Raw genomic sequence first — 72,089 nt, 5'->3', positions numbered from 1 at the left:
TGTAGACTTTATGTCAGCCATTGGGTCTGCCAAGAATGTTCAATGTCAGCACTGTATTCATGTGTGTTTGTGTGTACTGTTATTTACAAACCATAAATTGATCCTTGCCTGTGAATATGGATAAACATTACCATAATAAACCAGACAATGAGGAGTTTTCTCTATAATTTTGTTTCAGGCAGCAGCTTGTTTGGAATGGGCAATGCTACAATTTTTTGCAAGCTGAATGGATTTATTTGTTAACCCCTAGAAAGGTTCAAACTATCCCTGATAGATTCAGAGTAAATGTCATTTATTTTAACTACTTAATTACCCAGTGAAGCAGAAGAGATTGCCTCTATTTGTGTAATATCCAATCCTTTTGAAAATTTCCCTATAGCCTATTTATTGATGATTTCCTTTGGAGGTTCTAATAAATATGCACATTGGTTTAAGCTTAAAATGAAGGCTTAGGTGGGAATGGTTGCATTTGTGTTCTGGGCCTGTGCCCTACCAGAAGGATTATACAAGAGGGTTAGGTGATTTACTCATTTTCTTGCTGGGGGAATGTGGGGGGCATGGAGAGTAGAACTGTTCAAGATACACAAATGCGGTTTTGGCATTTCTCTGAAGGTCTGCTAAGAAGTGAGACAAGGATACAAAACAAGGAAGGAGGTATGTGATTAAAGAAACTGACCAGCAGAAGATGCTATGGTACAAGTTCAAATTTCAGCTACAGGGAATGCAAAGGAAAGAGGTATGAAAATTCCAAAGACTTCTCTCCTTCACTCCCCGTGGGTCTTCAGTTTCTCTCAAGAGAATGGCAGTTCAGTGATTGAATCAGTCAGTCAACGGTATGTATTGAGCACTTGCTATATGCAGGGCATTGTATTAAGGGCTTGGGAGAGAACAAGATAGATAATCGAGCATTGGCAAGTTAGATCTTCAAAGCAGTCCTTGAGGATGGTAACCCAAGGAAACTCAGATGTCTCTAAATCTTCATGTCCAAAGAAATTCATCTTTTTTTAGAATCAAAAATATTTCCATGGATACATGACAGAGGTGTGAATTGCCTAAAGTACATTTTGATTGGATTACTTGCATGCCTAGGCATATGAGCATCCTTTAGTTGAGGGGGCTGATTTACAATTTACGAATGAGCCACATCCTCGATTCTTTCCTATAGATGGAATCTGATTCATTTGGAACTTAATACTAATTCTGGAACTTGTTAAGTGCTTATTATGTGCTTAGATTGTTCTAAGCACTGGGGTAGATACAAGTTAATCAGGTTGAACACAGTCCCTGCCCCTCATGGGGCTCACACTCTTAATCCCCATTTTACAGAAGAGATAACTTAGACCTAAAAAAGTTAAATGACTTGTCCAAGGTCTCATAATAATCACGTGAAGCAACAGGGATTGACTCCCAGGCCTGTGATCTATCCGCTAAATTATGCAGCCTTCCTTCTAGCTGGGCCATTTCCCCACAAGCCTCACACACCCCTGAGAACCTCACAATCCTACACTTCAGCTCCTCATGGTCGGGGTGATGTAGGCCACCATAACCCTGGCCCCTGTGGCCCTTGTCATTCCATGGGATAGAGAGGAGGCTGTGAATGGAGAGAACATCAAGTCACTATGGGAAGGATAGAAGTCAGGCTCACCATAATGTCCCACCTCCCCCTTCCCCAGCTCCATTTTCTTGTCACTAGGCCAGAAACTCTGAAGTTGAAGGTATCTAGATAATGGGTAAGGTACTGAGGTAAGGTAGCTATTAATCGGGTCATCTTGGAAAACTTTGACTGACAAAAGGGTCATAGCTCAAAACTGTGTTAATCCTTGATGGAACCATTCCCACTTTTGCAGCTGGTAAAATGTGTAAAAAGAAGCTGAAATGTTTGCCCACCTACCTCCACATCAAACAGAATCTCCTTACCATTGACTTTAAAGCACTTAATCACTTTGCCCCCTCCTACCTTACCTCCCTGCTTTCCTACTACAACCCAGCCCTAACACCCATCCTCTAATAATAATAATGTTGGTATTTGTGCCAAGCACTGTTCTAAGCGCTGGGGTAGACACAGGGGAATCAGGTTGTCCCACGTGGGGCTCACAGTCTTAATCCCCATTTTGCGGATGAGGTAACTGAGGCACAGAGAAGTTAAGTGACTCACCCACAGTCATACAGCTGACAAGTGGCAGAGCCGGGAGTCGAACTCATGACCTCTGACTCCGAAGCCCAGGCTCTTTCCACTGAGCCACGCTGCTTCCCCTCTAATGCCAACCTAATCACTGTATATTGATCTCATCTATCTCGCCGCCGACTTCTCACCCACATACTGCTTCTGGCCTGGAACGCCCTTCTTCTTCATACCCAACAGATGATCAGTCTCCCCACCTTCAAAGCCTTCTTAAAGGCACATCTCCTCCAAGAGGCCTTCTTGACTAGGCCCTCATTTCCTCTCTTCCCACTCCCTTCTGTGTCACCCTTGCACTTGGATTGCACTCTTTTTACACCCCTCCCTCAGACCCACAGCACTTATGTACATATGCATAATTTACTCTAGCTTTAAGCTCCTTGTGGGTAGGGAACATGTCTATTAACTTTGTTAATCTCTCCCAAGCACTTAGTACAGTGCACATAGTAACTACTTAATAAATGTGATTGATTGATTAATTAATCTGGATTTACCATTACCCCAATATTCTTTCTTGACTCATTCTTTAGTGATACTTTATTATGTGCTTACCATGGGCAAAGCACTGTATTAAGTACTTGGGAGAGTACAGTACGACAGAGTAGGCACATTACCTGCCCACAACAAGATTGCAGTCTAGAGGGGAAGACAGACATTAATATAAATATATATATGTATATATATATATTTTACATATATATATAAGTCCATATGTTGAGGGTTGAGAGTTGAGAGTGGGGTGAATACCAAATCCCCAAAAGATCTAAGTGAATAAATGATGAAGGAAGAAGGAGCCAGGGAAGAGGACTTAATCAGGAAAGGCATCTTGGAGGAGATTTGACCCTAATAAGGGTTTGAAACTGGGGAAAGTGGTGGTCTGGCATATTTGGTAGAGGAGTGATTTCCAGGCCAGGAGGACCTCAGTCTCATCGATCTCACCCACATCCTGCCTCTGGACTGGAACTCTCAACACCTTCACATCCAACAAACCACCACTTTGCCCGCCTTCAAAGCCTTATTAAAATCTCATCTCCAAAAGGACTCCCATGACTAAGCCCTCATTGTCCCTACTCTTTTTCCCTTTTATATTGCCCCTTCACTTGGATTTGTATGTTTTATTCACCCCACCGTGAGCCCCATAGCACTAATGTACATATCCATAATGTCTTTTAATGTCACCCCCTTTAGGCAGTAAGCTCATTTTGGTCTACCAACTCTGTTCTATTGTACTCTCACGAGTGCTTAATATAGTGCTCTGCACAGAGTAAAGCCCTCCATAAATACAACTGATTTTGACTGATGGATGGATTTTTCTGTAACAGGCTTTTGGGATAGTACTTTTCATTTTTAGTGTGGTTAGTTTTTACAGCATTCTGCCACTTCAAGATGAATTTGCAAAGTTGTCCTTGATTTAGACACCTTCCGTCTATTCTTCCTCAATCTTTGAAGCAGTCTGATTTTAATCAAATGATTAAAGCGCAATTCAATTTACATTAGCGAAGGTTTTATCTCTTTAGCATAGATCATTATAGATCTCTTATTTGCCTAATTTAAATCGAATGTGAAAGACAATACTCTGTAAAGTAAGCATTTACATATGCACAACATTAAAAAGTCAAAATGTGTTACTGGTACATCTTTGCCTTGCTATTATCATATGTACGATTTGTCATTTTTAATACAGTCATGTCATTTGGTTCAATTTTTTTTGGATTTTGTTAGATTAACCTTCTCAGTCTCCTTCTTGGGCTCCTCCAATGCCGCCCTCCTCCTAAATGTGGGGTTCTCTCAAATTTAAGTTCTGGGTCCCCTTCTATTCTCCATCCTGGCTCAGTTGCTCGTCAGCTGTGTGACTTTGGGCAAGTCACTTAACTTCTCTGTGCCTCAGTTACCTCATCTGTAAAATGGGGATTTAAGACTGTGAGCCCTATGTGGGACAACCTGATCACCTTGTATCTTCCCCAGCACTGAGAACAGTGCTTTGAACTTAGTAAGTGCTTAATAAATGGCATCATTATTATTATTATCCACACCCACTCCCTTGGAGAATTAATTCACTACCATGGCTTCACCTACCACATCTATGTGGATGATACCCAAATCTACATCCCCAACCCTGATCTCCCTCCCTCTCTGCAGTCTCTCATTTCTTCCTGCCTTCAAGAAATTTCTACTTTGATGTCCTCCTGTCACCTCAAGCTTAATATGTCCAAAACAGAACTCCTTATCTTCCCACCCAAACCATGTCCTCCCGCTTACTTTCCCATCACTGTAGACAGCACCACCATCCTTCCTGTCTCACAAGCCCATAACCTTAGTGTTATCCTTGACTCCTTCCTCTCATTTAGCCCACATATTCAATTCATCACTAAAACCTGTCAGTCCCACCTTTACAAATAGCTAAAATCTGCCCCTTCCTCTCCATCCAAACTGCTACCACATTAATACAATCACTCATCCTAACCCACTTACATTACTACATCATCTTCCTTGCTGACCTCCCAACCTCCCACCTCTCCCCACTCCAGTGTCTACTTGACTCTGCTTCCTAGATCATTTTTCTACAGAAAGATTCAGTCCATGTTTCCCCACTCTTCAAGAACCTCCAGTGGTTGTCCATCTATCTCCACATCAAACAGAAACTCTTCACTATTGGCTTTAAAGCACTTAATCACCTTGCCCCCTCCTACCACACTCACTACTCTCCTACTATAATCCAGTCCACACACTTAATTAATGTTGGTTTTTGTTAAGCGCTTACTATGTGCCGAGCCCTGTTCTAAGCACTGGGGTAGACACAGGGGAATCAGGTTGTCCCACGTGGGGCTTACAGTCTTCATCCCCATTTTACAGATGAGGTAACTGAGGCACCGAGAAGTTAAGTGACTTGCCCTCCCACTTCACTCCTCTAATGCTAACCTTCTCTCTCTTCCTCAATCTTGTCTCTCTTGCCGCCAACCCCTCACCCACATCCTCTCTCTGGCCTCAAACACCCTCCCTCTTCAAATCCTAGAGAAGCAGCATGGCGCAGTGGAGAGCATGGGCTTTGGAGTCAGGGCTCATGAGTTCGAATCCCAGCTCTGCCACTTGTCAGCTGTGTGACTGTGGGCAAGTCACTTAACTTCTCTGTGCCTCAGTTCCCTCATCTGTAAAATGGGGATGAAGACTGTGAGCCCTACGTGGGACAACCTGATTCCCCTGTGTTTACCCCAGCGCTTAGAACAGTGCTCGGCACATAGTAAGCGCTTAACAAATACCAACATTATTATTATTATTAAATCCAACATACAATTACTCTTCCCTCATCAAAGCTTTATTGAAAACACACCTTTTCCCTGAGTTCTTCCCTGACTGAGCCCTCCTTTCCTCTTCTCCCACTCCCTTCTGCTTCACCCTGACTTGCTTCCCATGTTCATCCCCATCTCACCCCCCCCCCCAGCACTCATGTACATATCTATAATTTATTTATTTATGTTAATGTCTGTGTTCTCCATTCTATGTTGTAAGCTTGTTGTGGGCAGGGAATGTGTCTGATTATTGTGTTGTATTCTCCCAACCACTTAGTACAGTGGTCTGCACACAGTAAGTGATCAGTAAACATGATTGAAAGAATGAATGAATGAGTGCACTTTAAATTATTTGCTGTAGGAAACCACACTTCTTTGAGAGCTCCTTCACTTAACACTCTTATGAAACTAATTAAGAATGCTATCTTGGACACAATATAGCTTTCCAGCTTTTGATAAGAAACATAAATGGGCTCTGACTGACAGATGTCCTTCACCCAAGAAGATGTTTCACCACATTTGCCCAAAAGTCATTAGCTGCTTTCCAGTTTACCCTTCCTAATTCATAACTCCTTCCAAAATCAGGGTAGAACTCAACAGTATAGCCTTATCGAGTTCATCAGTCTCCGTATTCATGGCCATAAAATGGCATTACTCTAGCTGTGAGATGAGCTCACATGAGCTTTCTTCCCTGCCAAGCATTAGGGGGTTGGAAGAGAAAAAAGAGGAGGAAGAGGAAAAGGAGTAGAATCAGAAGGGTGAGGAAGAGGAAAAAGAAGAGGAGAAGGAGGAAGCATGGCCTAGTAGTGAAAAAAAAGTGTAGATCTGGGAGTCAGAGGACCCAAATTATTGCTGTGGATCCTAAATTTATCAGCTGTGTGATCTTGGGCAAGGCATTACTTATCTGTGCCTCACTTTCTTCATCCGTAATATGGGAATTAAATACATGTTCTCTCTCCTGTTTAAACTGCAAGTCCCATGTGGGTTAGAGACCATGTGTCTGACCTTATTACCTTCTATCTATCCCAGTGCTTAACACTGTGTTTGGCACATAATAAACACTTATCAAATGCCACAATTGTTATTATTAGGAGGAAGAGGAGGAGGAAAAAGAGGAGGAATGCATGGGAAGGGAAAGCTTTGTTTGAATTAGCATGCCACCTCTTGGCTAAATCTGAAGGCTGCAGCTGAAGTTCCTCCGGGGGGGGGGAGGGGGATGTGTGTGTGTGTGAATGTGTGTGTGTGTACGCACACATGCATGTGTGTGTGTATGCATGTTTGTGTGTTTTCATTTGGGCATCTTGTATCATAGGTCAAATGTTGGGAGCCAGAAACTTGACCCCTAGTTGAAGGTCTTGTTTCTGTCCTATGAAGATGCTTGAATTAGACAGTGTTGCCTAGTGAATAGAACATGGAACTAAGATTCAGACGACCTAAATTCAAATCCCAATTCTGCCACATGTCTGTTGTGTCTCAAGTCTCTTAATATCTCTGGCCATAGTTCTGTCATGGGTAAAATGGTGATTAAACATTTCCTCCTCCTTTTAAGATTGGGATTCCTCATATGAGATAAGGACTGTGTCTGACCTGATTATCCTGTGGTCCACCCCATCGCTTCCCCTCTCGGGATCACACCTGGAAAGTTTCCAGTACTCTAGCAGTCTCGGCCATGGGAGGGAGAGTCAAGCAGAGGCATATCCATTCCATTCCTAGCTTGAGCAGTGGCTAGTGAGTGGAAGACAATCTGCTACAAGTCAAAATTCACCTGTGCTGGGCACCAGCAGCCTGGGTGAGAGTCAAGGCCAAAGACTCATTTACTGTGCAGAAGGAGCCAGTGGTAAACCACTTCCATATTTTTACCAGGGAAACTCTGTGGATACACTAAGAGAATGATTGCAGATGGAAGTGTGGTGCTCTGGTAGAGATGTGTCTATGGGTCGGACATGACTCAGTGGCAAAAGACAAGACCCCCTCACTTAGTACAGTGCTCGCCTTAACTAGCTGTATAATTAAATGTAAAGATTGCAAACAATTAGTGTGAGTGTTTTGAGCAAGCTGGCATGGAGGTTGTACCTCACTGACAAATTCTAACATCCCCAGGGACCAGGGAGCATAAATGCTACCAGCAATTGGAATGCTAGGGAAATTCAAGAGCAATCCAACTTTAAAGATCAGAGGAAGCCCAGAGAAGCATGGAAGGAATCAAGCAGATTCTCTTCATCCCAAGACAAGTTGAGATGTAGAATAATCAAATATGGCACTACAAACGACCCTTTAAAACAGCTTCCAAAGGGGCCAGGGTGAGTATCTGACAGTCACAATCCCTATAGACTACAATGCTTAATGAAAAGTTGGAGGAAGCTCATGCAAGTTTGGCCTCCTTCCCCGTTAACATGCCCCCATTCAAGCCTCTGCACTGGTTTCCTGAATGATGTTGGAGACACAGGTATGGTTTGCTAATGTCATGTCAGAGCAAGAGGGAAAGGGGTTTGAGAACTGTGGAGAGTTTCTTCAGTTGTAGGGCCTCCACTGTCAACAATGCAGCTGTTACCACTTAGCTTGAAAACATCTGGCCTGGACATTATAGTAAAAGTGACATTCAGCGACTGGAGAGGGGAAAAGAAGCTGAAGTTTACATTTAACAGTGAAGAAATAAGTAATGACACTTAATGTTTTCATAAGTCCACTAACCACATGGCTCCCAGCTCATCTGGATGTGCAGGTATTTGCTCATTTGCATCTCACTGTCAAAAAGTCAAGTGGAGTGCGGGCATTGTCTCTCACTCTAGGCTTCTTGTCAGGACCTTCACGGCCTAAGTCTTGCTTTCTCTGGGCCACCTGTGGAGCTGAAACTAAGCATCATCACTAGGGCTTGTAAATGTGATCTGAGGCCAGATTCCTGATCTCCCCATTGGCCACCCTAGAAGAGTGGAGATAACTGAAATTTTGATTCTCAGGGCATCTAAGAACAATTGTTTCTCCTGCCTCATATCATCTGCTGGTGATAAACTGCTTGGATTCCATGTATTGGCATTCTTATTAGTGGAAGATATTTTAGAGCTACATTTGTGAAAAATATGTATGATGGGAGAATGGGAGAGCACAGTGCTATAATGCAATGGTCTGCCAGAATGCTTGTTTTTAAAGCTTGTTTCAAGACGATTCAAAGGATTCCTCAGCAACAATCTTGACAGTACCCATTAGCATATCAATCAACCAATCAGTGGTATTTACCAAGCACTCAATATATGCAGAGTACTGTACTAAGAGCTTAGCAGAGTTCATATAACAGAATTAGCAGACATGACCCCTGCCCATAATGAGCTTGCAGTTTGAAGGGGAGGCAGGCATTGATATAAATAAAAAACTGATCTTATATAATTTAAAGATCTATATGTGTGTTAGCATGAGTAACCAATTCCCAGCTGATTAACAGCTCTATCTTCCTTATTCTTCCACTACATCCTATCCAAGACATGTTCTAAAATGTTATCATCTAAAAGATGATGAAAGTTTGGTTATTTGTTTAACACTGTCCCTGTGCTTTGGAAGGTGGAGAATGTTACGAAGACTGAACACAACATGTTTGGATCTGTTCTAGAGGGAACAATAATATTCCATAAATGACTTTTTCTTAAAATGATCCATTTCCTAGATATAAGCTAGAAGTACACTCAGTTCTGCCTTGGCATGTATTTTCACTAGGTGTTCTGGCTAGAACATCATTAGCAAATTAGGGAATGTTCATTCAACAATTCAAACCTGTTTGATTTCGACAGACCATGGTATCAAAAGAATGCCTTGTATGCATGACATCAGGAAGGGTGAATAGTACAATGTGACTTTGTCATCACAGCAGTTTGTGTTCTAGGGAAACTGGTTGGATCATAAGATGTTCTATGAATTGAGTCAGGAAACTCGTGGATAACTAGATAAGTTGTCAAGATAAACCTGAATTTAAAAAAAAAAAACAGTGGATTTGATGATTGTGGTAGTAAATGAGTTTAAAATAGGTTTCAAAATCAAGACTTAGAATCTCTGTAAAGAGCTATCATTTAAATGTGAATACAAAGGCCTATATTGTCTAGAAGAATTACTCATTGAAGCAATAAATGAAATTGGAGGAATTGTGATGCAGACCCACAACTAAAGGGAATACAAACATATCTATTAATTGATTCAGGTGAAATTTGAAAATAAGGAGTCAATGAGGTCGTCAGTGGAAAGTTAGATTTCATAAACTTTGGGAGCTGAGGGGGAGAAAGCCTTTCAAACCTGATAAGGTCAGACTCTAAGGAAGCTCCAAGGACTCTAAGGACTCCAACAATTAGAAGAGTCCAGAGCTTTTAACAGTGCCTAGCAAATAGTAAGCGCTTAACAAATACTATAATAATAAGAAAGGAGAAGGATCAATTGATCATTCAATCAATCAATGATATCTATGTGTACTGTACCCTGAATACAATTCAAGCACTGTCAGAGTACAATAGAAGTTATAGACACAATTCCTGCCCTCAAGGAGTTTACAATCTAATGGGGGAAGTAGGCAAAAAATAATTTAAAGACAGAAGGAAAAGGAGGACAAATAGATGGCTAGGTGAATAAATAAGTTTTTAAATAATAAAGTAATACTAATAAGTATGGTGTTTGTTAAGCACTCACTATGTGCCAGGCATTGTACTAAGTGCTGGGGTGGATACAAGCAAATCATGTTGAACACAGTCCCTGTTCCATGTGAGGCTCACAGTCTTAATCCCCATTTTACAGGTGAGGGAACTGAGGCCCACAGAAGTGAAATGACTTGCCCAAGGTCACACAGCAGACAAGCAGTGGATTTGGGATTAGAACCTATGAGACCATCCGACTCCCAGGCCCGTGATCTAGCCACTACGCCATGCTGCCCCTCATGTACCTGAATCCATAGGTACAAAAAGGCTAAAGATATTTGTGAGATTAGAAGTACTGAGGTGGTAGATAAGAGGATAATACCTGGAGAGAAAGCAGTTTATAGAATAGGATGATAGAGATCAGTGAACAGTTGTCACATCTTCAGAATATCTGAGATGCAGCAGGCCTAGTGAAAATAGCAGGGGCCTGGGAGTCAGAAGACTTGGGTTCTATTATTCCCCACTCTGCCATTTGCCTGTGTGTGACCTTGGGCAAGTCACTTAACTTCTCAGTGCCTCAATTTCCTTACCTGTAAAATGGCCACTGAATACTGAATTCACCCTCCCAACCCTCTCCCCTACTTTCCCATCGTTCCCTGCAGTATCCTCAGAGGAGATCTCCTCCCTCCTCGCAAGTGCCAGCCCCTCCACTTGTGCTTCGGACCCCATTCCCTCTCACCTTATAAAAATCATCACCCCTTTCCTCCTCCCCTCCTTAACTTGTATCCTTAACCTCTCACTCTCCAATGGCTTCTTCCCCTCTGCCTTCAAACATGCCCATGTCTCCCCATCCTAAAAAAACCCTCTCTCGACCCCACTTCCCCTTCCAGTTATCGCCCTATCTCCCTACTACCCTTCCTTTCCATGCTCCTAGAACAAGTCGTCGACACTCGCTGCCTAGAATTCCTTAAATCCAATTCTCTCCTGGACTCCCTCCAATCTGGTTTCATCCCCTCCACTCTACCTAGACTGCTCTCTCAAAGGTCACCCATGACCTCCTTCTTGCCAAATCCAATGGCTCCTACTCTATCCTAATCTTCCTTGACCTCTCAGCTGCCTTTGACACTGTCGACCATCCCCTTCTCCTCCACACCTTATCTCACCTTGGCTTCACGGACTCCGTCCTCTCCTGGTTCTCCTCTTATCTTTCTGGCCATTCATTCTCGGTCTCCTTCGCAGGCTCCTCCTCCCCCTCCCATCCTCTAACTGTAGGAGTTCCTCAAGGGTCAGTTCTTGGCCCTCCTCTGTTCTCCATCTACACTCACTCCCTTGGTGAACTCATTCGCTCCCACGGCTTTGACTACCATCTCTACGCAGATGACACACAGATTTACATCTCTTCCCCTGTCCTCTCCCCCTCCCTTCAGGCTCATATCTCCTTCTGCCTCCAGGAAGTCTCTACCTGGATGTCTGCCCGCCACCTAAAATTCACCAAGTCCAAAACTGAGCTCCTTATCTTCCCTCCCAAGCCCTGTCCTCTTCCTGACTTCCCTGTCACTGTGGATGGTACAACCATCCTTCCCGTCTCTCAAGCCCGCAACCTTGGTGTCATCCTTGACTTAGCTCTCTCATTCGCCCCACACATCCAATCCATCACCAATGCCTGCCGGTCTCACCTTTATAATATCGCCAAGATCTGCCCTTTCCTCTCCACCTAAATGGTTATCTTACTGCTACAGGCTCTCATAAGATCCAGGCTGGATTATTGTGCCAGCCTTCTCTCTGATCTCCCTTCCTCCTGTCTCTCCCCGCTCCAGTCTATTCTTCACTCCGCTGCCCAGCTAATCTTCCTGCAGAAACGCTCTGGGCATGTCACTCCCCTTTTTAAAAACCTCCAGTGGTTGCCTATCAATCTCCACATGAAACAAAAACTTCTCACTCTAGGCTTCAAGGCTCTCCATCACCTTGCCCCCTCCTACCTCTCCTCCCTTCTCTCTTTCTACTGCCCACCCCGCACACTCCTCTCCTCTGCCGCCCACCTCCTCACCATCCCCCGTTCTCGCCTATCCCGCCATTGACCCCTGGTCCACGTCCTACTGCTGTCCTGGAATGCTCTCCCTCCTCACCTCTGCCAAACTAATTCTCTTCCCCTCTTCAAAAGCCTACTTAGAGCTCACCTCCTCCAAGAGGCCTTCTCAGACTGAGCTTCCCCTTTTCCCTCTGCTCCCTCTGCTCCCCCTTTATCCCCCCTTCACTCTATGGTATTGTGTTCTCCCAAGTGCTCATTAAACTGCTCCGCACACAATAAACACTCAATAAATATCACTGACTGATTAGTTGAGACTTTCCCTAACTTATACCCATCCTACTAGCTATATTAGCTGTAAGAGTATTCAAATAAGAGCCTTTATGTCATTTATATCATTTATTTAATTACATCATTTTTTCATTATTTCAATCTATGTTCTTACTCTTTCACTTATTATATGTTTGGCACTATGTATATGCATTTTATATTCCCCATTTGACCAAATCTATGATTTCTTTTCATCCAGTATATGTTCCCAGCACTTAGTACAGTGCCTGGCACAGAGTATGTGCTTAATAAATACCATTATTATTATTGTTATAATTATCATTCCCAAGTCATACATACAGCCCAGGCTGGACCTGGGGGAGGTAGGAATCCTGATTGAGCTGGAGCTGATTGTCTGACCCAGTAGGCATTCAATATAGCATTCTGCACCTAGTAGATGCCCAGTATAGTTCTCTGCACCCAGTAGGTCTCAATAACTGCATTGCTGTTGATGCTATTAAAGATCAAAAGAGCTGTTGCCTGGGGCAATTGTTTCTAGTCGATCAGTCAATTGTAATAAGTAGTACTCGATCAATGAGTTGTACTGTGTGCAGAGCACTGTACTAAGCAGTTGAGAGAGTACAATACAACAGAGTTGGTAGACATGATCCCCGTCCAAAATGAGCTTACAGTATAGAGAGAGAGATCTTCGGGAGCAAGGTTTCCTGAGTTAACCATGTGGAAAAGGTCAAGGGTTGTAAGTTGATAAGACAGTATCATTGTTGTGAGGATTCCTGGAATGGAGTGGAGTGGAATAGAGTGGAGTGGCCACTGAGGAAAAACTGATGGTACCCGCTTCCAAACCCAGGGTAGTCCCTGCCAACATGAGCTTGCTGCTTAGAGTTCAGAGTGTCCCATGCAGATTTGAGCCAAAAATGAATTTTCCACAAGAAAATTAATTCTCAACATGAGCCAGGCCCCATGGAGACATGGTAAAAGAGTTATCTAGTTAGTCTCATTAGACTGTAAATTCTTTAAGGGGTAGGGCAGTGCACACTGTTTTATTTATAAAGAGAACATTGCACATTGTGATTAGTATATATCAAACCAGTTTTGCTGGAAAATCACTTGGAGGTTTTATGAATTAAAGTTGCCCGGAAAGCTAAGACATCAAAACAGCTTTTGATCAATCAGTCCATCAATCTGTGGTATTTATTGAGTGCTTTCTGTGTGCAAAACACTGTAATAACTGCTTTAGCTTCTACTTCTAATCCTTTAACCCTGATGCCAATTCCTGAATCCTCTCAAAATCACTGTTTTGTTTTCAAAAAGTCTCACTTCTGCTCTTGTTTTCTTCCTCCAATTCTTTCTCCACTCCCAAAACAAGTCTCTGTAGATCATTCTGTTCTGGAGCGTATAGGGATGTGCAGAAACTTATGCTGGAGAGGCCAGTCTGGTCTAGAAGGAAGGCTGAAACTTTTTCGTTGTTTTTTTCTGCATTGACAATTGGTTACTCTTGGTAACAACCAGAAATCCTTGGAAATTAAGTTGCATAAGATCTGGGGGTGGAGAGGAAGGTGCCAGATCTGTGGTTTTATTTCACACAGAGTTGCTCTGCATAGGTTCAATAAACCAAAATATTTGCTGAAGTTCGCACAAAGGTTACAGGAGAGGGAAAAAAATGTCAAATGACAAAGCGTTGAAAGAGCAGTTTTCAATCAGGTCTTGCAGCCATTTAATTTCACCCAGAAGATCTGGGACAGCATGACATCCTGGACAGACTAAAAACCAAGTTTACCTCCTAGGACTCTGCAAGGTGACCTGTCCCTATTAGTGTCTTTGAACACTGGGTCTACAATTGCTCTTTTTCCACTCCCACCTACTCTCCTTGAGAACTTTTTCCTTTTGTCCCACACTGAGCACCATGTGGAGAAATTGCTACCCCTTTTTCCTCTGCCTTATGGCAAGGAGAGACGGCTGGTAGCAGCCATGTAAACTTGGGCCCGGAGGTTGCAGGAGCCAAAATCAACACCAGCCTCAAAGTAGTCCTGTCAATCAAGCAAAAACTCCTATTGGCTTCAAAGCTTTCCATCACCTTGCCCCCTGCCATCTCACCTCCCTTCTTGCCTTCTACAGCCCAGCCCGTACACTCCACTCCTCTACCGCTAACCTCCTCACTGTGCCTCGTTCTTGCCTGTCCGGCTGTCGACGCCTAGCCCACATCCTACCTCTGGCCCAGAATGCCCTCCCTCCTCATATCTGCCAAACTAGCACAGTTCCCCACTTCAAAGCCCTACTCATAGGTCACCTCCTCCAGGAGGGCTTCCAGACTGATCCCCCCTTTTCCTCTTCTCCTCCTCCCCTCTGCATCACCCCAACTCCCTTTCTTTGCTCTACCCCCCTCCCTGCCCAACAACACTTGTGTGTATATGTACATATTCATTATTCTATTAATTTGATTAATTATGTGTATATATATCTATAATTATATTTATTTATATTGATGCTACTGATGCCTGTCTACTTATTTTGTTTTGTTTTGTTCTCTGTCTCCCCTGTTCTAGGCTGTGAGCCCGTTGTTGGGTAGGGATTGTCTTTATCTGTTGCTGAATTGTGCTTTCCAAGCGTTTAATACACTTAGTACTGCACACATTAAGTGCTCAATACGAATGAATGAATGAATGAATGAATGAATGAGCTTCAGGCAATCTACTCCAGCTCATTCAGGATGCTGCTTCCCGGCCCCAGAGCAGAACATCCTACCAGCAGGCAACAACTCGAGACAGACTGGGGGGCCCTGCAGATGGGACAGCAAATAATTATAATATTTATTAAGCTCTTACTATGTTCCAGGCACTATACTAAACGCTGGGGTGGATACAAGCAAATTGGGTGGGACACAGTCCCTGTTCCCTGTTGGGGTCACAGTTTCAGTCCCCATTTTACAGGTGAGGTCACTGAGGTGCAGAGAAGTGAAGTGACTGGCCCAAAGTCACACAGCAAACAAGTGGTAGAGCTAGGATTAGAACCCATGACCTTCTGACTCCCAGGTCCAGGCTCTTTCCACTATGCCAAACTCTTCTCTAAATGGAGCTGATGTCAGCAGCATTCTGGGGTAAGGAAGCATGTCATTGCAGTGGCAAATTGGTAGCAGGTGGAGCTCTCTCAGTGACTTTTCCAAGTGACAATGGGCACCCTGAGTCAATCAGTCATTCATATTTATTAGGTGCTTACTGTGTACAGAGCACTGTACTAAGCTCTTGGGAGAGTATAATATAACAATGTAACAGACAGTCCCTCTGCCCTCAAAAGCTTACAGTCTAGAGTCTCCAGTCTAGGGTCCCAGCTCCACTGATGTGGTGACATCAATGCAACCCTGTTCAATCCCCTCATCCTACCCTGGACAAGAAATTAACACTTGTCTGGGTATCTGTGTCAAGTTTTTAACCTTCTGTGACATGCCACTTTCAATTATTCCCTGCAACTTAGACTGCGAGCCCCTTGTGGGACAGGTTCTGTGTACAGTCTGGTAAACATGTATCAAAATCAGGGCTTAGAACAGTGCTTGATACATAATAAGCATTTAACAAATACCATAAAAAATCAGTCAATAGTCTATATTGATTATCTCCTTCAGGAAGATCTCAACAGAAGCAAAATAAAGAATTTAATCTAAACTCTGATGGGGGTGAAATGAGATAACAGCTAGTCTCTCCTGTTCATCCCCAGGATTTAGAGACACCAAATCTCTAAAACTCTTCTATTAGATGGCTTTTCCTTAGATCCTAAGAGCCAAGGGGAGGTTTGTGCATTTATTCAATGCTGGCAGAGTCAAGCCAATAGGATCATACAGACGGAAACTGTTTGCTTCAGAGATTTTCGATCTTTGGTTAGGTAATTCTTCACCACTCTCTTGGAAGGCCTTTTATTCCTATCTCACAGGCACACAGAGGATGAACAGAAACTCCAGTGTTACTCTGTCAGCCAGTAGTGCTTCTGCACTAGAATTTGGGATTTCTAAATCTAGTCCTTAACCTAAACCCAAAGTGCTTCACTACATCTCCCAGGCACTTTATCAAATATCTTTTCCCTGATCCAAATGCAGCAGAGTGATCCCTGAAAGGGTGTTACTGACATGGGCCGCTATTTTGGATGGCCTACAGCTAATTATTGGAGCAACTTAAACCACACCCCTGTCTAATAGCCATTCTGTTCTCGGGAATTTGTAAAATCAAGAATGGCATCCAAGAGGGTCATTAGCTAGTTTGGTGTGACAGATTTTTAATGAGTTCTGTGCTGTAATATCAAACTAATTAGGACAGTTTGCTGCGTCTAATTTCCAGAAAGGAAAAAGGAGCTGGGTCTCTGTTATCTAGGCAATCCGACACCTGTGATTCACTGAAGATAACTCTGCAAGGATTTACTCTGATGGTTTGCTGTTCTTCAACCTATGGTCTGTTCTTTCAAAGACACATCTGTTGTATTAGGGTATAGCAAACTTTGGCATCAAGGGGATCAGGGTGCAAATGAACAAAGGACTTGGGATTACTGATGCCTCCAACCCCAAGGTTACCAGCATGGCCAAATGGAAAGAGGAAGGGCCTGGAAGTCATTTTAATCTCAGTTCTGCCACTTGCCTGCTGTGTCACCTTGGGTGAGTCATTTAACTTCTTTGTGTCTCATTTGCCACGTCTGTAAAATGAGGATTAATATCTGTTCTCCTTAAAATGTGAGCCCCATATGGGACAGGGAGTGTGTCTGATCTGATTATTTATCTACCCCTGCATTTATTACTGTGTTTGGCACACAGTAAACGCTTAACAAATATCACCACTATGAACATTAATTACCTCTACTTCCACCACATTCACTGAATGATGACACATCCCACTGCCAACAACTGCCCCACTCCTCCCCTCAGGAGTACTGCAGGAGAGGCTATGCTGATGGACAATTGAGCTAGGGAAAGTGAGGGGTGGTTTGAGTAGTGACTGGGAAGCAGTAATGCCTTAAGTGTAGACATACCCTGCCTTCTTGAATTGCTCCCTTTTAATAAAGGGAGTTTGCTGCATGAACTGGATTCAAGTCCAAGGATACTAATCTCTGAAATCTCATTCTGATTGCATTGCTAATATGTGACCCTGGCCAAGGCACTCAACCTTTCTATTTGGGGATATTAATAAGAATCTTTCTTCATAAAGCTATAAATCAGTAGTAAGAACACTGCCTGTTCACCTCACTGTATAAAAGAGTAAGTGGTATCTCAGAGTGGAGATAATGTCATTGCAGCAGTAGATGAAGGAGCAGAATGAAATGGAGGAAGGTGGAGAGGGAGAGGACTGGGAATTGAAGAAGGGGGTGAGGCTAAGGCTGGAAAGAGCAGAAAAAATGGAGGAGAAAGGAGCTGAAGGGATAGAAAGGAAGGCCAGGAAAGGCTAGATAATGTTGGGGAGTGAGGACATAAGCAAGAAAATGGGAAAGAATAAAGAGGCGATATGGAACAAGCAAAAAGAGATGGAGAAACACAATAAAAATGCCCACATTTAGCTAGGAATTATTTTTTTAAAGGGCTTTAACTTCTATTATGCCATCCTAAATTATTTGGTCATGGCTCTGGACACAGTAGATACTCAGTATGGTGCTCTGCATACTGACAGTGCTCTACAAATATTGTGTATAATTGTGATCCATGATCTAAGAAGACACCACTGATGGTAAAATTCATCTTTGGGTGACTGAGAGAAATACATTCCAGTCCTGGTTAGAACTATTAAGGATACCAATTGAACATTCGGCAGATTCTTGGACTCTATTTCACTTTTATTTTCTGTCTTTCCAACTCTTTCAAGGAGAAAAGAAGGTATAAAATACAATTAAGTTTTCCAAACCACGTCCTTTCTAGTAATAATAATAATAAAAAATAGAGGTTTACACTTACTTGCTAATCAGGCATTCTTCATGAGAACCTACTTTTCTAGCTTCATTCCTTGTCACTTTCAAATCCTTTAGCTGACATTGTTTCTTGTTTTCTTTTTTAGTTCCCCCATCTTCAGTTTGTTGCTCAATTAGTATGATCATAGGTTCTATCTGGTACTTTCAATATCTGTTTTTATTTTCTCCATCATTTTTGTTCAGTTTCCATCTTTTTTACCAGATCTCTGCTCAGACACATGTTTTCTTATACCCACAAGGATATTTAAACTTGCAGTGGCCATGTTACCCTTGGACAACTTTACAACATTCTCCCTTGCAAGCTTTCTCAGCCTTCTTTGACACACTTTCATGAAAGCCCCCAATCCCACTTTACTTGCCTAACCAGGTTTGTCATTCTAACAGAGTTTACTTAATGAAAAAAAAAGAAGTCCCAGTGGAGTTACTCATTTCTGCAACCTTGCTTTGCACCACAAATTTGATTAGCTTGTGGTCACTGAACCACAAATTTCCTCCCACTTTCTGATCTATTGCCATTTCCTCTTTATTGGTGAATATTGGCATTGAATCCTCATTGTTTCTGAGCCCTCTGGATTAAGGAACATTTGTTCTGTGGCAAATGCAACTTTGCATCCATTTTACAATATATATTTATATTATATACAAAAACATGTATATACATTTATCGACATCCTCATTTTCAAAGATGACTTCACTGACAGTAAAGTTAATCTTTGTCTGCATCTCTGGTTGATAAAACCAATATAGAACTGACAGTTCCACCCATCCTGTGAACACACAATAGATGGTCCTTTGTTGTGTTGTCACATTTATTGTTTGCAGTTCCTGGAGTTAGTGTAGCTATTATAGCGTTACACTAACACAGTGTTACAATTGATAACTCTTTCATAGAAATTTCCCTCCACCCTTGTGACTCTACAGAGAGAACTGGCTAAAAGCCTAGTCATCCATCGCTATACACCCCTGCCCTAATTTTCCTGAGCTCAGCAGTGGCTGTGACTCATTTCTAGCTGACGACCGAGGTGAAATCCAGTATAGATTTTCCCTCTGTCCCAGCAGCTGGATAGCTTTAGTACAGGCGGCTGTTGGCTTTCCAAGGAGTCTCCTCTCCAGCCAGAGAAATGTCTTGCTGGAGGGGAGAATATGCAGTGTGAAATTCACTTCCTCCTGGGCAGGATTCCAGGAACTCGATCCAGAAGCCAAAACCTGGATGAAATATGGCGATAATTCTCTTGCCCTGAAAACTGTTTGCTGGAGATCTGACTTGAAGATCCTGGCTGGGAAGGATTTCACCATCCACTCCTTTGGTGAAATACCTTTCCGATTCTATGTGGCTTCAAGGATTTAAACTGGTCCCTTTTAGAACAAAAGTGCCTTGAGGTCAGAAACTGGAACTTTATACATGCCATTGTAATTCCTGCTGGTACAAGGCTCTTTCTCAAAAGAGAGTGTTTCCATCTGAGTGACAATTGTTCTGTCACCTTTGTGAATAGTCAGTGTTAAAACAAAAAAAAATTCTAAATCTTTTGAAATATATTTGTTCTTTTCTTTCTTCCTTCCTCCTTTTCCCACTCCCCCCACCCTTCTCCTCCTCCACCTTCACCTCCTCCTTCTCCTCCATCCCTACCCCCTCCTGCTTCTCCTTTTCCAGCTTCCTCTCCTCCTTCTTCTCCTTCTCTTCTTCCTCCTCCTCCTCCTCCTTCTCCCTCCCTCCCTCTCCTCCTCCTCCTCCTCCTCCTTCTTCTTTCTTGCCTTGTTATTGTTGTTTGCTTAGTACTAGAGCATTGTCTAGGAGTCTAGAGAGGAGGAGGAATTTAGTCTATGGTCTGCCATAATGTTGCTGGGTAACATAGAGCAGTGCTGTTCAGTGGAGGAGAAAAAATAGAGTGATGAATACTAAACACTACCTCACAAGGATCTTTTGAGACTTCACAAGTTTCAGTGGGATGAGGAGCATGGGACCACGAGCCAGGAGATTGCAACTCTGCCAATGGCCTCCTGTATGATCTTGACCAAGCCACTTTACCTTCCATGTCTCAGTTTTCTCATAGATAACATGGGGAAAAGATGCTTCTTTCTCAGATTGTGAACATCATGCAGGTTATGGATTGTGTCTGATCTGATAATCTAAAATAATAGCTTTAATTATGGTATTTGTTCATTCAATAGTATTTATTGAACATTTACTGTACTAAGTGCTTGAAATGTACAATTCGTCAACAGTGCTTTGCACACATTTATTGAGCACTTACTGTACTAAGTGCTTGAAATGTACAATTCGGCAACAGATAGAGACAATCCCTGCCCATTGATGGGCTTACAGTTTATGTTAAGCACGTACTGTGTGCCAGGCACTGTATTAAGCACTGGGGTGGGTACAAGCGAATCAGGGTGAACACAGTCCTGTCCCATGTGGGGCTCACAGTCTCAATCCCCATTTTACAGTTGAAGTAACTGAGGCACAGAGAAGTGAAGTGATTTGCCCAAGGTCACACAGCAGGCAAGAAGTGGAGCGAGGATTAAAACCCATGACCTTCCAACTCCCAGGCCTGTGCTCTGTCCACTAGGCCCTCCTGCTTCTCTCTGCTCTTTGTACTATCTACCTCAAAGCTCAGCACACAATGATGGTGGCATATCCCCTTAAAGACAACAGATGAGCTGTGGTCCTGTGACTTCAGGACCAAGAATCTGTTTGGAGGAACTTATTATAGTGGCAGTGGCTCCTCACTCTAGGCTTCAAGGCTCTACATCACCTTGCACCTTCCTACCTCTCCTCCCTTCTCTCTTTCTACTGCCCACCCCGCATGTTCCGCTCCTCTGCCGCCCACCTCCTCACCATCCCTCGGTCTCTCCTATCCCGCCGTCGACCCCTGGGCCACGTGCTCCCGTGGTCCTGGAATGCCCTCCCTCCTCACCTCCGCCAAACTAATTCTCTTCCCCTCTTCAAAACCCTACTTAAAACTTACCTCCTCCAAGAGGCCTTCTCAGACTGAGCTCCCCTTCTCCCTCTACTCCCTCTACCACCCCCCCTTCACCTCTCCACAGCTTAACCCTCTTTGCCCCCCATTTCCCTCTGCCCCTCCCCCTCTACCTTCCCATCCCCTCAGCACTGTACTCATCTGCTCAACTGTATATATTTTCATTACCCTATTTATTTTGTTAATGAAATGTACATCGCCTTGATTCTATTTAGTTGCCATTGTTTTTACAAGATGTTCATCCCCTTGACTCTATTTATTGCCATTGTTCTTGTCTGTCCAACTCCCCCGATTAGACTGTAAGCCCGTCAAACGGCAGGGACTGTCTCTATCTGTTGCCGACTTGTTCATCCCAAGCGCTTAGTACAGTGCTCTGCACATCGTAAGCGCTCAATAAATACTATTGAATGAATGAATGAATGGTTTCTTGACAGTTGTGTTCCAGCTGAAGGAGGTGGACAGGGATGGAACACATTGCACAGGACACATCTCCTCCAAGAAGTCTTCCCTGACTAAGCCCTCCTCTCCTCTTCTCTCACTCCCTTCTGCATTGCCCTTCATACTTGCTCCCTTCATTCATCCTCCCTCCCATCCCCACAGCACATATGTATATATCTGTAATGCATTATTTATATATTTATTCATGTATAATAATAATAATGTTGGTATTTGTTAAGCTCTTACTATGTGCAGAGCACTGTTCTAAGAGCCGGGGGATACAAGGTGATCAGGTTGTCCCACGTGGGGCTCACAGTTTTCATCTCCATTTTACAGATGAGGTCACTGAGGCACAGAGAAGTTAAGTGACTTGCCCAAAGTCACACAGCTGGCAAGCGGTGGAGCCGGGTAATGTCTGTCTTCCCCTCTAGACTGTGAGCTCGCTGTGGACAGGGACTGTATCTGTTTGTTGTTATATTGTACTCTCCCAAACACTTAGTACAGTGCTTTGCAGACATTAAGGGCTCCCACAGTGTAGTGCTGATACTGTGCCGAAACACCTTAATAATAAAAATAATGTTGATATTTGTTAAGTGCTTACTATGTGCCAAGCACAGTTCTAAGTACTGGGGTAGATATAAGGTAATCAGGTTGTCCCACATAGGGCTCACAGTCCTAACCCCCATTTTACAGATGAGGTAACTGAGGCACAGAGAAGTTAAATGACTTGCCCAAGGTCACACAGCTGACAAGCAGCAGAGCCGGAATTAGAACCCATGACCTCTGACTCCCAAGCCCGTGCACTTTCCACTGAACCATGCTGCAAGCAGTAGGTTGCTGGCACTGGTTTTAGTCATCTATATTAGCCAATGATTTTTCAGGATTTCCTCTAAAGTGTAAGCTCAGTGAGGGCTTGAAATGTGTTGAACTGTCCCAAGGGCTTAGTACAGTGCTCTGAACACAGTAAGTACTCAATAAATACGATTGATTGACTAAGTGAATGAACCTATCCATCTCTTGAGATGCCTTATGTGATGCTTTGGTCAGAGACTCATCATTAATGGCACGGCCCCAGTAGTCAGGACTAGAACACCACTGTCTTTATTCCCAGAGCAATGCTCTTTTCACTAGACCTACAGAAAGATTTGGCACATAGTAAGAATGTAATACCTTTACTATTGTTATCTTCTTGGAAGATAGTGACTATATCAAGAGTAAATATGGTTGCCATCACCATCCGCCTTTACACAGGGATCCAGTGATCCAGACACAGAGATGACCGAGTCACTACTTTGCTGCAATGGGGTCTCCCATAAAGACCTAGTAGACAGAGCATAAGCTTGTTAGTCAGAGGGACATGGGTTCTAAAACCAGCTCTGTCCCTTGTCTTCTGTGTGACCTTGGGAAAATTGCTTCACTTATCTGTGCCTCAGTTACCTCATCTATCAAATGTGGATTAAAACTGTCAATCCCATCTGTCTCCCCACCAACCCCTTGCCCACATTCTCCCCCTGGCCTAGAACTCCCACCCCCTTCATGTCCAACAGACCTCTGCTATCCCCATCTTCAAAAGACCTCTGCTAGCCCCATCTTCAAAACCCCACTAAAATTATATCTTCTCCAAGAAGCTTTTCCTGATCAACCCCTAATTTCCCCACCCCATTCATCCTCCTTCTGCAATGCCTATGTACTTGGATATGTATGCCCTAAGCACTTTGATACTCACTCAGCCCCCAGCTCCACAGCACTTACATGCATTTCCTTATTCTCTTGCCATTTCCTCTTTCTGAAATTCATTTTATGCCTGTCTTTCCCTCTAGAGTGGAAGCTCCTTTTGGCAGAGATTGGATCTACCATCTCTATTGTATTTTACTCCCCCAAATGCTTAGTACAGTAGTTGCTCAATAAATACTATTGATGGGTTGATGGATAATGTAGCCCCTAAGATTCTGTAACTTCAGTACCCAAGGGTTCAGGTGAATAGTCCCTCTTCTAGCAGCAGTGGTTAAGAATTAGATTATGGGTTCCCATTTCCAGACTCCAGGGAGAAGCCAGGAGACTCATTAGATGATGTAGTTTTGACTTTTAGAGGGATGCTATTGTAATAGTTGAGTCCTAGGGGTTTGAACTTTGGTCAGCTGAACAATTTGCCTTTACAAGGCACCTTTGTTCTGAAGCAGCCAAACATGTTACAAAGACCTGCACTCTGTCATGAATCAAAGTAATGTAGCTTAGTGCTAGTACAGAGAAAAATTAACCCTTCTTTGCTACAGAATCACCATCCAGGACAGTCACTTTGGCAGTCATATTAGGCAGAACCCCTACCTGTGTACCTAATCCTGTCCTTTATGTCGTTGAACTTAATCTAATTGAATGTTTTCATTCTAGAACTTAACTTTTTGTGCTCCTGGGATCCATCTGAAGTTGAGTAAAGCCATCAACAATGCTGACAGACCACTCAGGAGTCAAATGTGGTATTTGTATAGAGTTTGGGTCTCTCAGCCAGAGAGAATGAACACCTCCACAGTTTGATCTGGAGCTGAACATCATGGTTTTACAACATTCAGTTTGATAGTCTCCCAGAAGATGTGATGGTCTTTTTGATTTGGTTTTTATTTCCTTACCTATCATTTCATCAGTGGCCAGTGTGCTGCCTAACCGTGGCTCAGTGGCAAGAGCCCAGGCTTGGGAGCCAGAGGTCATGGGTTTGAATCCCAGCTCTGCCATTTGTCAGCTGTGTGACTATGGGCAAGTCACTTCACTTCTCTGTGCCTCAGTTACCTCATCTGTAAAATGGGGATTAACTGTAAGCCTCACATGGGATGACCTGATTACCCTGTATCTACCCCAGGGCTTAGAACAGTGCAGTGGTGATGGAAAATGGCATACCTTGCTCTGACCAGTTCATTCTGAAGTGGTTTCAGAATCATAATGAGATTTTCAGGGCAACCAAATTTGCTATGTAATTTCCAGAGTCCTGGTCTAATGATAGTGTTAAATGCTTTCCTAAGAGCTGTGAATGTCATGTAGAGAGGTCTTGGACTGCTCCCTGCACTTATCTTGTATTCATTCATTTATTCAGTCATATTTTGAGCACTTACTGTGTGCAGAACACTGTACTAAGCTCTTGGTAGAGTACAAGAGAACAATGATTGGACACATTCCCTGCTCACAACAAGCTTACAGTCTAGAGGAACTTACATCTTTGACTCAAGTTACCAGTTGCCAGTCCCGGCAGAGCAGCTGGCCAGAGACCTACTTATATCTAACAGACTGTATATGTATCTTGTATCTGACAGACTGTAAAGGAGCTCCTGATGATGACAGGTGGAAATGCTTTGAGGTCCTCAGAGTAGGGCCCCATGTAAATATGAATACTAATAAAAGTTAGTGCAGTTATGCACTTTTTGTAGACTCCTTAGGTTGAAAAACAGAAGTTGGAGATGAATTGCCTCAGATCCCACAGAGAGGGAGACCATGTTCCAGCTGGAGTTAGAACTCAGGATTCCCACCCTTAAGTTAGAACCCCAAATAATATTGGAGGCTCAGTGGTGTCTCCTAGGTAAACATTCCAAATTCCTTTTCTAGGTGAACATTCTAGATTTCATCCACCTTAGTTCGCCAGTGTCAGCCATTCCCTTCAACAAGCTTAGGTGACATTTCAAATCATTATTTAAGGCCTACACAATGGAAAGTCCTATACCAAAAAGTGTCCGAGCCACCTCCCTCTGCACCTATCCTTTCCTAACATCAACCTCCTCCCAGGGCAGGTGGATCCAGAAAGGATGAGTCAGACGGAGTGTGGCTTATTTCTCCTCACACTCTTGCAGGCACCTTCCCCTTGAAAGGGAATTTGAACGATCTATGAGATCTATGTGCTCTCCCTGCTCTCCCCAAAGCACTTCATGCACAATTCCAAATGCCTCAAGGCCTTTTCAAGACAGCAGGCCCTTCTCCTTGTCTCAAGCAAGCGTGGCAAAGTTGGGCTTGGCTCCAACTCTTGCATCTGAACTGTGCTCCTATCATGGAGTCCTACTGCCATAAACACTCACAAGACAAAATTAGAGTGCAGGGACTCATTCCATCACACATGCTAATATTACACGGACATTTTTTTAAGACACGTAGCGACATGACAGCCCAAATGGATGAATTTGGGTTTTTTAATGGTTCCCATAACAAGATCATTTTCTCTACTTTGGCATCCCCTCCTTGTGTCACTCTTATTTGGCCAACCAGCCTGACAAGAGGAGTCATTTTCTGCTTGTCACTAAGTGCAGATGATGGTCAGATGGGGCTGGGTCAGAAATAAAAGGAATTAATGAACTACATAAAGCTTTTTCAATGTTTCTGTAATTTAGGGCAGTAAAAGCTGATTTCTATGAGACTTGCTCTGGGACGTATGTATTCTGGAGGCAAAGAAAAGAATCTTGAGCAAACTGACTGCTCCCTGACATTATGCAATAGTATCTCTTAAGCACCTAAATGATTTTGCCTCTGTACTGTGCACTGCTTAGTTAACTTGATAGACCCTTGCCCTCCAAGAATATACAATCTAAAATACACAGTGAATGCACTGAAGAACATTATAGAAAAGCAGGAAGTTAGAAGGCCAAACAGATATACAGAAACCACTGAATCAACAAAGACATGAAATAAAAATTATAGGTACATATAATTTTATTTTATATATATGTATATATAATAGTTGCATATATAATACATATATATTTGTCTTTTTGTCAGTGGAGTCTGGAGACTGAGGCCTGGGAGAGAATAGGGTTGCCCGGGGCAAAAAAGAAAGGATGATAGACCAATTACCCCAAGATGTCACATAAGTTCCCACGGTGGGGAGGAAGTAAAAACGCTGGACCATCTCAACATCCCCCAGACTGAGCCCCAGGAAGATAAGCCTAGAGTCTGCTGACCACACTGCCAGACTCTGTGTTTGGGTTGTGGCCAGGAGGTAGGGGAAAAGAAGAACCAGGGAGGGGCCAGCATGGAACAGGAAGCAGAGGAAAAAAGCAAGTGGAGCAGGCTGCAGGTTGCAGCCTGCAGCAAGGGATAGGGAAGTGTAGGGTGTACCTCAGCAGAAGAGAGCAGCGAGGGAGGAGAGGAGAGAACAGACCTGAAAGTGATGGGACCAGTCATCAGCAGAACCTGTGTGAACAGGAATTTGGGAGGGGGATGCAAGGTAGGGTTTGGGTGGGGGTTTGGTAGGCATTCTCAATGGAGAAAAGCTGTAGGGTCAGGGATGTGAACAGATTTCCATATGACAAGTCTGGCGTATCCCACACAGTGCAATTTATTTACGTCACACTGAATGGGAGAATGGGGGAGGTCATTTTTCCCTGCCTCAGGGAGGACAAATGTCTGAAGCCGGCTCAGATGATAATTGTCTGATTCGTGAATGTGTGTGAGGCTGAACAAGTGGATGCTTGAGGCCTCCCTCAATTGTATCAATTGTTGGTGAAGGCTCTTTCTGCAGCAAGGTCTGGGGTCTCCTTTGGAGGGATTGCCATTACTTGCATCTCTATCCTGAAGTTCCATGGACCTCATTTTCTCTTTTTATAAACTAAACTAGGTACTTTCAGATGTTAGCCATGAGTTTTGCTTTGTCTCCTCTGTTTCTTATTGGCCTAATGTGCGTTGTTTGGGTACATAATGAGCATTCAACAAATACCATAATTATCATTTCCTGGATTCACTTCATTGCCTGGATTCACACTGGTTTTCACCTGCTGTCAAACTACGGCAGACAGGGAGAAATGATATAGAAAGACATATAGGACATTGCAGTGGATTCAGAGTTTGGATTCTGAAGCTCGGCTACTGATGCATCATGTCTTTTGAGGGAGACAGCCTGTCTGATTTTTCAACCAGTAAATGAAAATGCTCCCCACTTCTTCTCCGATTTTTATATCTTGAAAAAATCCCCACTGGTCTTATCTTGCTCTCTAGTGTTTGAGAGTATAGAGTTTGGTAGTTTCTTACCAATGAGTCCTCCAAACTTTATTCCTTTTCCTCCCTGGACATTGAGGTGACTTTTCTGAAAACATTCAAGGGTTCATGAGGGGTCACTAGAGTTTAGAAAGAACAGATGCTTTCATTAGCTCTTTAATCTCTCCTGCTTCTACCACTACCACTTTTCCTTCACTGCTATCGCCTAAGTCACTTCTTTCCCTGTCCTGTCTTCTAGTCACTACCCCTTCCTTAAACTCCTACCGCCTCCACCCCCACTTGCCCTAAAAAGAAGGTTGCCTAATCCCTAGATTTCCATGCAGGTTTTTCAAGGCTTTGCTCATAGTAGTAGCGGAAGGGTTAATTTTAGGCAATAGACAAAATATTCTGAAGTATACATCGATCAGTGGTATTTACTGAGTGCTTACCATGTGCAGAGCTCTGTACTAAGCATTTCTGAGAGTACAGTACAACAGCGTTAGTAGACACATTCCCTACCCACAAAGGAGCATTTCCATTGACTCATGAAATTCCTTCCCTCGATTTTGTGCTTGTGAAATCTAGTCCCCCTATATTAGGTCATCTGGGAGATAGTAACAACAATTCTACATAGTTTAGATCTGCTTTTTTTAAAATTGGTTATAAAAATCGGTTCATAGTTTTTAAAATACTGGTAATAAATATGTTTATAAAATTGCATAGGTGAGTATAGATAAGTACCAGTGTTCACAAGGTCTTGAAGAGATCTAAGATTCCCTATTTAGGCCATGTAAGGAGATGTTTGAGACAAAAGCCAAAAGTACCACCCCCCCTTTTTTTTTGGTTTAAGTAAATGGGTATTATCCTTTGCTGGGGATAGCTAGCAGCCCTTGTTCGCTTCACTTCCTGCCTGAAAAAAATGAAAGACTCTGATCTTCATAGACAAAGCCTGGAGAAGACCCCTCTGTATCATATTTAGTTAAAGTCTTATAGGATTAGGAGTTCCAGTCAAATCTCTTGATATTCTAATAACAAAAGGGGATGGCATCAGGCATTTAGTTTGGCTAAGAAAAAAAAAATCTAATGACTCACCAGCCTGCTCTCTAGATTAATTTAACAAGACTTCAATACCTAGAGGATATTTTCTAAAACTTTCACATCAACGCACAGCTCAGTGTCCTGTATTGTTGCATCTTTTTGCAGTGAGAGGGCAAGCTAAGGATATTTATATATTATGTCTCGCCAGCCGCTGTTGCAAACACTATTTACCACTTAGAGAATTGTGAGAATTCTCACCACTGATTTTCTTCTTTATCATACCAGTACAGAACTACAGTACCTAAGGTTTATTTTTGCTCTCAGCATTTGCTCTGGAAAGAAACAACAGACTAGGCATTTCTGAAATTCTTGGTCGTGTTTTTCCAAAAGTACCAGTCAAAGTGAAAGACTGCTCCAGTTTCGGAGTTTTGTGGAGGTACTACAACAAGAAACCCAACAGAAATGAAACATTTCTAAGAGAATTTCATTAGACCCAAAGAAAAACTTTACTTAGCATGAAAGTTTCTGGTTTGAAAATTTAAGAGGAGAGGGAATGGGGTTTTAAAGAAGACGGTGGGGTTTAAAAGTGGTGAATGCCTCGGTAGAGACAAGGAGTTGAAAATCGAGAGAGAAAAAAAAGTCCCAGAAAAGAACAATTTACTGCAGAGGGTTATTAACTCGGTATCCGAAAAAGCGGTGAAAAAAGAAAGAATGTGCAAATCTCTGACCAGCAGGTGGCGAGTTTTCTTTAGGATTGTGTCTGAAAGAAGAATATCTCTATTCTCGTCCATTAAAAAGCCGAAGCTACACCCTATCATGCAGACCATCCACTTGAAGCAGCTGAAAGGAAACTTTTAATTAAAACTAAACTCTTCCTTTCTTAACCTTCCTCCCATTCCGCCAGTTTACCCCTTTGCAGTTTATTAGATTTTTTAGGGTCTGTGAATGCCACGAGATTTCTCTGTAACGGAGTTTTCCTGCAATAGCTTAGTAGGACTTGACAAAATAAAAGTCCTTCCTCGTCCTAAGAAGACGAGTTTCTTCTGACTCTTTCATGAGAACCTGTTCTTTTATGGCATTCGGAATTTTTGTGCCTTTTATTTAATCATACACGTTAATTTATTTAAGGAAAAAAGCCTTTTGAAAATGATATACACTTTATTAAAATGCCTTTTCTGTCAGTATATAGGTAGACTTATTTTGTAAAGAATATCTGCATGAGAGTGTATTTTAGATGTATCAAAACTTGTAGATCTGTGTTATGCACATTATTTCGTAGGTAAAATCCACTATGAAAAAATATAATTCAAATGCACATTTTTATTTTTGAAAATAGTAGTGGGCCCATAATTAGGAGAATTTAATATGAGCAGTTTTCGGTTCACTTTCCTTTCAGCCCAGAATTTAACTTGGTAACAACGAGTAGTGTATTATTTTAATGCCTTTAGTACATCCCAAAGGATCTAAAGCACGTTGCAAGTTAACGAGATGTATTACCCCCAACAAATGCATACACAGAACTCTCACCAGTACTTAGGAACTGTGAGGGAAAGCTGGATTTTGACCTGATAGATCATAATGGCTCCAAAGGAACTATTGAATCATTACAATCCATCATCTAAATGAACACAGAGGGACGCCTAAATCCACAGATTATTCGAAGGCTCCACACACAAGTTCTAGAAGGGGTCTAGACCCCCAAAATTGTCAGTAAATATACACCTAGGAATTCGAGGCCGCGAAATAAAAGCGGGTGTGTGTGTGTGTGTGTGTGTGTGTGTGTGTTCCCACCAAATTCCATTTCTGAGCGTAAGGCAGGTCTTTAAAGAAAGTTTTCTCTTATCTGCAGTACCCGCAAAGGATCAGCCCCCATTTTGGGTAGTTTTCTGAAAGTGTTTCATCTTAAAACATAAGGTAATCTAACAGAATGGTGGAGGGGAAAAAAAAATCCCAACCTCTATTTTCAAATGTTTGGAAGTTCGGGTTGTGACATTTGGATTATGTGTATACTTCATGATACAAGTGCAGATGTTATCCGCTGTCTCCTTTTTGACAACCAGAAATCTGCCAGAAAGCTGCCATCCGTTGCTCTCGAAATGTTTTATGGAGAGCCGGTAAAAGAGATATAACATGCAAGGGAGCTCGTCTACCCCACCCCATTTCCTCTTCTGTTTCACTCCTAGAATTTAAACACAGACACACACACAGACACACACAGACACACACACGGGTTTCCTATTGCGACTCCGATTGTTGGAGATTTCTCTCTGTCCTGCCGAAGCCTGCTTCTCTCCGTCTGCCCTCCGGGCAGTCCTCCGAGATAACGTCCTTGGCTATACCGCCTAAAAAAAGCAAGGCTGAGCTGCTGCTTGCGAAACGTATACCGTAGGGTGGGGGGTGGGCATTTGAGGGAAGATGTGGAAGTGCCAGTCTTCGGGGACTCCCGGGCTGTATCCCCAGCCTCGTGAACGGTATCAGCCGGCACCAAGCGGGAATAGGAGGAATTCTTTGGGATTCGGGCAGGACTCGCTCCCTATTGGCTTTTCTCGCCCAGGGCTCTCGGAGCCTTGCATTCCCGGGTGGCAAGGTTTAGGGGGCTAAAGAGGGGGCTGTGGGGAAGGTCAGCTGAGCCAGGCACTTAGCCCTTGACCGCCGGGTCGGAGGTGGGTGGGAGGAGGGGAGTCAGGAGGGGGAGACGAAAGGGGGGTGGGGTTTTCCCGAAGTGGGCCCCCCTCCTAGCGGATGGAGAGATTCTAGGTACCTCGAAGCTCCGTTCATCTCCGCTTCTCTACCTCCTCCTCCTCCTCTTCCTCCTCCTTCCCCTTTTCTTCCTCCTCCTCTCCTCCTCCTCCTCCTTCTCCTTTTCCTCCTTCTCCTCCTCCTCCTCGTCTCCTCTTCCTCCTTCTCCTCTTCCTCTTTCTCCTCCTCTTCCTCCTTCGCCTTTTCCTCCTTTTCCTCCTTCTCCTTCTCCTCCTCTTCCTCCTCCTCCTTCTACTCCTTGTCCTACTTTTCCTCCTCCTCCTTTTCCTCTTTCTCCTCCTCCTTCTCCTTCTCCTTCTTCACCTCCTCCTCCTCCTCCCTCATCTTTTCCCCATCCCCACCCACCCCAACCTCCCTTCTTTGGGACAAGATCTCCGGGGAAGATTGACTTGACCTGAGCAGAAAGGAGATTGATTAATGTGTGTCGGACAGATCTAGTAAGGAAGAGGCCAGAGGAGAGGTGGTGGGCTCGCTGGGTCATAGAGCAGTGGGGGGGGACCCCTTGTCAGACCGATGTCAGACGGCACATGGAGTTTGAGTGAGGGTTTCCCGGTTCGGCCCTTCTGCAATCAGAAGGAGGATGGGGTTAGGCTAAGATAGGAAAGTGACTGGTCAGATCTGGATTTCGCAGAAGTTCCAAACTCCTCGAGTTATTGAAACGTAATTTTCCCTCAAAGGGCGGGGCGTGCCCTTCTCATTACCCTGAAGTCGAAAGATGAGATGGAGATGAGGCCTCTCTGTGTCTCTCTCTGTGTCTCTCTCAATCTCTCTCCCCGATTATCTTACTCTTATAGCTCTCGGTCAGTATCCCTCTCTGATTAACTCTTTCTGTCTCTCTCCATCGCTGATTCTCTGTATGCCTCTCTCCTTAGCCCTGTCTCTCTTCTTCATTTCCCACCTCAGTTTCTCTATTTCGGATTCTCTAACTCGCCTTCTCTCTCTCTCTCGTCACTGTCCTCCCGTAAGCATCTAAAGGAGAGGTCCCCTCCCCCGGCGGGGTTCAGAAAAGGTGATGTACTCTGCAACCATCCCCAGAGTCCACAATGGTCTCTTGCTTCTGCTTTCAACCTCCCCCTCCCCTCGACCCTTGCCATCCCCCGTGCCTCGCAGTCCAGAGCCTTAGACCTCCAGCCACTGTCCGGAAAAGCTCTTTTTTCGTTGTGGTCACCCCACACTCCACTTTCTCGGGGGATTTGAGGCTGTCTGCCGTTGCCCCTCCACACATCCGTCAGGGCAATCCGTCGACGGGGTGGTACCCCGCTGCTCAAGCCGTCACGGGGGCACTGCCAAGCTCAGAGGCTTCCAGCCCGGAGCCTGCATATCCCGGCCACTTTGCCATCCACCGCGCACGCATCTCGGGGCATCCGACGGACCCCCGTAGGATGCAGCTGTCGGTGCAGTTCGGGGGGCAAAATCCGATCTCTTTTCCTGTACTTAAAAGCGCAGGAGCCGCGTTTACCCACACCCTTGCCCTCTCCCGATTTCTCAGATCACCTGCAACCAGACCCTGCCCCACAGCCCACGGGCTTGACCAACCAAATCCCGCCGACGGTCCACTCCGGGACCCCCTAAACCGCTCTTTAATATGACCCTCCTATGAATCTCAGAGAAATTGAAAACACCCTCTAAGGAAGAGGTAATTTTAGAATCTGGTTGCGCAGTGCAATCCCTATGATGGCTCTTCCTTGATGCTCAGAATTAAGAGTTTAATGTGGACAAACAGATCTTCACTGGGGGAGACGAAAGGGGGTAGCGCAATATTCCCTTCAAACCGGCAAACTCTTTCCTTAGACAACTTTAGAAGAAACCCAAGGGGAAGGGCAGAGGGGGAAACCTTTCAGCAGAAAGTAGATGTATGTGCATGTTTTGGTTTTATTTAAGTATTCAGACTACCAATATATCTTTCCCGCGTTTGAGACTGTTCAACAGAGAGGGGGGTCTAGCTTGGCTTCCAGATAGTCCATAAAGTGCGGGGCAGTTTCACTCCTGCAACGGCCGTTGCAGTGACTGTAAGATCGTTGTGGGCAGGGAACGTGTCTACCAAATCTGTGGACTTCCCGAGCTCTGAGTACATTGCACTGCACAGAGTAAGCGCTCAATACTTGATTATTTGATTGATTGAGTGATTGATTGGGGGGCCCGCTGAGGGAGCGGGAACGAGTGGGATCCTGGAAGAACAGATCAGCCAACTCCATTTCGCTACCGGGAAATAAGAGGGGCTAGAGATGAATCTCCTATCGGATAAACTCCGAAGGGGCTTTTCTTTTTCTTTTTTTTTTTCCCGTTTCTTTTAAAAATCTCCAACGGTAGCAAACGGCCGTTGCGTTGGGTTTGGGTGTGTGAGGGAGTGGGGAGGGGAGACGAGCGGGTTATTTCACCTGAGAAACGGGGACTGACTCCCTCTTGCCCCCCTCCAACTCCTCCGCTTTCGAAGGATGGAGACCTTTTCGGCTGTCATTTCTTCAAGCCCGGCCGTCCATCTCTCCCGCATTTGGAAACAGACCCCTCCGTTTTATGGATCTCATTAAACTCTCCCCTAATGGACGGCAGAGAGCTCGCCCGGGCTGTGGGGAAGGGGGCACAGGGAGTTGCGATCCTCTGGCTCAGGTGTTGCGATGATAGGACTCACTGGGGGAGGCTGTCAATACCGCAAATGCGCGTTTCGGAGAGGATGCGGGAGAGTGGTCCGGAATCTCCGCTGGAACTCAAAAGAATCTAAGGGAGCTGGAGCTGAGGCTGGAACATTGCTCGGAGGCCAGGGATGTGCATTAAACGGTCGACCGGGTGGACATTCAAAACACTGCTAGCAGAAGTGGGGGGAGAAAAGGAAAAACCCCTCCAATGCCGTCTAGCTCGTTTAGAGAAGCAGTGTGGCTTAGTGGAAAGAGCCCGGGCTTGGGAATCAGAGGTCGTGGGTTCTAATCCAGGCTCCACCACTCATCAGCTGGATGGCTTTGGGCAAGTCACTTAACTTCTCTGGGCCTCAGTTACCTCATCTGTAAAATGGGGATGAAGACTGTGAGCCTCACGTGGACAACCTGATAACCCCAGCGCTTAGAACAGTGCTCGGCACATAGTAAACACTTAACAAATAGCATCGTTATTATTATTATTATTTACCCGTCGAAATCCGGAAAATAAGGCGCTTTCGGCCAAGGCTCCGTCCGAACGAGGTTCGGGCGTGGTGGATGCGGGCCCCACTTGCGAGTTTTATTGCTGCCTATCCTTTCAGCTCGGAGGAAAGAGAGAGGAAGTAGAGGAGTCACTTTCAGCTGGCCCAAGTCCCCGTAGTGTTAATTGTTGTTGCTGTTTTTCCGTGAAGGCATCAGCTCCGAACGGATGCAAACGTCTGCGGACATAAAAGTGGGGGCTCTGGGCTTGCAGAAGCGGGGAGGCGTCGTGCTGGGAGCGAGAAGAAATTAAGTGGAAAAGCTTGAAGTCAAAGGGGACTGTGGGTCCCCCCACCCCACAGCCGTGGAAACTGCCGGGTCGTGTGGTCCTCGGGCCGAAGTCTGGAGGGTGGGAAGGGAGCCGGTCGGGTCTGGGGGACAAGGGAGAGAAGAGAAGGAGGGAGGAAGGCGGAATGGGGGGAGTCTGTGCTCCCAACTGGAGGTCAAGCAGCGGATCTGGTTTCGCCCTGACCCGGGCCGGCCGGGAGCCCTGGAGCCAAGCGCTGGTCACTCTCCCATTTCCCACTCGAGGCTGAAAACGTGCCGGCCAGGATCCCAAAATCATAGGGACGGCCGTCGGGGGAGGAGGTGGCTTTCTTCGGGGACGAAAGCGCGGGGAAAGGGCCGGGGAGGGAGGTGGATTGGAAGCCCCTCTTCCCCCCCAAGTGAAGGCAGAACTTCTCCAGAAAAGCCTTTGAATCCCGCCCCCCTAGGGGCCTGCCATTCCTCGAAACTCCGGAGACTCGAGTTTCGGGTCCTCGACTCCCACCCACCCGGCCCCAACTAACCCCCGCAGCATTCCTTGGAGGCGATGGGAATCATGACGCGGGCATCGGCCCTGAGAGCACCAAAAATCACCCAAATCCAGCTGCCCCAACTTCCCGGGCCTGTCCTCCCCCATTCTGGTGTCTCTGCTCCCCTCCGTCCGCTCCGCACCCCTCCGAGAGTCTCAGACTTCCAAAATGAGTTGGAGAGGCTGGAAGGGGAGACGGGGAATGTTAGTAGAGTGAACGGCGGGTCCTGGGGTTGGATGGGACGGGAGGGACGAGGGACTGTTTAGACCGAATCCCCATCCCGGCAAACAGGAGGGGATGAAAACTTCTGCAGCTGAGATTCTCGGTTAACGCCTCTGCTGCCGGGGTTCCTTTGGCTGGTGGGAGCCAACCTCCAGAATTGGGGAGGGGTAGAGGGTCCCGCTCAGCCCCCTCCTGCCCATCCTCTCCCCTCTTTCCACCTTGGGGCCACCTGCCCCAGCTTGGACGGGGCCGCGATGTCTCCAGCGTGGGGAGGGGAGGAAAAGTTCCCTCATCTGTAAAATGGGGATTAAAACTGTGAGCCCCACGTGGGACAACCTGATTCCCCTATGTCTACCGCAGCGCTTAGAACAGTGCTCGGCACATAGTAAGCGCTTAACAAATACCAACATTATTAAAAGGAGCGAGGCATGGGGGTCGGGGTCTCGGATTCATTCAATTTCATTCAGTCGTATTTACTGAGCGCTTACTAGGTGCAGAGCACTGTACTAAGCGCTTAGATGGACGGGGGGGAAGGAGCGAGAAATCCCCCCCAGCCCCTCCCCGGCCAGAAGGTTTTGGACACCCCCCACTCCTTCGCCCACCTCCTGCTGGGGCCCCGGTGGCGCGTGCCTGCCTCGAGGTAAGGGGGAGCGGTTTGGCCGGGGAAAGTCTCCCCCCTTTATGAAGCCCCCCTTCCCACTCCCCGCACACTAGAGGCGGGACTCCCTCTCTCGCAGGCCAGAGTCCGGGCTGCCGCTGGCGGGGAGCGGGAGAAGGGAGGCTGGGGGCGGTGGGAGGGAGTGGAGGGAGGGGAGGGGGATTGGGGAAGGGATTGGGGAGGGGATTGAGGAAGGGGGGGTCCCCCGGCTCGCCTTCCCCCCCAACCCCATCCCCCCGCCCTCCCCGCACCTCTCTGGCTGCAGAGCAGCCCCGAGCGCTGAAACTTTCCTGCCCTAGTGCGCAGGCGCGGGGCCGGGTTTTGGGGGGTGGGGGGGTGGGAGGGGAGGGGGGGAGTGGGAGGGAGGGTTAAAATAAAGAGTCGGCCGGGAGCGCGGGGATCAGTTCAGCCGGAGCTGGGCTTCTCCCCGGTTCGGTCTCCCCCGGCTGGCAGCCACAGTGCCCCCGAGGCAGGCGGGCAGAAGGGCAGGAGGGCCAGCGGGTGGGCAGGGGGCTGCCCTCCCCCCTGGACGCTGGGCCCCGGGCTCGCCCCCCTCCTCCCTCCCCTCGCCCCCCACGAGGATCTGGCCGAGCCCAAGGCGGGGCGACCGAGGACCCAGAGCCGGGAGCCAGGCGGGGCGAGCGCTGCGCCCAGTGCCAGCGCCTCTGCCCTGCCCCGGGACCGGCCCCGGGGCTCCCACGCCGGACACTCTACTGCGGGACGGCCACGGAGCGCGGCTCGAAGCCAGGTGAGTCCCGCACCCCGAGGACCCCCGCACTCCCAAGGACATTCCCCGCCGGCCGGTCCTCGAGCGGGCTGCTTCTCCCTCCTCCCGTCCGTCTGTCCGGCTGCCTGTCTGGCTGCCGGGGCGACTGTCCATCCGCCTTTCCCGAGCCCTCCCCCGGCCTTAGTGTTCCCGGACAGAGCCTGCTGAGGGAGTTTCTCGGTCTCCACGTCCGGGGGAGATGTTGCTTTCTCTCTTGTTTGGTTTGGTTTGGTTTTCTTCCTCTGCTTTCGGGTTCTCTCCCCCCATCCCGGAAAACTCGGATGGGAAGGGGCCGCGCCGGGGTCGGTTGAGCGAATTCATAATAATAATAATAATAATAATGGTATTTGAAGAAAGGGAATAAAATTATCTTTGATGGGGGTGGGGGAATGGGGTGCACGGGGAGATACCTTTGATGGGATCCGGAGAGGCCCTGGGAAGCGGGAGGGGAGGGGAAGGGAAAGATGGGCCGCTTCCTCGCCTGGGCCGCGCTGGCCGGAGATCGCCTTCTCTCAGGACACCGGTCCGCAGAGCCCGGCCCTTTGGGAGGGCTTGTGAAAGGGCACCTGGAATTTGGGGGGGGGGGGAAAGCCTCCCCGCTACTCTTCATCCCCAAAGTCCAAGAGACCCGCCCCGACCCCAAAGGCAAATTCCCGGGAGTAAGGAGAAAAGCGCGCCCAGAGTTTTGCGGGATGGACTGGGCTGGTGCCCTGGACAGGTGCACCCAGCCTTGCCCCAGTCGCCAGTTTTCCCCATCCGACTTGGTGCTTTTCGAGAGGGTCAACCCGGGGACCTTGCCCGAGCACCCCGACCCTTCGACCCCCCGTCCCCATCCCCCGACCGTCCTGAGGATTCCCCAGGGAACTCAGGAGTCCCGGGAGGCCTCGATCCCCTTCCGCGAGTGCCATCCTAGGAGCTACAGGGGCTTTGGTCTCCCACTGTGGCCCTGGGAGTTGGGGGGGGGAGGCTTGGGGTCCCCTCCATTCAACGGCAGACGAGTCCGAGGCAGCCAGAAGATCGTGTGCGTGTAACCGTGTGCACACGTGCGCATAAATGTGTATGCGTGCCGACTTTGTGGATGTACGGATGCGTGGGCCAGAATAGATTTTACTTGAATGGATAGACGGGTGCGTGGGAATGCCTGTGAATATGTGCGTGTATATGTGTGCGGGTAGGTGTATAAATGTATGTGTGTGGGGGGAGGGTGAATGGGTGGAAGGCGGGGCGCTCAGGGGAGGGGGCTTAACTGCTCTTGCCCCTGTTTTTCATTAAGCCCCATTAAACCAAAATGCTCATGTTTAGTGGTAGGAATGAAATAGCATTTCCAGTCCTCGGAAGATGACGAGGAAAGGGTTTGGGGTGCGGGCTAAACAGAAGCAATTCAAAGAGAAAACTCAGCCCCTACCAAGGGCAAATCTTTTTTTTCTGTTGTTGTTCCATCCTTTTTTCTCTCTCTCTCTGAATAATTCAAAAGAAAGGAAAAAAATAGTTTCAAGGTCCTGGGGTTGCCGGGGCACAGACGCCTGGCGCAGACACACGCGCTCAGCCCTAAGATTCCTTAACACGTTCTGCAGCCGCCGCGGGAAAGTAGGGCAGACGGCGGCCACACAGCAGCAGCTGCCGCCGCAGCATTTCAACCGGCCTGTGCGGGTCCGGGAGAGGGACCTTGGGATCGCTTGTTTCGTTAGGATCTGGGCAGAGAGGAAGGAAAAAACCGGGCCGAACGAAATCCAGTGTCGTTGCGGGGGACGGCTGGACTGGAGTCCGAAATGGACGGTATTAATCAGCCTTCGCGCTGGTGGTCCAGCCGCCTGTCACCGCTGATGGTTGTGATAAAATTTGAATGATGATTTTATAAGGATTGAGCAGAGATACCCAGGGCGCAAGCTGATGGAACTTTCCCAGTCCTCATTAATGTAAGCAATTAACTCTTTCACGCTCAATTAGACCAGAATAAGTCTCTAGAATAGATTCTGCACAGTCCATTAATACCCTTAATAAAGCGAGGGTAAATACCGTAGTTGGGGACTCCAGCCCATCGCTGCTGTGAAAAAGTGCGCGCACGCACACACACACACACACACACACACAAACTCACGCACATATGTAAGCATATATACAAACACACAACTTATACACATGCACTCCAAAAGTGAAAGGAATTTCTTTACGATTAGAATTTCATCCTCAGCCCGTTCCTAAGTACGGGCGTCTACTACAGCTCTTCGATTTGCCAGAAGTACAACGTAATTTACCGAACAACCAACAGGCCGGTTAATATTTAGACTACAATATCGAAAAGATTTATACTGGAGCCTACCGTTCAGGGCAATAGGTTTTCGATTATTTCCCGAGGCTGGAGAGCTGAATTTATTTCACTGAGTTCACAGGTGGGCCTGGGTGGCAAGTTTTAAATTGTATTCAATTTCTCTGGGTTTGTAGTCTAAGGACTCGTTTGTTTGTTTGTTTGTTTCCTTTCTATCTCCGTTATTTTGTCCGCTTTGGAAAAATTCATACACTTTTCCCAATAATTCGCCTAAATCCCATTCCATGCGGAAGCCATCTAGGGAGACATCCATTCCTGGGTCCTGTCCGCTCGGAAACACTCGGTCCCTGAAAACGTCCTAGCTGAGAGAGGCCACTCGGATTCGAACGGAGAAATAATGTCTAGCCCACGGCAGGATGTGGTGGGAATAGCAAAGTCTCAAAAAGAATTATTGGTCTAGGACTTAGACCTGGTGAGTCCCATGTGGGGCAGGGAGCGTGTCCATCCGAGTGACTTGTATCTACCCCAGCGTTTAAGAACAGTGCTTCACACGTAGTAAACGCTTAACGAATAATGATCATCATCAACCATAATAGCTATTAATGGAAATATTATTATTAAGAACTATCAATGGACCACCTGGCCCCAGATACACAAGGAGGCATTCCGCTCAATCACCCTCCAGCACACAGTAGTCAAGGGGCAGGGACCCTCCAACCCACAATGGCTCAAGAGCAATGCCAAGGGTCTTATGTTCTAGGGGAGATTCTTGGCAGAGTATGGCAGAGGCGGGGGAAGAAAGGCGCTTAACTTTCAGCCCACCCGGACCGGTCGCTAAAGAGTGATTAGTTCTCGTTTACACACCCTATGTGTGTAAAACTGAACCGCTTTATAACAATGTGCCTGGCTGTTGTTCGGGAGGGGGAAGGGGAAAGGGGAAAGCTGGAAACGCAAACAACCAACACCCAGACCCTTCTTCTGGGGAAGGGGCAGGGGTGTGGAAAAGGAGAGAGATAAAGATCTGTTTACAGGAACCAGAATTAAAGGTAGCGGTAACACCGAAATCAAAGAGCGTGGCTGTCCCCGTCGGCAGCGAAGAAGATGGAGAGGGCTTTGATGCCTGGAGAAAACCTCTCTGCTCTCTTTCTTCTACAGAATTCGCTCCTCTGATTCCGAATGCTTGTATCTGATGTGTCGTGAGCGGGTTCGATCTGGGAAATTTCCCCCATCGTAGGCTGAGATTGACTATTGGCTGGGTGTCTGCCGAGAGGAGAAAACTTGTGACTACCTGTACGCTCCCTCCTCCTCGCACTCTTCCCCTCCGCCCCCCGCGTCCAAACCCCTGCCAGAAACCAAAATCGTTCTCACAATGGAGGTTGGGGTGGATAATTTGTACTTCCTTGTGGCTAGAGAGTGATTTGTCCCCTGGTCCTGGGTGTGGTTGGGCCTGATTGGGTTGGGAAAAAGACTCCAGAGGGGTTCTCGAGGCTAAGCGGGGTCATCTGGGCAGGGAGGAGTTTTCCTGTGTTGTTGTGGTTCATTTCGGGGTGACGAACGGAGTCACTGTCAGCACTCGGCCCAGCTGAAACCTCCGTCCCGGCCCCGCCAGGCCCCAGGCTAATATCCCGGGACGGGAGAGGGCGCAGCCAAGAAAGCGTTGAAATTCTTCAAGCAGAGATTGGCGTCGAGGGGGCCCAGTTATCATCTCTGCCCTGGGTTAGACGATTTTCACACTTGCTCCAGTTTGGCCCGGCAGAGCCCAGACTTCATCGGGAAGCCTGCAAACGCGGACGAGGCCCTTCTTCCCAGATAGGAGACTCTCCGGCGGGGAAACGGTTAACTCAGGAAGAGAGGGAAGGTGGGGATGCAGGACGGTGCGGGGCAGGCAGGGACTAATTCATCCCCCGGCGAGAGTCTCTCCAATAGTTAGACGAAGGTTGTATGATTCGCAGTGAGGGTGTTCCCTGCGGGGGTATTTTGGGTCCAGGGGCGGCGGTCGTCTGGCAGTCATTGAAAGGGTGACTGACCCTTAGGCGTGTGTGTGTGTGTGTGAGTGAGTGAGTGTGCTTGTGTGTGTAGGGAGAGGAATAGGAGAGTGACACCGCGGTAGAAACAGGCAGAGATGCATACAGAAAAACAGAAAAGGTTGAGAAATAATAAAAAAAGACAGTAACATTTAGGAAGACACAAAGACAGATACAGAATGGGATCAATTTCATTTCCTTTTTTCTTTGGTCCGGCTTTACTGTCCTGGGATTGCCTTTTTATTGTTTTATTTTTTTCTCCGGGGCAGTGGGGTGAGCTGAGAGGCGGCCTTGCTCAGGGTGCCCTCCCTAGATCAAAGCCCGCGCAGGTAGGAGCGGGCTGAGGCCAGCGGGCCCAGCTTGCTCTGCCGGCCCGGTCTAGGAGACCCCGGGGAGAACGGCGGGGGTGGGCTGGGCCGGCGGGGGCAGGGAGCTGGCATGCCGCAGCTGGCATCCCGCAACTGGGATCTCTTGCCGCCGACCCCTGGCCCTCGTCCTACCTCTGGCCTGGAAGGCCCTCCCTCTTCAAATCCTCCAGACAATTACTTTTCCCCGCATTAAAGCCTTACTGAAGGCACATCTCCTCCAAGAAGCCTTCCCAGACTAAGCCCCACTTTTCCTCGTCTCCCACTCCCATCTACGTCACCCTGACTCTCTCCCTTTGCTCTTCACCCCCTCTCCCCGCCCCACAGCACTTATGTATAGATCTGCAATTTTATTTATTTATATTGATGTCTGTTTATTCGTATTGGTGCCTGTCTCCCCCCTCTAGACTGTGAGCTCGTTGTGGGTAAGGATCGTCTCTCTTTATTGCTATAGCACTTTCCCAAGCTCTTAGTCCAGTGCTCTGCACACAGTAAGAGCTCAATAAATACGATTGGATGAAAACATGAATCCCTCAGGCCACTCAATCCCAGCTACGACTCAAGGGCGAAGTTAAACGCAGGGTCTCCGCGGAGGGGAAGGGGAACTCGTCCTGCTCTTCTCTACCTCCCTCTCCCTTTTCCCCTCTCCCCTTTCCCTCTCCCTCTCCCCACTCCACTGCTCCGAGCCGAGCTGCTTCAGACATTAGGCCTTGCAACTTTCTAGAGTCCGTTTCCTTTCCTCTTGGAAATGGACTTTGCCTCGATTTAGGGAGCCCTCCACCGCTGGGCTACCTCGGTGGGGCCGGCTGGCCTTCCAGGCTACTCTGCCAGGTCACCCAGCGAGCCCGAGAGGTGGGACAGCGCGGGCGGTGGGCTTGGGGTGAGTTCGGTCCATTGCTGGTGAAGCGGCCCAAGTTTTGGGGGGTTGCGTGAGGGCGGGGATGAGGGAGAGGGTGAGCTTGGGCGGGTGGTGGGTGGGCTTAGAGGTGAATTTGAGGGTGCGTGGGGGTGACCGGCTGTGGACGGGGCGGACCGGGGGGCATTCGAATGACCTTCCTCCTCCTACTGAACTGGGATATCATGAAATGATAAACCTGCAGACGGAGGCGCCTTTGAAGTCCGCAAAGTGACACCCGTCTGGGCTCTATTTTAAAAGGAAAACGTGAGGCCGGAATTCAGTGGTTTATGGGGGGAGAGGAGGAAAGCATCTCAGTTCCCGGGAGCAGAGAATCAATCCCCTTGGTGGTTTATGGGTCAAGAGACCATCCTCCCCCGTGTGTGTGAGTGTATTTCTACCTCTTTCTGTTATTCATCTGGGAATTTAAATGTCTGGTCATTTCCTCCTGTGTTTGCGGCTCTTGTTGCCGTGGAGAGTTGTACCCGAGTCATCCGATGCTACCCCTTTTCATGAACCCCGTTTCTTTCGACGAGCGTAGGCCAATTATCCTCGAGGAAAAGGGAGCGGGTGGGTCTGGGATGGTTGCTCGGGGAAATGACGGTGGGATGCGGAAGAGGAATTCTATCCACCGAGGAAGAGGATTTATTAAGCACTCACTGCGTATATATTAAGCGCCTGGGAAAATCCCATAGAGTAGGAAATAAATGTGAGATTAGCAGATAGCGGGGGAGACAGTCACTCGAATACTTTAGCACTGAATTTCCGCTCCCCCCCCATGTCTCTTCCCTTTCCCCATCCCGTTTCTCCCTTCCTCAACCCACCCCACCTTCCCGCTTTTTCCTTTTCAGGCCGGCGACTCTCTCCCCGCGGCTCTCAGCCACCACCATGGGCAGCAAAACCCTGCCGGCGCCGGTGCCCATCCACCCTTCCTTGCAGCTCACCAACTACTCCTTCCTGCAGGCGGTGAACGGGCTACCCGCCGTGCCCTCGGACCACCTGCCCAACCTGTACGGCTTCAGCGCCCTGCACGCCGTGCACCTGCATCAGTGGACGCTGGGCTACCCGGCCATGCACCTGCCCCGCTCCTCCTTCTGCAAGGTGCCCGGGGGTGTGTCCAGCCTGGTGGACGCCCGCTTCCAGCTGCCAGGCTTCCCCTGGTTCCCGCACGTCATCCAGCCGAAGCAGGAGGCCGGGGGCGCCCCTTCGAAGACCAAGCCCCGCTTTGACTTTGCCAACCTGGCCTTGGCCGCCACCCAGGAAGACCCCTCCAAGCTGGGGCAGGGCGAGGGGCAGGGCTCGCCGCCGGGGCTGGGCTCCCTGCTGGACGTGGCCAAGCTGTCGCCGGAGAAAAAGCCCACGCGGGGTCGCCTGCCGTCCAAGACCAAGAAGGAGTTCGTCTGCAAATTCTGCGGCCGTCACTTTACCAAGTCCTACAACCTGCTGATCCACGAGCGGACTCACACGGACGAGCGGCCCTACACGTGCGACATCTGCCACAAGGCCTTCCGGAGGCAGGACCATCTCCGAGACCACAGGTGAGCGCTTAGCACCCAGTTAGGGCTTAACAGGTACCATTAACAGAGACCCCCGAGGAGTTCGGGGTTGAGGGGACACGACATGGAATTAGACCGGGGATGTTAGGGGGGGATTATTCTGGGGTCGGGAGAGTGAGAGGATGCCCCTGGCGCCCCTGACCTCTCCTTCCCTAGCCCCAAGCATGTACGGCTAGAAGAGGGCATCCTTAAGAGGCCCATGCAACAAACCACAGCCCCTGGGCTCGATTGAATAAACCATCGGTCTGTCAGCTATCCACCGAAACCAGAGGGCTTTCGTGATCTCTCCTTTCATTCATTCAATCGTATTGATTGAGCCCTTCTTGTGTGCAGAGCGCTGTACTAAGCGCTTGAGAAAGTATAATACAGCAATAAAGAAAGACGATCCCTGCCCACAATGAGCTCATAGTTTGGAGTCTCCTTTTACATCCTCCCATTCACCCATCGCGGAAAACGTAGTTGGAGAAGCTTCCTAGGTCATTTCTTTCTCTTCTCTGACACCGTAACCCCACCCCCACTAGTTCGACCGTCAAAATTTTCAGGATAATCTTTTTCTTTGGCTGCGGGGGGGGGGGTGGGGGGGCAGGGGCGTGGGATTTGGGTGGGCAGGTGGAAGAGCTGCAGGCTGAAGCAATCCACCTCTGGGTTCCATCCAGGTGATTAGCACTTTCTCCGGCTCCAGGCCGGGAAACCCCCTAAACTCTTGCCGGCCTATAACCCCCCCAAGCCCGCCCCCACCCCAGTCCCAACCCCCCACCCTCCGGAGAGCCACGTGCTCGGATTCTGCTCCCTCTGGAGAGGGATGAGGGACTGGTGCAATAAGTGGGTGTCGGGGGTTGGTGGAGTATTGCAGAAGGGCTCTCCCTCTTTCGTCGATCTTCGAGATTTCTGTAAGCCAGCTCTGCACACAGTAAGCTCTCAATAAATACGATCGATTGAATGAATAACCCTCTCCTTCTCCTCCTTCCTCAGATACATCCACTCTAAAGAAAAACCTTTCAAGTGTCAAGAGTGCGGGAAAGGATTTTGCCAGTCCAGGACTCTAGCCGTCCACAAGACACTGCACACGCAAGTCAAGGACCTCAAACCCTCCAAAATCAAATGTTAATCATCCCCAGAAGTCCCGATAGCCTCCTCACCCCCCGCCCCCAACCACCACCACCCCTGCCCCTGTCCGTACCCCGCTCCGGCCCTCCTAGGCTTGCCCACTTCCAAACGGATCGAAGCTCCTCGCACCACCGGGGAAGCGGGACGTTTCTTCCCCAAGTAGCTCCCCACCTGGCTGGCTCCCTACTTGCGATCCCGTGGGGGCAAAAGCCAGGGAGCCCGCGGGCGTGTGGCTTCCAGGAACTTTGTACCAAAAGGTGGTGCTCTCGTATCGGACAGATAGCTCCCCGGACTGGAAAGCCACCGCAGCGTAACTTTCAGAAGTATTACTTTTTTTTCCTATTGTTATTTTATACGTTTTAATTTTGTTTTGTTTTTTTGTTTTTTTTTTAAAAAAACTGTATAAGCTTGTAACTCTTACACTGCGGAAAAGGATCCAGGAGAACCGTTGAGAAACTTCTTCGGATTCACATCACCTTTCGTCCTCCCCCTCCCTCCCTGCAGATTTAAGGGAAAAAAATACCCCTCTCTCTCCCTCTTTCTCTTCCCCCTCCTTACTTTTTCTCTCTGGCTGTCCCTTTCTCCTGCCCCCCCCTTATCTAGTTCTCCTTTCTCCCTTCCTTTCTCCCTTCTTCCTTTTCCTCACCCTTCCCGACTCTCTCCTGCTTCCCCACCCACTCTCTACCCTTCCCTTTCCCCGCCGCGCCCCCCCCCCCCATCCTTAGGCCTCCTCCACCCCAATCTCAATTCGCAGCTCCCCAAATCCGGACCCGCCGTAGCCGCTCGCCAGAATTCCAGGAGCCTCAGGTCTCCGACACCCTGGACTGATAAATATTCACTCTACAACGGACTCGTAGACTTCGTTTCTATTTGTGGTCTGGTGCCTTAGGGAGAGAGTTGTAAAATGCGGACTATTTAAATACACACACACACAAACATACACACACAGCGAGAACGGAGGAAATAAATCAAGCTGGCGCTCTGCACAACGTGGTTTCAGTGGTACTTTTAAGTCTGTTTTTTCTGTGTGTGTTGGTGACAGATCTCAATCGAAAAGTGAAATGCTGGCTTTTTGGAACCGTGTAAAAAAAAAAGAGAGAGAGAGACATTCCAATATGTTTTGTAAAGAGAAAAACTTGTACGGCTCAGGCACTTTATGCTGATGATTGATAATGGACATTTATCACTGGAGTTTTTAAATATTAAAATAAATGGCTATTTTATAGGCAGCCTCGCCTGGGTGAGCTTTTCACTCACACACTCGGAAAACTCGATTTTCTTTCCTTGGGATCTTAAACAACCTGGTCTATTCTCCCCATGCCACCATCCTACTGTCCCGAATTTTAGAAAGGGGGAAATAGAGTGAAGGAAGGATTTCTCTCTCTCTCTCTTTCTGTTTCTTTCTTCCTTTTTCTGGAGGTCCTCTTTGTCCTAGAAAGAAGGGGGAAACAGGGAAAATCTGCCTGGAAAAGAGGAAAACCATCACTTTGTTCTTTGCATGAAGGTTGTCTGGAAACCATCCTCAGGATTAGGCGATAATATTAGGTGTTAAAAGTGGAAGCGAAGAATGAAGCGGCCACGCCGGCCTGGGGTGGGGTGAGGGGAGGGGAGGAGAGGGTTGGGGGAAAGGCGGAGGGGTGGGAGAAGATCTGAAGCTGGGCGACCAGAAACCCATCACCCGTTGGTCCCGGTTATCCGCCTGCTCAATTCATCAATCGCGTTTTCTCCAGGATGGAGCGGGCGCGGCGGCCTTTGAGCCCGGCCAGCTGTCTTAGATCAGAAATGTTTATTCGACGGAGGAGGCAAAGGCTTCAGGAGGAGACGTAAAAAAGAGCTCTCTGTGCAGAGACCCGGCAGGCCTTTGATGTGGGTATTGTTTCATTCGGGTATTTTGTAGGCAATACATATGCGCGCGCGCACACACACACACACACACACACACACACACCCACACACACCCCCTTCCCTTCCCCACACCATTTTTCCCCTTGTCGGGCATTCACCCCAGAAAACAGGGGTGGGAAGAGGATCAGATCTCTTCTTCTCTTGCCAGTTATCGTGCTTCAAACCAAATCCAGTCTCTGAGGATGGGGTATCCTCTTCCTTTCTCTAGTCGCAGAAACTCAAACTTGGCTATATTCGATCTCCTCCCTCCCCTTCCAACCTCCCCCCCGCTCTTCCCCGCCCCCCCCCCCCGCCCCTAACACCCCCAACCATTTAAGTTTGTTATGTGTCTATTTTACAGTAAGATATTCCTCCAGGACTTTTTAGATACTATGTATTTTAAAAGTCATTAGGAACACATCCATTTCAGAGAACACCACTGCTTTCTTTCATTCATTCATTCATTCATTCATTCATTCATTCATTCATTCATTCATTCAGTTGTATTTACTGAATGCTTACTGTGTGCAGAGCACTGTACTAAGCGCTTGGAAAGTACAATACAGCAATAAAGGGAGGCAACCCCTGCTCACAACGGGCTCATAGTCTTTTTTTTTTTGGTGGGGAGGGGGAAGAGTAGTTATTTATCACTAAACTCCAGACAGGAAAATTTAATATGTTTTAAAAATATTTTTCAGCCCAAACTGGATTTTTTTTAACGTGATAAACTTGTTAGCAGTAATAGTATTTTAGGCTTCAATTGTATGAACAGTACGGTTTCTGGCACTTAACAAATGCTATAAAAAAAAAACAAAAAATAAACAAAACTCCACTGATGGCAATTATTTTCTGCTCCCCCAGGCCTGCTATTCACACACTAGGAAGGGAAAATGGCTTAGCAGCCTTCTTTGACAGGGTGGCTAGCTTGGAAAGGAGGCACTACCTTGAAATGAGGAAACCAAGCTCTGGCTGAAAGAGACGGAGTCTTCTAATGTTTCCTTCTTCTTTCTCTTCAACCTAGGAAACTGTTAAATATTTTGGTTTCACATTTGGATTTAGGTGAGACTTCCTTTTCTGAGATGGATATGTTGCTTCAACAGAGAAAGGGCTGCAGGTTGGTCTCATTTTAAGCAGTGTCTCCAGACTAGCAGTTCCCAATTTCAGTAGGACTTTTGTGGATCAGCTGGTAAGGACTATTACCTAGGCCTTGGTAGTAGTGCCAAACCATGAATCAGCACATCCCATCTTCCTAGGACTGGCTGACCCTGAAAATGTTTCCCCAGCTGGACATTCACCAGGGGCCTGATGTAGTCTCGGCCACTGGATGCTACAAGGAGGTATGTTATTCAGAGGGGTGGAGGGAGTGGCAGGAGAGGAGAAGACAGAGCTCAGGAGCTTATTGAGGATAGACCACCAGTGGTGACTTTTGAAATCCAAAAGCCCTAAGAGGCTGGAAGTAGTGCAAATAAGGAGGTATGTGGTTGGGGAGGTGGGTGGAGGAGAGAGGGGAAATGGGGAAGTCCCCATGTTCTTTCACCCTATTTCCCCTTCAAATAATAGTAACTGTGGTATTTGTTAAGCATTTACTATGTGCCATGAAATGTACTAAGTGTTTCTCCCCCGATTAGACTGTAAGCCCATCAATGGGCAGGGATTGTCTCTATCTGTTGCCGAATTATACATTCCAAGCGCTTAGTACAGTGCTCTGCACATAGTAAGCACTCAATAAATACTATTGAACGAATGAATGGGGTGGATTCAAGTAAATCAGGTTGGACACAGTCCTGGTCCCACGTAGGGGTCACAGTCTCATTCCCCATTTTACAGATGAGGGGTCTGAGCAGAGAAGTGAAATGACTTGCCCAAGGTCACAGAGCAGACGAGTGGTGGACCGGGAGTAGAACCCATGACCTTCTGACTTCCAGACCCATGTACTATCCACTTTGCCATGCTGCTTCCCTGTGATTTAGGTCCCTTAACTAAAAGCCTGGCTTGTTCCACCTGCCCCCAGCCAAATGCTCTATTCCTGCACCCTAAACTCTGCCTTCTCCTGCTTTCAGACCAGCGACCCGAAGACCAAAGAGAAGGGCTGAAACCGCTTCTGAACTGGCAGCTTGGTGATAATCCTGATATGATTCCCCTAGTTTTGTTTTCCTGACTCTCCTTAAAGAGGCCTTAAATCTGATCTGCTGATTAAATGGCATGCCTACCTCTCCACCAGTATCGATGCCATAATTCAGGGTCACGAGCATATTCAGTATTTATTGAGCATTTATTTTGTTCAGAGCAGCATACTGGCCTAGTGACAAGAGCCCAGGCTTGGGAGTCAGAGGACATGAGTTTTAATCCCGGTTCCGCCATATGTCTGCTGTGTGACCTTGGGCAAGTCACTGTATTTCTCAATGTCTCAGTTATCTCATCTGTAAAATGGGAATTGAGAATGTGATCCCCATTTGGGACAGGACTGTGCCCAATCTGATTACCTTGCATCTACCCTAGTTCTTAGAACAGTGCTTGGCACGTAGTAAGCACTTAACCATTGTTATTATTATTATTACTAAGCACTTACAGTAGGTAGAGCACTGTACCATTTGTATACTGGGTGTCTACTATGTATAAAGTGCTGTACTGAGGGCCTACTCTGTAGAGCACTGAAATAAACATCTACTACTATGGGCAGAACACTGTACTAGTCACTTAGGGATATTCATAAGAACTTCTCTTTGTATCACAGATGATCAGTGGCATTTATTGAGGATTTATGTTTGCCAAGAACTCTGCTGAACATTTGGGAGATCACAGTTATCTTTATCTGAGTCCTGCTCATCAGTCAATCAGTCAGTCAATAAACTGTAGTTATTGAGTGCTTACTCTGTGCAGAGCCCTGTACTAAGTACTTGGTAAAGTACAATAAAACAGAGTTAGTAGAAGCATTCCCTGCCCATAAGGAGCTCAGAGTCTAGATGGGGAGGTAGACATTGCATTCTTTCTCTCTTTTGGCCTCTCTTTTCAACCGTATTTCAATAGTATTTATTGAGTGCTTACTGTGTGCAGAGCACTGTCCTAAGTGCTTGGGAGAGTACAATACAACAATAAACAGATACATTCCCTACCCACAATGAGCTTTTAGTCTCTGTCAGTCCCCTTTGCTTTTCTACCTCTCCCACAACCATTTTGAAAGTCCTTGAAGACCCAGTTGCCTTTCTCAGGCCAGCTGGTGGGAGAATGATCAATCAAGGAATGGTATTTACTGAGCTCTTACTTTGTGCAAAACACAGTGCAATGCAAAAGAGTTGGTAGGTGCATTCCCTTACCAAAAGCAGCTTAGTCTAGAGGCAAGGTAGATATTAAAATAAATTAGTGATATATTCATAAATGCTAGGGACTGAAGGTGGGGTGAAAATCAAGTGCTTAAGGGATACAGGTCCATAATGAATATCAAGCGCATAGGTGGTGCAGAAAAGAGAGTGAGTAGGAGAAATGAAAGTTTTGGCCAGGGAAGGTCTCTTGGAGAAGATGTGATTTTAGTAAGTGTGAAGTCATAAGGATCAAGGTCCTGTATTTGCTCCCCTTGTCTCTCAGCCATTTCATCTCTAGGCCTGCTTGATCACTTCTGGGTACTCCTGGTTACCAAGGCAAGCAGTTCTCAACACATTTTCCCTTTGTTCTTTGGTATTCTGAAAGGGGTAGCTGAAAAGAAGATGAAGCTACTCCTTGATCTAATCAGGAGCCCTGGCACTGCTGTTGGGTGGGGTTTAATCACCTCGAGAACAAGGTAGGGGCTGGATGGGAAAAACTCATCCCAAGGAATTATTGCTGCCTATCCTGATGTATTTATCCTGTAGTATACTCTTTATTAAATTAGATGCCATATTGTATATAAGGAAGCTCTGGATTACTCAGTGTTGATCTGGCCTTGACTAGCAGGGGAAACTGTCCATCAGTCCCCAGTCCCTAACAGTGCTAAAAGAAACACTAGTTACAATAAGCTTGTCGTTGACATACCTGCTTGAACACAACTCAGAGTCCTTGAAGTTTTTCTTCCATAAAAGCTTTGATGTGGGGGAAAGGGAAATTGGATACTCCCCTCTAAGACTGTAAACTCGTTGTGGGAAGGCAACATGTCTACCAACTGTTGTTTTCATCAGCGCTTAGAACACTGCTTGGCACATATAAGCACTTGACAAATACCATCATTATTATTCGTTTATTCAATCACGTATATTGAGCATTTACTGTGTACAGAACACTGTACTAAGCACTTGGGAGAGTACAATACAACAATAAGCAGACACATTCCCTACCCACAACGATCTTGTTTTGTACTCTCCCTAGCACTTTAGTATAATGCCGTGCACAGGGTAAGTTCTCGATAAATACGATCAATTGATTGAATGATGATGATGAGGGTATTTGTTAAGTGGCTTACTATGTGCCAAGCGCTGGGGTAGATACAAGGTAATCAGTCTGTCCCACGTGGGACTCACATTTTTAATTCTCATTCTACAGATGAGGTGAGGCACAGAGAATAGTAATAATAATAATAATGTTGGTATTTGTTAAGCGCTTACTATGTGCTGAGCACTGTTCTAAGTTCTGGGGTAGACATAGGGGAATCAGGTTGTCCCACGTGGGGCTCACAGTCTTAATCCCCATTTTACAGATGAGGGAACTGAGGCACAGAGAAGTTAAGTGACTTGCCCACAGTCACACAGCCGACAAGTGGCAGAGCTGGGATTCGAACTCATGAGCCCTGACTCCAAAGCCCGTGCTCTTTCCACTGGGCCACGCTGCAGAGAAGTTAAGTGACTTGCCCAAAGTCACATAGCTGACAAGAGACAGAGGCAGGATTAGAACTCATGACCTCTGACTCCCAAGTTTGTGCTCTCTGATGTACTTACACCCTTGGATATGAACATCTGAGGGCTTCTACCAGAGTTCTGTTCTGCAGAACTGGGCAGTAAAGAGCATGTGAAGGGTTAGGAAGAGGGCGGAGCTCATCCACTGGACTTGGAGATGATCATGGTTTAGTGGAAAGAGCAGTGGTTTAGGAGTCAGAGGACATGGTTTCTAATCCCAGCTCCACCACTTGTCTGCTGTGTGACCTTGGACAAGTCACTTAACTTCTCTGTGCCTCAGTTCCCTCATCTATAAAATGGGGATGAAAACTGTGAGCCCCACGTGGGACAACCTGATTTCCTTGTATCTACCCCAGCGCTTAGACCAGTGCTTGGCACATAGCACAATAAATACCATTATTATTATTATTATTATTATTATCTTTGCAGAGATGAATGAGATGTTTGAGAGCTGGAGAGCAGTCAGGCATTCTTGCCGTTTCTTGAAGTTAATAAACCACGACAAACTATTTCTACTCTTTAGCCCTATGAGTTGGTAGCTGAGGGAATTTTTGGTACATGATATTATTTGCAGAGATCATGTTGAAATCTGAGCACTACCCTGACTGGCTCTTGAGCCTGTGGAGACAAAGCAAAGTACCTTTTGCAAAGGCAAAACAATTATCTATCCAATCCAGAGGAATTTTTAAAAATAGAGCTAATGAGGGGAAAAAATGTTCCTTTGGATTAAATTGTCCAGTTTGGCTGTCTATATTGATCACACTGGATCAATACCTGTTTAACTCTTTGCAGAGCACAGGTAAAGTCTTAGTCCTTCACTTGCAACATTATCATCAAAGTAAAGTAGAGCAGTCAGAGTTCCCTGAACAGAGAGCTTTATGGAGCCAATGGTCTCCTTTTAATCAGGGTCTCATATTACAACACAATTTACACTCCATTTAGAGAGTCTGCGGCTAAATTCTAATGGGCAGCTATTTACACAGTTATACAGAATTTTCTTTTTTTCTTTCTGGTTTGTTTGCATTTTATATCAACTGGATGCAAGAAAGAAACTATCTCTTCCACCGTAATAAGCTGAGTGAGAGGCAGTACTGTGGACCTCGATTAAAAGTGGATATCTGGCAAGAACGGGAGTTAAGGGTCTTATTCTTGGTGCAATCTGCAATCTCATGTAAAGGATGAGAGAATGACTTGTCTGGTCACGTCCAGCAGTCAGCTGACTAGACTCCAGCCATGCAGCAGCTCCTGGGATGGCATGTGACTTTGTGGTACCTTGCTCAGCTCCACCCCTACCTGGACATTAGCCTTCTTGTACAGCAATGCTACTGCCCGATCCCTGAGACACACTGCAGATACAGACTCTGTGAGGTCACAGGGCTGTTTCCCCATTTGAGTTGCCTTTAACTGAACAGATTGGAATATCAGGGGGAGAAACCAAACAAAACAGAACCCTATTATCTGAGCAGGCACAGCCCTTCTCTGAGCCCCAAAGGGGTCACCATCAGCTCTCCTTTTCAATACTGCCTTGGAGCTATTGCAAGCCCAAGGAAATGACAAAGAAAAACAAAAATAGCGCCAACACCCATCCATCTACCGTATCCTATTCAAAGCCATGATTTTACCCTCTGCCTTCTCCCTTCTATTTCTCACCACTGAAATAAAGGAAAGTGAGAAGGGAAGAGCAGAGAGCAGAACGTGCAAGGAAAGAATTGCAGTGAGAAACTCTGGTCGGGTCCCTCTTTTGGCGTGGGTGGGTCTCTCATATGAGAGTCCCTGGGACTACCAATGAAAAGTCTGTAAACCCAAGACTGACTTCATCTCCTTTATCCTTGACTTCTCTTCCTGCAACCCCCTGACCGTCTATCCTATGGTTCCTGTTTTCCACCGTACCCAGTAGGGTAGGGCAGCTTCTTTCTTTTCCAAAATGGGGAAGCAAATATAACTTCAGCAGTATTCTAATGGATAAAGCACAGGCTTGGGAGTCAGAAAGACCTGGATTCTAATCCTGGCTCTGCCACTTATCTGTTGTGTGACCTTGGGCAAGTCACTTAACTTCTCTGTGCCTCAGTTCCCTTATCTGTAAAATGGGGATTAAGTCTGTGAGCCTCATGTGGGACAGGGAGTGTGTCCAACCTGAGTAACTCATATCTACTCCACTGCTTAATACAGTGTCTGGCACATAGTAAGCATTAACAAATATCATAAAAAAAATCAGGAGATCTATGTTCTAATTCATGCTCTTCCATTGTCCTGCCATGTGACCTTGGGCAAATCACTTAAATGTTTTGAGGCTCAGCTTTCTCAACCGTTTAAAGGAAAAAAAAATCTGCTTTTCCTATGTCTTATATAGTAAGCCCATAGGTGACAGGGACCATTTTTGATATGATTATCTCATATTTACCCCAACCCTTAGTACAGCACTCGCCACAGAGTAAGCACTTGATAAATTCTATAACTAGCTCCCAACAGGATGAAAACAATTCAAACGATTCAGTCTTCTCTCTGTTCAAGAGAGTTAGTGATGAAGAAGACTCTGGCTAGCCAGTCAGGTTCAAGGCACTTGGTATTGAAGCTGAACTTCTTCCTGGATCCAGGGAGAAAACCATGCAGGAAAGAAGCAGACAGGAAACCGAACAGAAGGGAAGACAAACACCTCACCCTGCTTCAGTGTGTGTTTCAACTGTGATAAAGGGAGAGGCAGGACCAGGTGGGTACATAAATAATCCCAAACATAATCACTTCCAACTTTTCCAATGAGTTCACGTCAATGTGAAAGGGAGACAGTCTCACATCTGACACTAATTTCCCAACTCAGTTTTATTTGGGGCTCTAATGACGTGCATGCCCCCTCTAAAGAAGTACGGCCCTTGGTAGCTCTGCTGATGGCCGGTGGCAGGTCAGATCGTTGAACCTTCTGTGATGTTGAGTCTCTCTCAAGGCATGTGGCATTGGATTCTGAGTCATCATATCACTGGGCCAGGTCAGGGGAAGGGATGGTCGAGCGTGGATCAGCCTGGTGTGTGTGTGTGTGTTGGAGGGAGGCATTTCCTGGGAAGATCTGTGCTCTGTTAAAGTCAACCAAAGCTGGGCTCTACCTGTCTGGATTCCCTTCTCCACTGTCCTAGCCAGCGCTCTCCCAGTGACTTCCTTGCCTCACACTTCATTCGGCCACTTGGGTGGAGTCCAGCTCCACAACCAACAGCTCGACATGCTAATCTTGAGACGAAAACCCTGCGCAGGATGGCTGAAGGAGAGGCTTAGAACCCAATACAGTGAATACACTCTTATATCAACTCCTGAAAGTACTGGCTGCAAATACCAACGACCTCCAGCAAGTTACTCTTAATCTGAGAATAATCGAAACCAAGCTCACCCAATTAATTCCACAGGGCATTGTTTTCTTTCTTTTTCAGAATCACCAGAGAACACATAAAACCAATTTCCTTCTGGGGAATGATGTTGAATCTGTCCAATTTCTCTGTGGTTTATTGAAAACTAGAAACCTCTTGGGTAAAATTATTTCTTTTGGTTACAAAAAATGAATTTCTGGCAATTTTCCAATAATTAAAAAGGTCAGATGATACTTTTTTATTTATTTGCTTTTTATCTAGGATAATCTGAAAAGATCTTACATTTAAGAAAGTACAATATTCATTCATTCATTCATTCAATAGTATTTATTGAGCTCTTACTGTGTGCAGAGCACTGTACTAAGCGCTTGGAATGTACAATTTGGCAACTGATAGAGACAATCCCTACCCAATGATGGGTTTATAGTCTAATTGGGGGAGACAGATGGAGAAAAGCAAGATAACATAATCACGATAAATAGAATCAAGGGGATGTACACTTCATTAACAAAATAAATAGGGTAATAAAAATATTTACAAATGAGCACAGTGCTGAGGGTGGGGGGAAGGGAGAGGGGGAGGAGCAGAGGGAAAGGGGGCTTAGTTGAGGGGAGGTGAAGGGGGGAAGAAGGAGGGAGCAGAGGGTGGAGGAGGAGCAGAGAGGGAGCAGAGAAAAAAGGGAAAACTCAGTCTGGGAAGGCCTCTTGGAGGAGTTGAGCTCTCAGTAGGGCTTTGAAGAGGGGAAGAGAGTTAGTTTGGCGGAGATGAGGAGGGAGGGCATTCCAGGACAGCAGTAGGATGTGGGCCAGAGGTCGTCGGCGGGATAGGCGTGAATGGGGGACATTGAGAAGGTGAGTGGCAGAGGAGCAGAGTGTGCGGGGTGGACAGTAGAAAGAGAGAAGGGATGTGAGGTAGGAGGGGGCAAGGTGATGGAGAGCCTTGAAGCCTAGAGTGAGAAGTTTTTGTTTCATGTGGAGATTGATAGGCAACCACTGGAAGTTTTTAAGGAGGGGAGTGACATGCCCAGAGCGTTTCTGCAGGAAGATGATCCAGGCAGCGGAATGAAGAATAGACTGGAGCGGGGAGAGACAGGAGGAAGGGAGATCAGAGAGAAGGCTGACACAATAATCCAGCCGGGATATTATGAGAGCCTATAACAGTAAGATAGCCGTTTGGATGGAGAGGAAAGGGCGGATCTTGGCCATATTATAAAGGTGAGAGCGGCAGGTGTTGGTGATGGATTGTATGTGTGGGGTGAATGAGAGAGCTGAGTCAAGGATGACACCAAGGTTGTGGGCTTAAGAGACAGGAAGGATGGTCGTACCGTCCACAGTGACAGGGAAGTCAGGAAGAGGACAGGGCTTGGGAGGGAAGATAAGGAGCTCAGTTTTGGACATGATGAGTTTTAGGTGGCGGGCAGACATCTTGGTGGAGACATCCTGGAGGCAGGAGGAGATACAACCCTGAAGGGAGGGGAGAGGACAGGGAAGGAGATATAGATTTGTGTGTCATCTGCATAGAGATGATAGTTGAAGCCATGGGAGCAAATGAGTTCACCAAGGGAGTGAGTGTAGATAGAGAACAGAAGAGGGCCAAGAACTGACCCTTGAGGAACCCCTACAGTTAGTGGATGGGAAGGGGAGGAGGAGCCCATGAAGGAGCCCAAGAATGAATGGCCAGAAAGATAAGAGGAGAACCAGGAAAGGATGGAGTTCGTGAAGCCAAGGTGAGATAAGTTGTGGAGGAGAAGGGGTTGGTCGATAGTGTCAAAGGCAGCTGAGAGATCGAGGAGGATTAGGATAGAGTAGGAGACATTGGATTTGGATTTGGATTCCAGGCCAGAGGCAGGACGTGGGCAAGGGGTTGGTGGTGAGACAAGCAAGATTGAGGAACAGTGAAAATAATAATAATAATGTTGGTATTTGTTAAGCACTTACTATGTGCAGAGCAATGTTCTAAGCGCTGGGGTAGATACAGGGTAATCGGGTTGTCCCACGTGAGGCTCACAGTTAATCCCCATTTTACAGATGAGGTAACTGAGGCACAGAGAGGTTAAGTGACTTGTCCAAAGTCACACAGCTAACAAGTGGCAGAGTCGGGATTCGAACTTATGACCTCTGACTCCCAAGCCCGGGCTCTTTCCGCTGAGCCATGCTGCTTCTCTGGCAGTAGGCTAGCAGTAGGCTAGCAGAAGGCTAGCGAAGTATGTGGGCTGGGTTGTAGGAGAGAAGCGAGTTGAGGTAGGAAGGGCGAGGTGATGGAGTGCTCTAAAGCCAGTGGTGAGGAGTTTTTGTTTGATATGGAAGTGGATAGGCAACTCCTGAAGGTTTTTGAGGAAGGAGGAGACATGTCCTAAACATTTTTGTAGAACGTTTTCTGTAAAACATTTGTAGAAAGTTTGTAGAAAAAGCAGCAGAGTGAAGTATGGACTGGAATGGGGAGAGACAGGAGGTTGGGAGGTCAGCAAGCAGGCTGATGCAGTAATCTAGGTGGGACAGAATGAGTGATTATATTAATGTGGTAGCAGATGGAGAGGAGAGGTCGGATTTTAGTGATGTTGTGAAGGTGGGACTGATAGGATTTGGTGATATATTGAATTTGTGGGTTGAATGAGAGAAAGGAGTCATTATAGATACCCAGTTTTCCTCTGCTTTTAGAGTTTGTCCTCTCCAAAAACCTTACTTTTTAAGAAAAACCTTCATTCCTATGTTCACTCGTTCCCGAAGCTGTGCACATTCACCAAGCGGGTTCTTGCTGTCATGCCAAAAGCCAGACCCTAACAGGTCTGTGGCATCAGAAAAGTAATTTCTTAATTCCCCAAATGACATTCCAGCCAAAACGCAGAGTGAAAACATGGGCTATGGCAGAACTGAATTTCCAGATGAAGAGAGCAATGGGAGATGTGGTTTTTGAGGCTCAGATTGCCAGCCAGTGGCAGAGTAGAGCTCACACTTCCATAGGTTTTTGCATGACCTTCTGAACCTAGTGTGCTTCAAAAACCTCCTGTTGTCATCAGTTGACTGATCCTACCTCTTTCATCCTCCTGTATTTGTCAGTCTGGAAATCAGTCATATTTATTCAGTACTTACTGGGCGCAGGGCACTATACTAAGTGCTTGGGAGAGTGCACTATAACAATGAACAGACACATGCCCTGCCCACAACGAGTTTACAGTCTAAGTCTGCCTCATGCCACTATTACTTGGACATACGGATGCCCTTGGGTGCTATGGTTCCTCCAAGACCTTAAGCAGAATCAATTCATCCTAGTGGAGCTTAGAGTAAAATGGGGATCTATTCCTCCCTAACAAGGATATTGTAAGGACAACAATGCCTTTCAAAACCACTTTGCAAAATAAAAGAGTTGCACCCATTTAAGGTCATTTTTGCCTCCTTGTCAAAGAAGTTCCATGACTTCTAGATGAAGAGAAGGTCTAGGACTCCAGCTGGGAATCCAAGGTACATGAGCCTGATTTTCCTTAAAATTGCTACCCTGAATTAGAACTACTGACATATTTCCATAGCTGTATGACTGAAGGGAGGGAAGGAGGCCATCATCGTGGAGGTGTGCCCAATTAAGGAGCCTGCTCTGCTGTTACAGGGTTAGCAAGTGTCCAGGTTTTGGGCAGGGTCCTAATTAGAAGAGAGCATCTGGGTGTAGCTGGGGTGTGGTTACAAGCACTCTGCCTGCCTGGTAGGGAGGGGGCTGAGCTGTAATATGCAAGTGACCACTTTCTGAGAACCAGAGAAGTCAAGTGTCTTGTCCAAGGTCACACAGCAGGCAAATTTCCAAACCAGAGGTAGAACCCAGGTCCTCTGACTCCCAAGCCTGTACTCTTTCCACAAGCCTCTTTCCAGGAGTTGAATAGTTGATTGTGTCTCCTCTTCCTCTCTCCCTCCTCCTGTCCTCTTTCCACCTCCAAAACCTAAATCTCTGGAAAGGATTTTGGACATGATCTGCCATTTCAAATCAGATAATGTAGACACACCATATCATTAAGTCATTTATTTAGTTAATGTTTATTGAGCACCTATTGTGTGCTGGGCCTTGTGGTAAGTGCTTGCGAGAGAAAATAGAAATAAGGTATAGCTTCTGTCTCCAGAAATTTAACATCACTAAAGGGAGTAAAAAGTCATTGTTCAGGTCTGATGGTCTGTGATGAACAACATCTTGAACTCCTGTTCAAGAGCAACAACCGGCTTTCTGGGATGTGTGAGATCATGGCAGCAAATAGGAATAGTAATAATGGTATTTATAAAGTGCTTACTATGGACAGTGTAAGGCATTGCACTAAGCTCTGGGGTGAATACAAGCAAATTGGGTCAAATACAATCCCTGTCCCACATTGGGCTCGCAGACTTAATCCCCATTTTACAAATGAGGTAACTGAGGCATAGAGAAGTGAAGTGACTTAACCAAGGTCACACAGCAGATAAGAGGAAGAGCTGGAATTAGAACCTAGGACCTTCTGAATCCCAGGCCCATACTCTAATAATGATGATAATAATAATAATTGTGGTATTTGTTAAGCACTTACTATGTGCCAGACACTGTACTAGGCACTGGGTTAGCTGCAAAATAAGGTTGGACACAGTCCCTGTCCCACGTGGGGCTTACAGTCTCAATCACTATTTTACAGATGAGGCGACTGAGGCACAGAGAAGTGAAGTGACTTCCCAAGGTCACAGTGCAGACAAGTGTCAGAGTCGGGTTTAGAACCCATGAACTGATTCCCAGGCCTGTGCTCTATGCACTAAGCCATGCTGATTCTCAGTCCACTAGGTCATGCTGTGAAGTGTTCTCTACTTCTAGACCAAAGCTGGAGCGACTCTGTCACCCTGCTGAGCTTTGGACTCTGCCACCTGTGCCCCTCCAGAGCCTAATGGAACGCTTGAAGGGCTAAAAAGAGATCTCTGGTCTGGCAACTGGGCTAATGTTGGCCTTCTACAGATGGAGCCAGCAATTCGGATGATGGAACAGTGTCTTCCTCATGGCAAAATCCATTCATTCACTCATTCATTTGTATTTACTGAGTGCTTACTGTGTACAGAGCACTGCACTAAGCAGATAGAAGGTACAATATAGCAATGAAATCCATATCCTTTCCAGAAGAGAAGAATGATCCACCTTGAATTTATTTCCGAACACTTTGACTTTTCTTACAGCTCTTTCATCACACATTATCTCCTCTCTTCATCACATCTACCCTATGAAGTAGGGCAGGGCAGGGACTATTATCTCCATTTTACAAATGGGCAAACAGAGGAACAGAGAGGTTTGTTGTGGGCAGGGAATGTGTCTTACATTGTTGTGTTGTACTCTCCCAAGCACATAGTGCAGTGTCCTGCACACAATAAATGTTCAATAAATAAGATTAAGAAGCTCTCAAGGGCTTTGTATGGTGCTCTACACCCAATAATGGTAACAATAATTATATGACTACTACTAATTGTGGTATTTGTTAAGCACTTACTTTGTGTCAAGCACTGTACTAAGAGTGGGGTAGATACAAGATCATCAGGTCAGACCTGGTCCTTGACTCACATGAGACTTGAATTATTTTGGAGTGGCTCTTTGAGGGCCAGCCTAAACTGCTGTCACCCTGAATGCTCTAGGTTCGCCTTTAGCTAACCTTCTCCAGGTGGTTGTCTGAGGAAGGGCAGCCTGAGTTCGGATTTGGCACTGCTAGGCCAAGTTCCACAGCCGGCCCGGGGCCGCTGCTGGCCCCTGAGGATGGGATGAGGGAGGGACACTTCACCCACAACATCGGCTTAAAGTCAACTCGCTGGGAGAGGCCACGTCTGCTCATGGCCCCAGCTGAGTCTGAGGCTGGAGGAGCTGTGAACTCCAGCGCTGGCTTTGCTACCAACTTACTGTGTGGCCTTGGGTGTGCCACCTAATCCCTCCGCACCTCTGTTTTCTCACCTGTAGAGCAGGAATGAAAATACTGACTTGCCCCGGAGGGATGCGGTGCAGATTAGTTTTGAAAAACTGTTCTGTAAAGGATGAATGTTTATCATGCCAGCGGGATCTGGGGAGTAGGGAGCGGTTGAGCAGTCCTTCCACTACGAGGGAAATCCAAGGAGAGTGCTGACAGTGCTACACTAATCTCAGCTCTCACGGATCGGGGAGAAGCCAAACGCGAAGAAGAATCCGGTGGAACTGCAGTGCTTGGAGGGTGGATGAGGGATGGGTGTTCCCGCAACAATTCCAGGAACCTCCCCATATGGATCCGATTGGCACAGAGCTGGATCTCTTTATTGTTGATCTCTCCCAAGTGCTTAGTACAGTGCTTTGCACACTATAAACTTTCAATAAATACGATTGAATGAATGAATGAATGGATCTGCTTTCTGGAAATGTAGCTGAGATCCGGAGGGTAGGGCTGGTACATGGCAGATGTCAGCAGGTGAGATGTTCCCAGACTGAAGAGGTAACTTGTTTCTTGATTCCCACACACGTTATTTTTAAGGTGCCACGACATGGAACTTGGCCACATACATATTAGGCCACACCACTTGGGGTTTTTTAGAACAAAAATACTTGAGATATAGGCCCAAAATCTTTGTGGACTGTAGCAATACTTGGCCGTTTCAGCACTAAATCCTGACCAAAAAAGTTCCTGGAGTCACTGTATGGCCTAGTGGATAGAGCACGGGCCTGGGATTCAGAAGGTCATAGGTTCTAATCCTGGCTCTGCCACTTGTCTGCTGTGTGACCTAGGCCAAGTCATTTAACTTCTCTGTGCCCACGGGCTTGGGAGTCAGAGGTCACGGGTTGTAATCCCGGCTCCACCACTTGTCAGCTGTGTGACTTTGGGCAAGTCACTTAACTTCTCTGCCTCAGTTACCTCATCTATAAAATGGGGATTAAGACTATGAGCCCCTTGAGGAACAACCTGATTACCTTGTATCCCCCCAGTGCTTAGAACAGTGCTTGAAACCTAGTAAGCGCTTAACAAATACCATCATCATTATTATTATTATTATTATTTAAAATGAAGATTAACATTGTGAGCCCTGTATAGGATAGGGATTGTGTCCAACCTGATTATCTAGTATCTACCCCAGTGCTTAGAACAGTGCCTAGTACATAGTGCTTAACAAATACCATCATTATTATTATTATTACTAGAAGTGGCTGGATCCATTCAGCCTCCGCTGGGTCCCAAAGCCTTCCATTTTTCTCATTCTTCTCCTGCAGCTTTGGGGCATCCTTCTCAATATACTCCAAGGTACTGTATCCCTCTTTCCATTACCATTGTATGGCTGAAGGTGTCTCTCCAAAGGAATAGAGATCATCCGGGGCTATGCATAGACCCCCTTCTCAGGATTGACTGCTGAAAGCCCATGGACAAAACAGTTCTGCCAGAGACTCTCCAGGTCATGTGTCTGTCTCCCCAAATCTCCTGGAGCTTCTCTCCCAAACCTCTACTTTAGATAGACATCAAGATGTTATAATATTAACAAGGTGGCAACCAAAACAAATCAAGGTTAAACCACCTTTACCCTGAATCTAATACTGTTCCCACTAGGACCCTCTGTACTTCCCTCTAGGCATCCTGGGCTTATATTCTTCTCCTCTTCATCAGGGGTGTTGCTCCTCTAGGGTCCTGGCCACGGAACTCTTAACTTCCAGGGATCCTCTCTGACCATTCCCTCATCCTATGTCCTGTGTCAGTCCAGGATCCACAGCGTGAGTTTTCCTGTGTCCTTCTTTCTCAGGACCATAGCTAGCTTTTCCTTACCTGAAGATGGATGAGCTTCTCCTGATTCATCCCAACCTGATCCCTTTACTTCCTCCCCAATCATTCTGATTGGTTTGGCTACCAGTTCAGGGAGGGTCACCAAGGAATGACTCTTCTGGCCTTCTCCTCCCTCTCCTAAATGTGGGGGCCAATGGAACTGGTCATCTCAAGGTTCACCTCCCATCCCTTTTCTTAACTGGAGTGAGTTTAAATGGCTGCCATTTGCTAGCATCTGCTCAGGGAAGGAAACATTCTCTACTTTACTTGTTAGTCATCCTCTTTCCGTGGGAGACACTTCCAGCCAGTAAATTGCAGGGCAAGTGGTGTCTTGCTCCATTCTGCATCTGTTCTGCCCTGTCCTGCTGGCCCAAGGTCAGTTTGATGTAGTAGATAGAGCATGGCCCGGGAGTCAGAAGGTCATGGGTTCAAATTCCAGCTTTGCCACTTGTCTGTTGTGTGACCTTGTGAAAGTCACTTAACTTCTCTGTGCCTCAGTTCCCTCATCTGTAAAATGGGGCTTGAGACTGTGAGCGTCACACGGTATAAGGGACTGTGTCCAACCCCATCTGCTTGTATCCACCCCAGTGCTTAGTAAAGTGCCTGGCACAGAGTAAGTACTTAACAAATACCATCATGATTATTATTTAAACTCTGCTCTGAGACCTCCAATCTCAACATGGATCAGTTTTTGAGCAAACCCTTTCATTGTTATATTGTACCCTTTCAAGCACTTAGTACAGTGCTCTCAACATAGTAAATCGTCAATAAATATGATTGATTGGCTCCAGGATCATCCAGATAGGACAAGATTTCCTGGGAAAGACCCTTTCTTAGTATCTTAAGGCACCACCTGAGCAATGGTGACTTCAAGGGACCTAGGGCCAGACAACGTGTTCAAGATGGTCAGCAACATCTGACTTACTGAGGGATCCTCTCTGCCTTTCCTAGAACAGCCTGGCTTGAAGAGTTCCCTGAAGCAATTTCATCTTTATAGGGAGTGATCCTGCTATTTGGTGACCTCCTCCAAGATAATCCGATTACATGGTGCATTATTTTATCGGCCCACCCTTTTCTGAGCTGATTATGAGCAGATTCGGCAAGGGATTCGCCAGCGGGGTTGGGGGCCGAGGTAGGGTTGTGCTTTCCACTGACTTCATCCATCCAGGAAGGCTTTTAACCCCTGTGCAGAGAACTACCCTCCACAATTTCACCCACTCTGGAGGAACCATAAACTGTGGCCACCAGGGTTTATGACCCTTTATCCACAGGACAAAAATCTCCAAGCTCCAAGCAACCGATCTCCTCTCTTTTGGATGTGGAATCACTTGGGGCTCACAGTAGTAGAGATCAGGACCTGTGGGTTTTGAAGTCAGCCGGGGGAAGGTGAGCTAGCTGGGGACTTAGGAGTCTATTGTACACATCTGACTTCCTTTATGTGGATCTTAATAAAGCTTCAGCAACTGTAAAACACTGATTGAAAATATCACTGCCCCTCCAGGCCCTTCCTTAAGAGATTCACCAGGCATGGTAAAGACCTCCTCCCTCAATTTGGGGAATGCCTGGGCACATTCCCTCCGGGCCTGGCTGGGCCAGGCAGGGCCTCCAGGGCCTGGTACATGTCAGGGGAGATCCAGTTTTCCAGTTCTTCACTCTCTCATGGCCAGTGCTTTGTGTCAGTGGTTAAGTGCCCAGAGCTCCTGCTGGGGTGAGCCTGAATTGCAGGGCCACCCTAAAAGAGACCCAGAATGGCTGCTGCTCCCTGCCCACCATTTCAGGGAGCTCTGGAGGAAAGGGTCCAGTAAGTGCCAGTGTCTATGGTCAACTTGGAGCTCTCCCCAACCAGCCAAGTGCCCACCCCGGTCTACTTCCACCTCCAGAGCAGAACATTGGGTGTGGTTTCAAGACTGGGCAACCATTCACTGGACCACCCCAGTTACCCCCTCCCAGACACCACCTCAGATTGGGGTAGAGTGGGATCTCCCCAGTTCTCCTCTCTGTAGGTCTGTTAGGTCTATGTGTCAGAGACTAAGTCCTTCTGGCTCTGGCAGCGGTGTGAAGGAACCCTTAGAGGATGCTCCAGTGAGACCAGTTTGACTCTCCGGCCGATGTGGAAAGCCAATTTGGCCTCTCCAGGCAGCCCCTAAGGGAGTGACTTCTGCAAGGCCCACGACTATTTTCTTCACCTTGTGCCAAATAGCTCCTGTCTGGGTTAACTAATTAAAGAAAGTTTCAACAGGAAACTGACATATGTTTCCATCAATAAGATCCTGCTTGTGGGAACCAATCAGACGGTGTGGCCCCTAAGTGTTCCATCAGGCAATGCTTTCAGTTGGTGGGCTATGATCAGAGAAGGACTTTCAGCAACCCATCATTTATTTGGTCCTTCACACCTTATCAGAGCTCCTTTGACATCTCTGGGCTGTTCACCGGTCTCTCAAAATAGAAGCCCAATATATGGCAGTATCAGTATGCTCAGTATAGTCCCTAATAATGATAATATCTATGGTATTCATTAAGTGCCTACTCTGTGCACTGAACTAAGCACTGAACTAAGCCCTGGGGAAGATGCAAGATAATTAGATCAGACACACTGATTGACTGAATGACTGATGAGGTTCCCAGTTTAAGTAGGAGGGAAAACAAGTATTGAGTCTAGACTGCAAGCTCCTTTGGGCAGGGGACATGTCTACTGATTCTGTTATATTGTATTCTCCTAAATGTGTAGTACAGTACTTTGCACATAGGAAGCATTGAATTAATATGATTAATTGATTTATTGATTGAATTTCCATTTATACAAAGGAGGAAACTGAGGCATAGAAAATTTAAGTGACTTGCCCGAGGTCACACAGTAGGCAGTGGTAGAGCAGGTATTAGACAGGATGCTCTTTCCACTAGGATATCCCTCCCAGTTGGCTTATAGTTAACTAGAGGATTGAAAAATAAATCCTACTTCCAGTTAATGGAAGTACATTACTTTATCTGCCAAACCACACAATATAGTTCAGCATTTTGTCTTGTAGTGCTTCAGGTGAAATATTGGGAGGCAAAAAAATGCATATATGTAGTAGCAGTTGGGTAATAGAAACATTTTGCTCCTCTACTCATCTCTCTCATTCAACCTACATATTAAATCTGTCACCAAATCCTGTCACTCCAGCCTTCACAGCATTGTTAAAATCTGCCCTCTTCTCTCCATCCAAGTTGCTACCACATTAATTCAAGCATTTATCCTATCCCACTTTGATTACTGAATCAGCCTCCTTCTGACCTCCCTGCCTCCTCTCTCCCCCCTCTCCAGTCCATACTTCACTCTGCTGCCTGGTTCATTTTTCTACACAACCATTCAGTCCATATTTTCCCACTCCTCAAGAACCTCTAGTGGTTGCCCACCCACCTCCTCATCAAACAGAAACTCCTTACTCTAGGCCTTAAAACACTCAATGCCCCTTCTTACCTTACCACCCTGATTTCCTACTACAACCCAATCTGCACACTTCACTCCTCCAATGCCAACCTATTCACTGTACCTCAGTTTTGTCTATCTCACCACTGGCCCCTTACACACATCCTGCCTCTGACCTGGCATTCCCTCCCTCTTCATACCTGACAGATATTCACTTACCCCATCTTCAAAGCCTTATTAAAAATGCATGTCATCCAAAAGCCTTCCTTGACTAAGCCTTCATTTTCCTCTTCCCTCACTCCCTTCTGCATCACTCTTACACTAAGATTTTCACACTTTATTCACACTTCCCTAAGTCCCATAACACTTATGTAGGTATCTCTAATTTCATTTATTTATTTATATTAATGTCTGCCTCCCCCTCTAGACTGTAAGTTTATTGTGGGCAGGGAACATGTTTACCAACTCTATTGCAATGTACTCTCCCAAGGGCTTAGTACAGTGCTCTGCACACAGTAAGGACTCAATAAATATGATTGAATGATTGGTTGACTAGTAGAAGCACCATGAAACAGTTTCAGAAAATTCATGGTTTTCCCATCTGCCTGTCCCCAATCAAAAAAATCAATCAATTAGTAATATTCATTTGGGCAGGGAATATGCCTACCAAATCTGTTATATTGTACTTTCCTAAGCACTTAGTACAACGCTTTGCACATACTATATTCTCAAGATCATTGTGGGCAGGAAATGTGTCTACTAACGCTCTTGTATTGTACTCTTCCAAATGCTTAGTGCAGTGCTTTGCTCATGGTAAAGGTTCAATAAATGATTGATGGATTAATAAATACAAATGATTGACTGATTGAGTGCAGAGCACTGTGCTAAACTCTTGGAAAAAGGTCAACACAGCAGAGTGGGTAGATGTGATCCCTACCCACAAGGAGCCAACAGTCTACATGGGGAGCTAGACATTAAAATAGATTCAGGAATTGGGAAATATTAGAGTGTAAGAATATTTGCATAAGTATTATGGGGTTGTCATGAGTGTGAAAGTGCTTAAGAGGTACAAGTCAAGTGTGTAGTTCATGCACAAGCGAAGGTGCATAACGGAAATCAAGGGCTTAATCTTGGAGATTTAATTTTAGGAGGGTTTGAATGACGAGAGTGGTAGATTGGTGGAGATAAAAGGGGAAAGAGTTTCAGCTCAAGGAATAATTTGGGTAAGGGGTCAAGGAGGGGATAGATGAGATTGAGGTACAGAGAGTAGTTAGAAGAGCAGAGTGTGTGGGTTGAGTTGTAAAAGGAGCAAGGTAAGGTAAGAGGGAGAGAAATGACTGAGTGCCTCAAATTTGATGGTAAGGAGTTTCTGTTTGATGTGGAGGTGCATGAGCAACCATTGGGGATTTTTGAGGAGAGGGGAGTTATGGACTGAACAGTTCTTCAGAAAAATGATCTGGGCAGCTGAGTAAAGTATGGACTGAAAAGGGGAGAGACAGGATGCAAGGAAGTCAGGGAGGAGTCTGATACACTAGTCAAGGGAGAATATACTAAATGCTAGGATCAGAGTGGTAGCAGCTTGGATGGAGAGGAAAGGGTGGATTCTTGTAATATTTCAAAGGTAGAACCAACAGGATTTGGTGACAGATTGAATATGTAGGTTGAATAAAAGAGATGAGTTGAGGATAATGCCAAGGTTATGGCCTCGTAAAACAGGGAGGATTGTGGTGCTGACTACAGTGATAGGAAAGTCAGGGAGAGGAGAGGATTTGGGTGGAAAGATGTGGAGTTATGTTTTTGATATGTAAAGTGGAGACATCCTGCAGTAAGGAGGAAATATATGTATGTAGAGAAGGAGTGAGGTCAAGGCTGGAGATGTAGATTTGGGAATCATCTGCATAGAGTGGTAGTGAAGCCGTGGGAGCAAATGAGTTCTCCGAGGGAGTAGGTATAGATGAAGAATAGAAGAGGACTTAGAACTGAGCCTTGAGTGACTCCCACAGGTAGGGAATGGTAGGCGGAGGAGTAGCTTGTGAAAGAGATTGAAATGGAACAGCCAGAAAGATGAGGAGAACCAAGAGAGGACAGTGTCAGTGATGTCAGAGTTAGATAATATTTCCAAAAGAATAGTGTGGTCCACTGTGTCTAAGGTAGTTGAGAGGTCAAGGAGGATTAGAATGGAGTTTATGCCACTGGACTTGGGAAGAAGGACACTGGTGACCTTAAAGATGATCATTTTCCATAGTGAAGGGGGACAAAGCCAGATTGCAGAGGATCAAGGAGAGAATTAGAGGAGAGGAAGTGGATGCAGATAGTGTAAACAACTCACTCAAGAAATTTGGTCAGGAATGGTAGGAATGAGATGAGGAAATAGCTGGAAGGTGCTGGAAGGTCAAGGGTGAGGTTCTTTAATAATAATAGTAATAATGGTGTTTGTTAAGCACTTACTATGTGCCAAGCACTGTTCTAAATGCTGCGGTAAATACAAGATAATCTGGATGTTCCATGTGGGGCTCACAATCTTAATCCCCATTTTACAGATGAGTTACCTGAGGCACAGAGAAGTGAAGTGACTTGCCCAAAGCCACACAGTTGATAAGTGGCAGATCTGGGATTAGAACCCATGGACTCTGAGTCCCAAGCTTGGAGTCTTTCCACTAAGCCACGCTGCTTCTCTTTAGGATGGGGGATCCTTACTTGGGCACCCTTGAAAGCAGTCAGGAAGGAGCCATTGGAAAGGGAGCGGTTGAAGGTGGACAGGGAAAGGAGGCTGGGGTGAGGTGGGGAGGGCAATTGCATGGATAAAGTGAGAAGGGATGGAGTCAGAAGCACAGGCATAGGGCATAGAATTTAAGAGGAGAGAGGTTGCTGGCTGTCAAGGTTGTCTGGGATTCTTAGCAATTCTATCAACCTCGAGGCTAAGGGGTTGAATCACTCTTCTATATGGCATCACCTATATGGCAGCACGAGAAGCAGCGTGGCTCAGTGGAAAGAGCACGGGCTTTGGAGTCAGAGGTCATGGGTTCAAATTCTGGCTCTGCCACTTGTCAGCTGTGTGACTGTGGGCAAGTCACTTAACTTCTCCGTGCCTCAGTTACCTCATCTGTAAAATGGGGATTAAGACTGTGAGCCCCACGTGGGACAACCTGATTCCCCTGTGTCTACCCCAGCGCTTAGAACAGTGCTCTGCACATAGTAAGCGCTTAACAAATACCAACATTATTATTATCGCCTCCACCTTGCCCAGTCCTATGCTGCAATATCTAGTGCCTTGATAATAATGATAATGTTGGTATTTGTTAAGCGATTACTATGTGCAGACCACTGTTCTAAGTGCTGGGATAGAGACAAGGTAATCAGGCTGTCCCACGTGAGGCTCACAGTCTTAATCCCCATTTTACAGATGAGGAACTGAGGCACAGAGAAGCTAAGTGACTTGCCCACAGTCACACCACTGACAAGTGGCAGGGCCAGGATTCAAACCGGTGACCTCTGACTCCCAAGCCCATGCTCGTTCCACTGAGCCACGCTGCTTCTTGACATACCTTCAACTCCCCGCCCTCCCCCACAGCCGGCTGTTCTCCAGCCCCCCGGAGAATTTGCAGTCTTGCTTGCTTCAAGGTCAAGATAAATCAGTTAATCATCAGTTTGTGCTGAAATTTTCAAGAATTTTGGAATTAATAGCATTAAGCCAACTCTGGCTCAGGGAGGCAAGTTATTTGATAAGGTGTGAGGGATAGGGTCATATGCACAGGTGGTTGGGTAAATTTTGAGAGAAGGTAGGAGATCGCCCCTTGAGGTACTGCTGGGAAAGATGGGTGAGTTGCAGAAGGGGCAGGAAAAGGGAGGGACTGGAGAGGAGCAGGGGAGATTTTAGGGAGATCACACCTGATAGTTTCAATTTTCTCAATAAACTAGGTGGCCAGGTCATTAGGGGCAAGAGATGGCTGAAGCGGGGGAAAATTGTGTTTGAGGAGGGAGATAAAAGTTTGGAACATTTGGTGAAGGCAATGATTACGGGCATCCATAAAGATGGAGAAATAATTTTGCTGGGCAGAGGAGAGGGCAGAGTTACAGCACACAAGGAAAAAGTTGGAAGCTAAATGGGGCAAGATGATTTAAAACAATTAGATGAGGTCAAAAGACCGGAGGTCTCATTTGTTCATTCAATTGTATTTATTAAGCATGTACTGTGTGCACAGTGCTGCACTAAGAGCTTGGGAAAGTATACCATAACAATAAAGAGTGACAATCCCTGCCCTCAAGAAGCTCACAGTCTAGAGGGAAAAATATTTGCACCTCCCAGTCGGGGAATTGAACTCTGGTCTCCCGCATGACAGGCAGGGATACTCACCACTATATTAATGAGAAGGTGTGTGGGAGAGAGGGCAGGTGAGGAGATTGAGGTCAGATAGAGGGATTTTAGGGTCGATGAGGGTAGAGATTGTACAGTGGCTAAAGATGATGAGGTTGAATTGCCAGTGTGTTCTGTCTGTGACCCTCAGGGGACGAGGTATGGAAGGGGAAGGTGAGGACATTAGCCTATTTATTTTGTTAATGAGATGTACATCACTTTGATTCTATTTATATACTATTGTTTTAATGAGATGTTCATCCCCTTGATTCTGTTTATTGCTATTGTTTTTGTCTGTCTGTATCCCCCGATTAGACTGTAAGCCCGTCAAAGGGCAGGGACCGTCTCTATCTGTTACCGATTTGTACATTCCAAGCGCTTAGTACAGTGCTCTGCACATAGTAAGCACTCAATAAATACTTTTGAATGAATGAATGACAAGGGTCCAGAGAAGAGGTCAGTGATGGGGGCTGGGGGTAATGGTTCAGAGGCCTCTTGGTGACCTATAACCATGGCAGAATAATGAACAGATCTGAAAAAAAAATGGACTACTTAAACTCATACTGTTGAAGTAGGATACTATAATTTGCAGCCATCTTCTCCAACACCCGGGGTAATATTCAGCACAGACTGGTGATTGACTGACTTATGCTTCAAAGAGAGATAAAAGTCAGTCAGAAGCAGGTGGCTTCCTATGAATTAATTCCCAAATACTTGAAAATGGGAGAAGAGCATAATTTAAGTATTTGTAATAATAATAATTATATCTATTAAGCTCTTACGATGTGTCAAGCAATGTTCTAAGAGTTGGGGTAGGTATAGGGAACGAGACTACCAACTCTGTTATATTTTTATATTTTACTCTCCCAAGCACTTAGTACAGTCCTCTGCACACAGTAAATGCTCAATAAACATGATTGATTGATATATACAAGTTAATGATGTCACAGACCCTGTCCTACACGGGGCTCACAGTCTAAGTAGAAAGGAGAATAGGTATTCAATTCCCATTTTACAGTTGAGGAAACTGAGGCCCAGAGAAGTCAAGTGACTTGTCCAAGGTCACATAGCATCAAGTAGTAGAGTGGGATTTGAACTCAGGTTGTCTAAGTCCTAGGCTCTTGCTTTTTCCATTCTGCCACACTGATTCCCTAAATTTCTCTTCTCTGCCTTCCTGCCCCCAACTCCTTG

General features: G+C 46.3%; 1 protein-coding gene and 1 non-coding gene across 2 annotated transcripts; both read left to right on the top strand.

Annotated features, from left to right (window-relative positions):
• Positions 1 to 7,083: 7,083 nt before the first annotated feature.
• On the top strand, positions 7,084 to 7,221 carry LOC114816986. Its single transcript, XR_003764814.1, has one exon. It is a non-coding gene; the product is annotated as a small nucleolar RNA SNORA7 (small nucleolar RNA).
• A 29,507-nt stretch (positions 7,222 to 36,728) lies between these two features.
• Positions 36,729 to 45,920, top strand: OSR1 (odd-skipped related transcription factor 1). The gene is made up of 3 exons (XM_029071716.2): positions 36,729 to 37,067; positions 43,487 to 44,173; positions 45,164 to 45,920. Exons 2-3 carry the CDS (start codon positions 43,524 to 43,526, stop codon positions 45,297 to 45,299), a joined length of 786 nt encoding a protein of 261 aa, XP_028927549.1. The 5' UTR covers positions 36,729 to 37,067; positions 43,487 to 43,523; the 3' UTR covers positions 45,300 to 45,920.
• Positions 45,921 to 72,089: the final 26,169 nt, after the last annotated feature.

This window comes from Ornithorhynchus anatinus, chromosome 1 (genome assembly GCF_004115215.2).
Source record: "Ornithorhynchus anatinus isolate Pmale09 chromosome 1, mOrnAna1.pri.v4, whole genome shotgun sequence".
NCBI classification, from domain to species: domain Eukaryota; kingdom Metazoa; phylum Chordata; class Mammalia; order Monotremata; family Ornithorhynchidae; genus Ornithorhynchus; species Ornithorhynchus anatinus.
This window is presented reverse-complemented; position numbering and strand designations above follow the sequence as displayed.

Coding starts and splice junctions, on each gene's coding strand:
- OSR1 (XM_029071716.2), top strand. CDS start 43,524: ATGGGCAGCAAAACCCTGCCGGCGCCGGTGCCCATCCACCCTTCCTTG. Junction 44,174..45,163: donor GACCATCTCCGAGACCACAG/GTGAGCGCTTAG, acceptor CTCCTTCCTCAG/ATACATCCACTCTAAAGAAA.